Here is a 72,089-nt window from a genome sequence, read left to right on the forward strand (position 1 = left end):
TCAGAAGTAAGCCTTGAGCACCCCTGGTGTGGCCCCCAAACAAACAAATAACAATAGAAAGAATGTCTACATAGCAAAATGTAAGATACAAAAAAAAATCAACTTTGTAATAGCACTGAAGGAACTGACTATTGTCACATGTGTTGAACAATATTATACTTTTGTTTTGTTTTTGGGCCACACTCCAAGGCACTCAGGGGTTACTCCTGGCTCTGTGCTCAGAAATTACTCTTTGTTGGAGCCAGTGCCTTGCATACAGCCTACCTGGGTTCAATCACCAACATCCCATATGGTCTCCTGAGCCTGCCAGGAGTAATTTCTGAGCACAGAACCAGGAGTAACCCCTGAATGTTCCAGATGTGGCCTAAACCCAAAAACAAAAGAAAAAAATTTATATAGAAACTTATGGAGGAAAAAAAAAAAAAACCTATGGAGAAAGGACATGGTATGAGAGACTTCTCCTAAGCAGGATTCCTACCTTGGCAATTTTGGGTGTACTGCATTGACTTTATATAGTGGTTTGGATAGGGCGGTCATTTTATTTACTTATTTTTGATACTGGCAGTGTTCCTGATCAGTGCTCAGAATTGGCTTCTCTTGGTGTTTTGGGGATCATATGGGATGCTGGTGATTACCCAGATAGGCTGGGAATTGAACCTGAACAATTGTTATATTAAGCCATCACTTTGATTGTTTTTATGACTACTTTCTGGCAAAGGTTATTTACAGAACTGGCAAAACCCAACAAACTAATTTTCTTTTTTTTTTTTTTTTTTTTTTATTGGTTTTTGGGCCACACCCTGTGACGCTCAGGGGTTACTCCTGGCTATGCGCTCAGAAGTTGCTCCTGGCTTCTTGGGGGACCATATGGGACGGGGGGATCGAACCGCGGTCCGTCCTAGGCTAGTGCAGGCAAGGCAGGCACTTACCTCCAGCGCCACCGCCCGGCCCATCAACAAACTAATTTTCATATGATGGTTATTGAGAGGAGTTGAAGAGGGGATGGGAGAGGCGTTCTATGGTGGTAGGATCAAGCTGGAGCTTGGTGGTAGGTGTGGTCAATCCTTATACATAGGTATAAAGCCACACTTATTTTCTCATAGTGTAAAATCATAAATGTAACTATGGTTTTCCAGGGAACCACTAGGTGGTTTTAATGACAAGAATGCCACAGCATTCATTATTCTTAAAAAAAAAAATATCTTTCTTGGGGCCAGAGTGATAGCACAGAGTGCCTTGCATGCTGCCAACCCAGGATAGACCCAAGTTTGATTCCCGGCATCTTGAGTACAGCTGGGTTTGGCCCCAACACAAAATGAAAAATGAGGAAAAATTATTGAAGTATTGTGACTTACTGTTAACGATGATCTCATGCATACATCATTCCAACACCACACTCACCACCTGGGTACATACTTCCTTTCCATACACCCCTCCCCACAAACTCAGTTATCTCTGTCAATCTTCAGTTCTGTTGCCCTTGGCCACTTGTTGCTCTCTTACAGCATACCTTTAACTACCAAATATAAAAGAGATTATCCTTTCCTTCACTTTACTGAGCACGATGCCTTCTAGTTCCATTCATTTTGCAGCAAATTGCATTGCCTTTTTTTTTTTTTTTTTTTTTTTGGTTTTTTTGGATCACACCTGGCAGCACTCAGGGGTTACTCCTGGCTCCATGCTCAGAAATCGCTCCTGGCAGGCTCGGGGGACCATATGAGATGCCGGGATTCGAACCACCATCCTTCTGCATGCAAGGCTAATGCCTTACCTCCATGCTATCTCTTTGGCCCCTCGTTGCATTTTTTTATAGCAGTATAGTATTTTATTGTGTATACATATCACAATTTTCTCACCCCACCTCCACATATCACAATTCTTTTTTTTAATTTTTAATTATGAGAACAAAGATGCAAAGAAAGAGGACAAGGTAAAGTTACAGTGGAAGGACAATCACCCATAAACAGAATTCTCAGAAGTCCCCTTGCTGATATCTTAACTTTGAACTTTCAGCCAAAGAACATTAAGAAAAATAAAATGGAACCCATGTACAATTACTTTGTCCCTCAAGTCCCAGATTGTAATACATATTTCTTAGCAACACACAAAGCAATCTAAAGCCACAAAACTTATGTAATTCCTTAAACATTGAAGGCATAGTACTTTTTTACATTTCCATGCACATGCATATTAGTTTAAGTTAACCTCAAAAGTTTAAATGGGTTGTTTTTCTTAAGGATTAAAGTCAAAGGAGCACAGTGTTAGAGTGGCAATTATTGTCTGCATAGGCCTACCAAAATATGAGGGACATGGAAAGGAAAACCCTTGGCCTAAATACAAAGAGACCCTACCCCTGAAGTTTCCTGGCATAAGACCAACTCTAGGCTCCAGGCAAACTAGTTTGTCCAATCCAAGTCATTGTCTGTAGTGCCAATACACTTTCATTCTTCACACAGTCTCTGTTGTTGGTATCATGTTTCTGTATTAAAGATCCTGAAATCTGCATATCCTACATTGCAGTCAGGATGGTGCAGAGTGTCCTCTAGTTTCACCTCACAAATAAAGGGCTTTGCAGAGAGCCCTGTCCTGCAAGCAGGTCATTGTTGTTGTCAAGTCTTCTTAGTGTTAAGGGAAGTCTCTTTTGAACAGGTCGATGTCAGAGCAGCGGTAGGGTCTTCCCTGGTAGAGGATTGCTTCCAGATGTTGTTATAAAAAATCTTGGATGAGGCCCGGAGAGATAGCGCAGTGGCGTTTGCCTTGCAAGCAGCCGATCCAGGACCAAAGGTGGTTGGTTCGAATCCCTTTGTCCCATATGGTCCCCCGTGCCTGCCAGGAGCTATTTCTGAGCAGACAGCCAGGAGTAACCCCTGAGCACCACCGGGTGTGGCCCAAAAGCAAAACAAAACAAAAAAATCTTGGATGTTTCGTAGATAGCTTCCCTGGTTCAGGGGTGAACAGAGAATGCCCATTCTTCTGAGGCCTGTGCAGGTCATTATATCAATGTTCAGGGTGTAAGGTCCCATTGCACTACAAGATTTGTGTGTTCCAATCTCTATTAGACAAGAACTTATTTGTATGTATAGTATGTTCCCATTTTAATGTCCCTATGCAAACAAGGAACAATGCCACATGATGTTATCAGCGCATATGGGGGTCGTAAGAACAAGTCCAACAATCCCCATGACATGGTTCAATCATAAGCATTAAACTGAAGGACTCTTTCACCAAAATTCCTTATTGAACAGCTCACAAAGAGAAGAAAAGATAAAAAAAGTGGGTAGAATCGTCACTGTATTAGAGAATATTTAGTAAGAGTTATAGCTGTCAAGAGTTATAGCTGTAGTTGGGCATTTGAATTGCTTCAATATTTTAGCTATTATATTAAAACACTGCAGCTAACATAGGTGTGCACGTGTCCTCTCACATTTGTAGAACTAGAGCATACCATGCTAAATGAAGTCAGTAAGAAGGAAAGTAATATATGTAGAAGGATCTTAAGAAGGAAAGTAATAAATATAGAAGGATCTCTCATATCTGTGACTTAAAGATACAAAGCAATGTAGCAACAAAGATACAAAGGCCAACACTATGGGAGAATTGATCCACACAACTGAGATGGGGAGCAGTGTTTGAGAGGCAGGAGAATTGTAGAGATTAGGAGAGGAGGGTGGGTATATGGTGATGGGTGTGGTGTTGGAACTAAGTTCATGAGAAACTATTATCAATAGTATTGTAGGGTTTGGAATGATAATACATCGGGTAAGGCATAATCCTTGCATTGGCAAACCTGGGTTCGATCCCTGGCATCCCATATGGTCTCCGGAGCCTGCCAGGAGTGATTCTTGAATGCAGTGTCAAGAATAACCCCTAAGGGGTAGGAGAGGTAACACAGGCTGTAAGGCTTTTGCCTTGCGTGCGCTAGCCTAGGACAGACCTCGGTTTGTCACATTGCCAGTAGTAATCCCTGAGCGTCACCAGGTGTGGCCGAAAAAAACAAACAATAAAAGTAACCCCTGAGCATTACCAGGTGTGTCCCCATAACCAAAAACAACAACAACAAAATAGTATTGTAGAATGTCAATAAGAAAGTATCTCCTTGGAGGACCAGAGCAATAGCACAGAAGGTAGGGCATTTGTCTTGCATATGGTCCACCCAGGTTTGATCCCCGGCATCCCATATGGTCTCTGAGCCTACCAGGGGCAATTTCTAACAACAGAGCCAGGAGTAACCCCTGAGCTGAGCGCTGCCAGGTGTGGCCCAAAAAAAAAACACAAAAAAACTTTTTTTCTTTTCTCCTTGGATTTTGGAGTATACCTGGTGGTGCTCAGGGCTTCTGCCTGTCTCTGCACTCGAGAATTACTCTTGGAGGTCTCAGAGGACCCAGTGGAGTATGAATGGGATATAAATCAATGGGAGATATGGTGTACCTTTGGACTGTAGTGAGATGATCAGTGAGCAAGAGTGCTGCCATCATGGAATGTCAACTCTAAGCCCTAATCAAATGAAGGAAAAAGTAAATGGTGTCAGAAAGTAATAATGGCATATCCTATTAGGCCGGGTTACTTTATGAACTGACTTCCATGGACATTATTCAATCAGTATACTATTCATAGAGAGGAACAGAGTCCTGGGTGACATCTTAGTAGGTATAAACTCTTTGGAAGATAAAGTATGCTGATAATCAGGGGGGGTTGCAGTTGGTTCAAGGAAACAAATTTATGAACATAGAGGAACTTCGCTATTTTAATTTCTACTATATTGATTATCCTTACTACACTTTTAAATGAGTTAGGGAATATTATTTATCCTCTGTTGTTTAGAAGATATTTTTTCCCCTTGAATGTTTAGTAGAGCTCTCTTTGTTTGTTTGTTTGTTTTTGTTTTTGGATCATACCTGACAGTTCTCAGGGGTTACTCCTGGCTCTGCTCTCAGAGGTTGTTCCTGACAGGCTTGGGGAACCATATGGGATGCCGGGATTCAAACCGGGGTCTGTCCTGGCAAATGCAAAGTGCAAGGCAAATGCCTTACCACTATGCTATCACTCCAACCCCATTGTAGAGCTCTCATTGATGAAAGCTTATGACTAAAGTTATAACCAAAAGGAAACATTTTGAATTTTGATTTAATTTCTTAAATTTCATAGAATTAGACAGAAAATATTATAGTCTTTTCAAAAATTTACTTTGTAATACTTTAAAAAATTTAGTTCTGGGCCCGGAGAGATAGCACAGCTGCGTTTGCTTTGAAGCAGCCGATCCAGAACCTAAGGTGGTTGGTTCAAATCCTGGTGTCCCATATGGTCCCCTGTGCCTGCCAGGAGCTATTTCTGAGCAGACAGCCAGGAGTAACCCCTGAGCACCTCCGGGTGTGACCCAAAAACAAACAAAAAAAATTGAGATTTAATGGACATGTAATTTTGCACAAACTTAATATCTTGATGGGCCAGGCAAATAGTTCAAGAACTAGAGGACAAGGGGTTGAAGCAATAGCGCAGCAGTAGGGCCTTTGCCTTCCACACTGCTGACCCAGGACAGAACTGGGTTCAATCCCTGATGTCCCATATGGTTCCCCAAGCCAGGAGCAATTTCTGAGTGCATAGCCAGGGGTAACCCTTGAGCGTCACCGGGTCCTGGCCCCCAAACAAAACAAAACAAACAAACAAAGAACTAGAAGACAAAGACAAGGCTAGAGGAATAGTACAGCAAGTACGGTACTTGCCATGCATGGGGCTGGCCAAGGTTCAATCCCATGCACCTCATATTGTCCCCCATAAACCACCAGGAATAGTTCCCAAGTGTAGAGCCAGGAGTAATTCCTGAGTATCGCCAGATATGCCCCCAAACAAACAAACAAAAAAACAATAAATAAATAGAGTATGAGGCCAGAGCAAAAATACAACAGATAAGATATTTGCCTTACTTGTGGCCAATCCAGGTTCAATTCCCAGCACCCCATATGGTCCCCTCCAGATCCCTAAGTGCAGAGCCAGGAGTAAGCCCTGAACACTGCTGGATGTGTCTCCCCCTCCCCAAAAAAAGAAAAAGTGAGCCACCCACCACCAATAACCAACAACAACAACAACAACAACAAAATAGAATATGTGTTTAATATGTGTAGGCCCTGGTTATGGTCTCAGGCACAGCATGGGTCTGAACATTGCCAGGTACGTCCTCTTCCACCACCTTAATAATATATTCAACACTTTTAATGGATAAATTTTTATATTTAAGCATAATTATCACCGTGGTATTAGCTAACACCTTTATCATGTCACAAACTTAAAATTTATTGTGGTGGGGCCAAAGAGATAGCACAGCGGTGTTTGCCTTGCAAGCAGTTGACCCAGGACCTAAGGTGGTTGGTTCGAATCCCGGTGTCCCATATGGTTCCCCATGCCTTCCAGGAGCTATTTCTAAGCAGATAGCCAGGAGTAATCACTGAGCACCGCCGGGTGTGGCCCCAAAACAAAACAAACAAAAAATTTATTGTGGTGAGATAATTTAAGATCTGTCTCTTAGCACCTTTTAAATATTAGTCTTAATAATTATTCTGGTTGTGGGGCCGGAGCAGTGGCACAAGTGGTAAGGTGCCTGCCTTGCATGCACTATCCTAGGATGGACCGAGGTTCGATCCCCCAGCATCCCATATGGACCCCTGAGCCAATAACGATTTCTGAGCGCCTAGCCAGGAATAACTCCTGAGCGTCACCGGGTATGGCCCAAAAACCAAAACCCAAAACTAATTATTCTAATTGTGTTATCTATATCTTTCTTTTGTATCTGACTTTGCATTTCTACTCAGTTTATTTTCTCTTGATTCTTATTTCTTAAAGTAAATTTAACTTTATGTAGCTCACATTTCAAGTTTTCTTTGGGCCCATTTCTATTCAGATTGTTGGAAGTTGACTATGTGGGGGGGACATCCTGTTCAAGAGTGCCCTCTTCAGTCTCTGCGGAGAAGTACATTTGATGCCATTTATGAGGGATTTCATCTTTTTTTATTATTTATTATTTAAACACCTTGATTACATACATGATTGTGTTTGGGTTTCAGTCATGTAAAGAACACCACCCATCACCAGTGCAACAGTCCCGTCACCATTGTCCCAAATCTCCCTCCTCCCCCACCCAACCCCCGCCTGTACTCTAGACAGGCGTCCCATTTCCCTCATACATTTCATTATTAGGACAGTTCAATCATCATTTAACTGTTTCCCCTATTTCTTCATCAACAAACTCCAAGCAATTTGTCATACTTATTCTGTATAAATAATTATGTCATGATTTTTACTTATAATAACATTTTAAGCAAAATACTACAAGAAAAAGTATCTGTTTTAAGGTCAAAAAGGATAGTATAGTGAGTAGGGCACTTGCCTTGTACACCACTAACCAACCCAGAGTGGATCCCCACCATCCCATGCATTCCCCCAAGCACTGCCAGTAATAATTCCTAAATTCAGAGTCAGGAATAAACCCTGAGCATCACAAGGTGTGGTCCAAAAAAGAAGAAAGAAAAAGAAAAGGGGTGCAGAGAGATAGCATGGAGGTAAGGCATTTGTCTTGCATGCAGAAGGACGATGGTTCGAATCCCGGCATCCCATATGGTCCCCTGAGCCTGCCAGGAGCAATTTCTGAGCATAGAGTCAGGAATAACCCCTGAGTGCTGCTGGGTGTGACCCAACACCCCCTCCCCCAAAAAAAACAGAAAGCAAGAAAGCATGAAAGAAAGAAAGAAAGAAAGAAAGAAAGAAAGAAAGAAAGCAAGGAAAGAAAGCAAGAAAGAAAGCAAGCAAGCAAAGAAAAAGAAAGAAAGAAGAAAAGAAGAAAGAAAGAAAGAAAAGAGAAAGAAAGAAAGAAAGAAAGAAAAGAAAGAAAGAAAGAAAGAAGAAAGAAAGAAAAGAAAGAAAGAAAGAAAGAAAGAAAGAAAAGAAAGAAAGAAAGAGAGGAAAGAAAGAAAGAAAGAAAGAAAGAAGAAAGAAAGAAAGAAAGAAGAAGAAAGAAAGAAAGAAAGAAAGAAGAAGGAAAGAAAGAGAAGGAAAGAAGAAGAAAGAAAAAGAAGAAGAAAGAAAGAAAGAAAGAAAGAAAGAAAGAAAGGAAGAAGAAAGGAAGAAAGAAAAAATAAAGAGAGAAAGAAAGAAAAAGAAAGAAAGAAAAAGAAAGAAGAAAGAAAGAAAAGGAAGGAAGGAAGGGAGAGAAGGAAGGAAAGGAAGAAAGAAAGAAAGAAAGAAAGAAAAGAAAGAAAGAAAAGAAAGAAAGAAAAGAAAGAAAGAAAGAAAGAAAGAAAGAAAGAAAGAAAGAAAGAAAGAAAGAAAGAAAGAAAGAAAGAAAGAAAGAGAAAAAGAAAAGAAAGAAAGAAAAGAAAGAAAGAAAGGAAGAAAGGAAGGAAGGAAGGAAGGAAGGAAGGAAGGAAGGAAGGAAGGAAGGAAGGAAGGAAAGAAGGAAAGGAAGAAAGAAAGAAGGAAGAAAGAAAGAAAGAAAGAAAGAAAGAAAGGAAGGAAGGAAGGAAGGAAGGAAGGAAGGAAGGAAGGAAGAAAGAAAAAGAAAATTATCCAAATTCACCTGGTAAAATGGTAGAATATTAGCAGTAGAGCATATGCCTGGCACATTCTTGGGTGCTACTCTCAGTTCTGTGCTCTGGAGTCACTTTTATTAACCCTTGAATCTAAATTATAAACTTTTCTTAGCTTTGTTTTGGGCCACATCTGGCAGAATTCATGGTTTACTCCTGGCACTACATGTGGGGATGACTTCTGGTGGGGTTCAGAGGACCACAAAAGTGCCAGAGATTGAACATAGGTCATCTGTATGCAAAGCTAGTGCCTCACTTGCTGTAATGTTGCACCAGTTCTTAATTGTACAGTTTCATAAAGAACTGAGAGTGGGTGAATTATATTTTATTTTGCTTCTAGAATTGATCAAATATCTTCTCCCCATAAGGGGGTATGAACTCAGAAGATATGATTGTGTGCAAGGCAAATGCCCTACCTGCTGTACTGCTGCTCTGGCCTCTCCTTTGCTTTTTTTTTTTAAATCCATTGTCATAAATTCTATAACTTACAAGCCTATTACTATTTATTTCCTTTTTTGATACCATGGATTGAACCAGGTTCTCAAACATATGAGGCATAAATTCAGGTTAGCCATATTTCTGGTCCAAGTTTGATGTTTTTGGCCTTACTTTCTAGGTTTCAACAATAGAACAGGGCTGGAGAAATAGTACAGCTGTAGGGCGTTTGACTTGCACAAAGCCGACCCAGGATGGACCCGGGTTTGATCCCTGGCATCCCAGAGGCCTGCCAAGAGCAATTTCTGAACTCAGAGTCAGAAGTAACCCTTGAGCGCTGCCAGGTGTGGCTCAAAAACCAAAAACCAACCAAACTAAAACAATAAAACAGTTCTTTTTAATCTAGATTAGTAGTACATTTCCTTTCTATTCCCAATGAGTATTTCCATTGTACAAATACTCAAATTTGTTTTTACATTCCACAGCTGTGGACAATTGCTTTGTTATAGTTTGGGCTTATTAAGAATAATAAGCTACTGTGGTTATTTACATACAGGCATTTTTTAAACATGTCTTCATTCTCTTCAGTAAATACATAAAAGGAATTTTCTGGTGGTTTGATAAATATATTTAACTTCTTAAATAACTGCCAAATTGTCTCTTAGGATAGATGTAGAAATTTTTTCATTTTCATCAAAATGTATGGTAGATTTTCCCAACAAAAAGCACCTACAGGGGCCGGAGAGAGAGCATAGAGGTAAGGCATTTGCTTTGCATACAGAAGGATGGTGGTTCAAATCTCGGCATCCCATATGGTCCCCCGAGCCTGTCAGGAGCAATTTCTGAGTGTAGAGCCAGGAGTAACACCTGAGCGCTACAGGGTGTGACCCAAAAACCAAAAAAAAAAAAAAAAAAAAAAAAAAAAGCAGCCTACCTCCTCTACCAAGCTCAAAATGAAAATAATGGCTACTGAATCTCCCTAGGTAGTTTTGTCTAGGCTGATTCCTCTGCAGCATTCTCAGTAGGGGTAGGGTATATTCTCTATATAACACAAACCACATCCCACACCCTTGACAGAAAGTCCCAGCTCCACAACTTAACCTTATCAAATCGTCACACTACCAAATTTTATTTATTTATTTATTTATTTTGTTCTGGGTCCATACCCCGTGTCGCTCAGGGATTACTCCTGGCTATGCACTCAGAAATCGCTCCTGGCTTGGGGGACCATATGAGACGCCAGGGCATTGAACCGCGGTTCATCCTAGGCTACCTCTGGCAAGTCAGACGCCTTACCACTTGCACCACCAATCTGGCCCCCCAAATTTATTTTAGATCTATAAATCCCAGTTGACACCTCAAAATTTTATATTAGTAACAGCCCAGTAGTATCACAAAGAGTCTGATAGGAAAGTTACATAGAAATCAATCAAGCTCAGGAGCCAGAGTGATAGCACAGCTGTAGGGCTTTTGCCTTGCACTTAGCTGACCCGGGACAGACCTGGATTTGATCCCTGGCATCCCATATAGTCCCCTGAGCCTGCCAGGAAAATCGATTTCTGAGCATAGAACCAGAAGCAACCCCTGAGAGCAGCTGGGTGTGGCCAAAAAAACAAAAAGAAAAAATATGGTAATTCTAATTGCTCTTTATTCTGGGGCTAGAGTTAGTACAGGGTTTAAGATATTTATTTATCTTGCAACACAATTGATCCCATTTTAATTCCACACAGTGTGGTCGGTCCCTGAACACCACTGGGAAAAATCCAAGTACCATTGGGTATGGCTCCCAAAACAAAATACAAGTAAAAATTTAAAAATGGATTTTTCTTATCACTCTAAATTCTTCCCACCTCATATTATCAGACATTTTACTTGAGCTATAGCTATTTTTTGTGGGTAATTATTGAATTTTTATTGTGGTTGTAACTTCCCACAGGTTTGGTCTTTCAACTAAAGACAAATGATTTTTAATATACTTTACATGTTCTGTTGTAATTTATGTATACTATTTTTTTGGTGGAAGGCAGGGATAAACAATGTAGTGTATTTTTCCCCTAAATTTTTTTGGGGGGTCACACTAGGCAGCACTCAAGGGTTACTCCTGACTCCATGCTCAGAAATCTCTCCTGGCAGGCATGGGGGACAATATGGGATGCTGGGATTTGAACCACCATTCATCCTGGATTGGCTGCTTGCAAGGCAAGTGCCCTACTGCTATGCTATCTCTCCAGCCCCTAAACTTTTTCTTTTAAAGCAACATTGCATTGTAGCATATCAACTGTGTATCACTGAAACTTAAACTTCCATTAAGATTTCCACAGAAAGCCTTATTCTATTTATTATACATTTGCCCCCTTTGTCTTTGGGGGGGCTATACCTGGCAATGCTCAAGGATTACTTCTGGCTCCTCACTCAAGCAGAGCTCATATGGGAAGCATATGGGATTCTGGGGATCTAACCTAGGGCCACATCCAAGATTGAATCTACAACCATGTTCTCCTTTGTCTTGATGTGTCCACTCACCTTTCCCCATTCCTCTGGTAACCATTAATTTATCTTAGCATTCCAAAGTTCATATTTATTTTATTTAGTTCATTTATTTTTTTCAATATGCTGCATGAGTGAATCAACTAGTTCTTCATATCATTCATCAGCTAACATTTATACAACTTTCAATTCATTCATATTTAATATGAAGTATGTTAAGAGCATTGTTTTTAAACTTTCATTTTCTTGAAATCCCAAGTGTAAAAATATTACAATAATGTCACTCTCGGCTGCATATACTCCCAAGTATGCTAAATGAATGGCTTTTAAAACTCAGTGGCTCTAAAACTAAAAGAAGCTTGCAGACCATTCACATCCTGGCCTGAGACTGAATAGGGAATGAGGTCACAGTTGAATGATGGAACAAACCCTTTATTAGATTCCTGATCTAATTGAAGCCCAGTAGTAAGTAGTCAGAAGCAAAACTTCAAAGAAGGTACATTTTCAGATTTTATAGAAATATACAATTATTTTCTCAAGCCTGTCTTCTCCATGAAATATTGAAGGTAACTATTTTTAAAAATGATTATTTAGAACCACAGAAATGACTGCACAGCTTCCTTCAAGTGCCTGAATTGTTGAGCTCGAGTTTACAACCCTGGTAAGTTTACAGATATTGAGTACATATCCTTGAATTGTTTAGAGCAACTTGTTCAGACTCTGAGAACAACTGAGAAAAACAGATGCTAAACCTGCAGAAATTTTTTATTCACAGCTTCATAATATTTTACTATTTCTTCCTCTTAAACCAGAGACTCAGTTTTCTCATCAATGGCCATCTATTACAATTTACATTTTGAAAAGATAAGCCACCAAGGAAGTGACTTGGTGGTAGAGGACTGGCTTTGCATGTGTGAGGCTTTGGATGTGACCCTTGACACTACAGAGGGAAAAAATAGATAAAAAAAAGATCATTGGAGGGGCTGGAGCGATAGCACAGTGGTAGAACACTTGCCTTGCATGCGACCAACCCAGGATGGACCCAGGTTTGATCCCCGGCATCCCATATGATCCCCCAACCCTGCCAGGAGTTATTTCTGAGTGCAGAGCCAGGAGTAATTCCTGAGCACTGCCACGTATGGCCCAAAGACAAAACAAAAGATCACTGGAGAGATAAAATCAACCATAAAAGAGGGGCCCTACCAATCAAGCTTCTGTTTCATAAGCCCTTAGGAGAGGGGGGGAAATGATAGCACCGTGGGTAGGGCATCTGCTTTGCATGCAGTCAACCTAGGTTCAATCCTTGGCATCCCATATGATCCCCTGAGCCATCTAGGAGTAACTCCTGAGTGCTGCCATCTCTGGCACAAAAGCCAAAATATAATTAAAATAAAGAGGACACTAGGAAATGAAAACACATACTTGCTCATGGATTGGATTATCATTAAAATGGCAGAACTCCCTCAAAGTATTATAAAATTTAAAGCAGTCCCGATAAGGATATCCATGACATTTTTCAAAGGATTAGATCAAGCACTCCTGTTTATTTATGGAACAATTGCTCATGCTCTGGGGCTGGAGAGATAGCATGGAGGTAAGGTGTCTTGTCTTCTGCCTTACAGGACAGTGGTTCGAATCTCGGCATTCCATATGGTCCCCCGAGCCTGCCAGGAGCAATTTCTGAGCATAGAGCCAGGAGTAACCCCCGAGCACTGCCGGTAGCGACCTAAAAATCAAAATAAATAAATAAATAAATAAACCTCCAAGAATAGATGTGAGGCATAACTTTATCCAACTTCAAATTGTACTACAAAGCATGGATAATTAAAAAATCATGGTGTTGGAATAAAGACAACCATTAGATTAATTGAATACACTTGAATATCCTGAGACAGACCCTCAGGCATATATGATCAATTAATCTCTGATAAAGAAGCAAGAAATATAAAGTGGAGCAAGGAAAGCTTCTTCAACAATTGATGTTGAGAAAATTGGTCAACTACATGCAAAATATGACCACTCTAATGCCATGCACAAAAGTCAAATCAAGTTGGATTAAAGAGGGACCAGATATAGATAGCACAATGGGTAGAGCATTTGCCTTGCAAGTGGCTAACTTGAGCCTGTAAGGGTGATTTCTGAGCACAGAGCCAGGAGTAATCCCTGAGCTTTCTGGGTTTGGCCCAAAAAACAAAGAAGAAAAGGATTAAAGCCACAAGGCACACAGAGGAGAACATAGGCAGAACTTGCCATTACATTGAAACTAAAGGTATTTTCGAGGATAAAACAACATTGATCAAGCAACTAGAAGCAAACATAAACAAATGAAACTACATTAAATGAAGAAGTTTCTGCACCTCCAAGAAAATGGTCACCAACATACAAAGACTCCACTTGGATTGGGAAAATTATTCACTGAAAACCCATTTGATAAGAAGCTAATATCCAAGATATAATAGTAGAGCTTAACAAGAAAAATAATCTAACCTCACTAAAAAAAAGAAAATGGAGAGAAGAGATAAACAGAAACTTCCTCAAAGAAGGAATACAGATGGCCTCACCAGCAGTTTGTTGGAATGAGTATGGGATCCCTCCCCCTGCATACTTATCATACTTTTGCAAGATCTGGCAGTTTAAACTACACCCCACAGCCACCATCACCATGTCCGCATCTGGTCAGTTCTATAGACTCACTCTATTCTCAAAAACTGTGAAAAATCATGGGTACACCAACCTTGAAGCTGAAAGTGAGCAAGCTTGGGAAGAGAGGCAGGCCAAGTCCCTGCCATACTGAAGCCTTGCCAGCTGTATCACCATCCACATTTGTCACTTTGCCAATACCCAGCTTCACAACTTGATCTCTGCAGCGATATCACTGATTTCTCCACTTAACTCTCAGAGACAACAGTCCAGGTTTGGACTGATATCTCCAGAATTTTGTTGCAATGATCCTCGTGCCCTCCCCCCACATTCTTGTAGTTTTTAGAAGGCCTGGAAGCTTAAACCAAAATATCACCCTTGGAATTCCTGGACAGCACAACTGCATATACAGCCATGTGACAACTGCAAAAAATTTTTTCAGTTTTTGGGCCACACATAGACACACTCAGGGATTACTCATGTGTTTGTGCTCAGAAATCATTCCTGGAAGGCTCAGAGACATATGAGATGCCAGAGATTGAAGCTGGATTAGTAGTGTGCAAAGTAAATGCCCTACTCGTCATGATATTGCTCCAGCCCCAGTGAAAACTCCAAATTTTGCAATACTGTCATCCCAGTAGGAACTTAAATTTCAACAAGGATTTGAAGCCACTAATGTTCAGAATGCAAACAAATAACAGAAAGATCAACTAGCAAGAAATAATATACTTTCTGACAATGACTTGATGACCTTATTGTGAGATCCAATAATTTTCATTATAACATTTTTTGCTGTACTAAAAAATAATTCTATTATCATTTATTTGTAAAAAAAAATAAGGAATATAAAATATATTATTTCATGCCTCCCAAGGGGACAGGCTTGAAAATAAATTGGAATTCGGGTACAATGGTGGAGGGAATTTTACATTAGTGATGGGATTGGTGTTAGAACAAGAAGTGGCAGAAACAAATGAATTATGAGCAACCATGTAAAGCATAATCCTTAAATTAATTCATTTATGATTGATCCCCCGGCATCCCATATGGTCCCCCAAGCCAGGAGTGATTTCTTTTTTGTTTACACTTTTTTAAAATTTATTTAAAGAAAATGATGTACATAGTTGACATAATTGATAATAATACATTTGTTTTAGGAAGACCAAAAGCAACATAATTTAAAAGCATAGAAAATTGAAAGAAAAACTAAAGAGATGGAAGAGAAAGAAGGATATTTTTGAAAATTCTTGAATCACAATAAATTTATTAAAGTAAGGTTAAAAAAAAAGTACATATGGTCAAAACCCAAAAATCTTTCATGTCATTAACCACCAGAAAGATGCAAATAAAATTAAGATGTAATTTCACACCATTGAGACTGGCACACATAAAGAAGAATGATCAGTGTTGGCATGGATGCTGGGAGAAAGGGACTTGTTGGAAACAGTATGGACAATTCCCAAAAAATTATAAATTGAGCCTCATATGACTCCCAACATTACCTCTCCTGGGAATATATTATAGGGGCTCAAAAACACAATGCAAAAAAGGCATCTGCACTCCTTTGTTCATTTAGCACTATTCACAATAGCCAGAGAAATAACTCAAGTGCCCAAAAACAGATGAGTGGATTAAAAAAAAAAGAACTGTGGTACATCTATTCCATCTAGTAATGGAATGCAGCTGTTAGGAAAACCTGCTTATACATGAATGGATATGTAGAACACACTGAGTGAAATGAGTCAAAGGGAGATGGATAGAGATAGAATGATCACATTTATTTGTAAGATAGTATAAAAAGATAGTATGGTAGGGTGTAGTACAGTGGGTAGGGTGTTTGCCTTACATGCAGCCAACCCAGGTTCAATCCCCAGCATCCCATATAGATCCCTGACCCTGCCAGGAGTAATTTCTGAGCAGAGTCAGAATACCAAAAGAAAATAGAAATGAGGATTAGGCGAACTAATCTATGATAGAAAGCTTGCACAAAGAGGGGGTAGTGCAGCTAGAGCAGAGAAGTGACCACTATGATAATAAAAGATGGAAATGTTCACCCTAGACAAAAACTGAATGCTGAAAGGAGGGAATATATGCATGATACCCCTGCAGTAACAATATTGCAATCTACAGTACCTAAAAGGAAAAAAAAGAGAGAGAAGAAAAAAAGTCTGTCGTAGGGACCAGATAAGGCATTTGCCTTGCATGCGACCTGGGTTCGATCCCCAACATCCTATATGGTTCCCCAAGCACTGCAGGGAATGATTTTTGAGTACAGAGCCAGGTGTAATCCCTGAGCACCACTGGGTGTGGCCCAAGAAACAAAACAAAACAAAGTCTGCCATAGAAGCAGGATGGGGAGTTAGGGAAATGAGGACATTGGTGGTGGGAAATTTACACTGGGGAAGGGATGGGTATTGGTATTGTATAACTAAAACTCAATCATGAACAACTTTGTAATTGTATCTCATGATAATTCAATCAAAATAATTTATAAAAAAAAAAGATTTAGGCTGGATCAATATCATAGTGGTTAAGGCACTTGCTTTGCATGTGGTTGACCTGGGTTCAAACCCTGGCATTTAATATGGTCCCCTGAGCACTGACAGAAAAGTTTCCTGAGTCAGATCCAGGAGTAAACCCTGAGCACTGCCACGTGTAACCCAAAAACAAACAAACAATAAATTAATTAAATTAAATTAAAGAATTGACAGGACAGGAGTGAACTTCCCAGGAGGAAATACTGAGAAAAATCTACTTATTACCAGGTAGGTATCAAAATATAAAAAAATAGTAATTATTTTATAGTATAAATAATTAGGCAATTAGAAATGCTATAAAGTTTGATTCTCTCAATTATGACAAGAAATGTTATACGGGGCCGGGTAGGTGGCGCTGGAGGTAAGGTGTCTGCCTTGCAAGCGCTAGCCAAGGAAGGACCGCGGTTCGATCCCCCGGCATCCCATATGGTCCACCCAAGCCAGGGGCGATTTCTGAGCACATAGCCAGGAGTAACCCCTGAGCGTCAAACGGGTGTGGCCCAAAAACCAAAAAAAAAAAAAAAAAGAAATGTTATACAAATTTTTAATTTTATTTTTGTCTCTAAACTTTTTTTCATGTATTTCCAGGATGTATCACTTGTCACCATTCATTTTTCAGTAATGCCACTGGAAAGACACAGTTTAAAATGAAAGCAGAAGCCAAATATTTTGTTTAGAGATTTAGGGAGGATAAATAACCCTCCATATCATTTCCCAACTTGGCACAGACTTACAACTCAGATCTGCATATGTTAATATCTCTTGAAGCCCCGACTTCCAAACTCCAAGTCTTGAGCTTGCAAAGTTGCAAAATAATATAGAGAAATGAATCTGTGCTTTGATCTCTAATTGTCTCTTCTGAATTCCAGACAAGTTACTGACTACATGGAAGTGGCTAATTTGAGAGGGAAATTTAAGCTTACTCCTCTATCAAGACTTTCCTACAGTAACAAGAGGTAAGAAATTAAAGTTATAAATATGTAGGGACAAGAGAGAGAGCATGGAGGGAGGGTGTTTGCCTTGCATGCAGAAGGAAGGTGATTCGAATCCTAGCATCCCTTATGGTCCCCCGAGCCTGCCAGGAGCGATTTCTGCGCATAGAGCCAGGAGCAACTCCTGAGCACTGCTGTGTGTGATCCAAAACAAAAATAAATAAATATGTTAAGGCAAAGGTTTACTAAAATAATGACCATAAAGGCTATAATTAAGCAATTTAGAATATCTATTCTGATAATTTAGCTATAAGACAAAATACCTGAATTGAAGATAAAATTTTGTTGTTGTTTTTGAGCCACACTTGGCAATGTTACAAAGTAGGTGCTCTAAAATAATTCACTGTTCTTCTGGGTCAAATGATAAATAATTGTTAGGGAAAAAATGTGGGGCTTAAAGAGATAATATAGGAGGTAAAGTGCTTGTCTTGCAGGTGGCCAATGCCAGTTCAGTCCCTGCCATCTCATATAATTCTCTGAAAGTTGCCCGTCACTGCTGAACACAGAGACAGAAATAAACTCTAGGGCCCGGAGAGATAGCACAGCGGTGCTTGCCTTGCAAGCAGCCGATCCAGGACCTAAGGTGGTTGGTTCAAATCCCGGTGTCCCATATGGTCCCCAGTGCCTGCCAGGAGCTATTTCTGAGCAGACAGCCAGGAGTAACCCCTGAGCACCGCCGGGTATGACCCAAAAACCAAAAAAAAAAAAAAAAGAAAGAAATAAACTCTAAACTCTAAAAGGTGTGGTCCAACCCTCCACTCCCTGCAAAAAAGAAATGAAACTATATTCTATTTAAACAAAGAGTTATCTTTTCTATTCTCTCAAAAATATATTCCTATGAAGGGGCAGAATACACTTGTAGTCTTAAGACACTGTCAGAAGGTGGTGGCAGGAATCTCTAAATAAAAATACTCTAGGAAGAAAAAATTAAAATGTTTAAGTACCATGGGGCCGGAGTGGTGGCACAAGCAGTAAGGCTTCTGCCTTGCGCCCGCTAGCCTAGGATGGACTGAGGTCCGATCTCCCAGCGTTCCATATGGTCCCCCAAGCCAGGAGCGATTTCTGAGCGCAGAGTAAGGAATAACTCCTGAGCACCACCGGGTGTGGCCCAAAAACAACAACAACAATAACAACAACAACAAAAAAGTACCATGGGTGGGTTGTCACTAGGGATGAGAAGATTGCTAAAAGAGGCTCAGGAGCGACAGAACAGTAGATAGGATATTTGCCTTGCATGCAGCCGACTTGGGATTGATCCCTGCCATCCCATATGGTCTCCCAAGCATGCCAGGAGTAATTTCTAGCACAGAGCCAGGATTGACCCCTGAGTACTGCCAAGTGTGGTACCAAAACAGAAACAAATCACCCCCAATTGAAATTAGGACAATTTGAGACCTTATCACTTATTTTCCCCAAGTTCTTCTTTGAATAAGAATCAAATCAACTAAATACAAGATAATAAATCTATAAAGTACAAAAGCTTTCTTTTGTGCCTTGTTAAGTTTTACTTAATTTTTTTCTGATTAAAAACATATTTTTTCCATAATGGCTTACATATCTTTCACAGAAATTTTACTTAATTTTTTAATTGGGGGTTGCAACAATAGTGGGAAAGACACTTGAATTAAATGTGACCAATTCTAATTCCATCATTCCCAGCACCCCTGTAATCCCCCAAGCTTCCCTATGAGTAATCCCTAAGTGCAGTCAGGAGTAAGCTTTGAGTACTGCTGGGTATAGCCTCCAAAAAAGAAACTAGGTGGGCAGAAAAAGAATACAGCAGGTAAGGCAATTGCCTTGCACATGGCAGACTCAGGTTTGATGCTCAGCATTCCATCTGGTTTCCCCAAGTCTGCCAGTAATATCCCCTTCCTAGCACAGAATAGGGAGTAGGTCCTGAGCACTGCCAAGTGTAGTCCCAAAACAACAAAGCAAAATTGATTGTAGTCGGGGCTGGAGAGATAGCATGGAGGTAAGGCATTTGTCTTGCATGCAGAAGGACAGTGGTTAGAATCCCGGCATTCCATATGGTCCCTTGAGCCTGCCAGGAGCAATTTCTAAGCATAGAGTCAGGAGTAACACTTGAGTGCTGCCGGGCGGCATGACCCAAAAAACAAACAAACAAAAATGATTGTAGTCAACATGATTCACAACTTTACAGTACTGACAATGCCTACAGCATTCTTACACCACACCCTCCATTTTAAGTGCCTGCTTTCCTCTACCTTTGACACAGTAATTTCTTCTCTCCCTGCCCATCCCCTTCCCACTCCTTACATCTCACTGTCCTGATCAGCTTCATTCTGTAAACTCATTACTAGATTTTCTTGCCTTTTTTTTTGGGGGGGGGGGGGTTCTATTGTTTGGTTCTGGATCGGCTGCTTGCAAGGCAAACGCTGCTGTGCTATCTCTCCGGGCCCCACCAGGAATAATTTCTAAGTGCAAAGCCAGGGTTAACCCCTGAGCGTAACTGGACATGGCCCCCAAACAAACAAATAAAAGTTTAGGTTTCCGGGCCCGGAGAGATAGCACAGCGGCGTTTGCCTTGCAAGCAGCCGATCCAGGACCAAAGGTGGTTGGTTCGAATCCCGGTGTCCCATATGGTCCCCCGTGCCTGCCAGGAGCTATTTCTGAGCAGACAGCCAGGAGTAACCCCTGAGCAGTGCCGGGTGTGGCCCAAAAACCAAAAAAAGAAAAAAGAAAAGAAAATGGGAAAAGGGTGATGGACAAGTAGAAGGCTGAAGTGAACTTTCTGGCAAACCATTTTTTACTGTTTACTCCTTAACTAATAGAAATATGTAAGAATGTCCTTATCTAGTGTGATGAGATGTATTATGATGGCTTGCAGTCATTGCAGTCAGCACAAACTCATGAGCAGAAGTAATATTTGTTTGTTTTACTTATGCATTAAATATTTTCATGTATTTTTTCAGGGAGAAACATTTCTCAGGATTTATCCCATATCATTATGACAGCACAGAAAATAAGTTGAGTCCTTCACAAATACAAGGTAATGACAATCATCCCCAAATAAAAGCATAAATAAGAGTTCATTAATATATCTGATCAAGGGCCATAGAAATAGTACAGAAGGAACATGGTTCATGTATTATACAGGTGAACCAGGATTTAAACCCAGTAACCCAAACTGTCCCCCAAACACTTCCAGGAACAATTTATGAGTACAGAGCCCAAGTAATTTATGAGTACTATGAAGTGATGCTCCCAAAAATACACACAGACACACAGACACACACAGACACACACACACACACACACACACACACACACACACACACGTGTTATCATTTTCTTCCCTAAGAGAGTCCTGGTTTCAAGTATCAGGATAGCCCTGCTAATTTCAGAACAAAACATCCCATCTTGAATTCATACAAAGACACATAGACATCTTTCTACAATTCAGACAGCCCTGGCCAAATATTTTTATTTAAAAAGGGGGGCTGGGGCCCGGAGAGATAGCACAGTGGCGTTTGCCTTGCAAGCAGCCAATCCAGCACCAAAGGTGGTTGGTTCGAACCCCGGTGTCCCATATGGTCCCCCGTGCCTGCCAGGAGCTATTTCTGAGCAGACAGCCAGGAGTAACCCCTGAGCACCCTCGGGTGTGGCCCAAAAACCAAAAAAAAAAAAAAAGGGGGGGGGCTGGCGTGATAGCACAATGAATTTGCCTTACATATGGCCTATCTGAGTTTGATCTCCAGTGTAGCAAGTCAGCCCCTGAAGAGGTTGACTGATGGTGGGATGGAGAATGAGGCCTTTTTCTTCCTACTCGGAGCACGCGTCTGCCACCCTGTCTAGCCCACGGTTCTGAGGTGAAACGGTGGGTAAACAGCTCGCAGACAGTCAGGCTCGTGGAAATATTTGCTTTATTCGGAGGACAAAACTGAAGTCCAAAGACTCAGCTTCAGTTCCAGCCAGCCAAAGCCCCGGCCTTCCACAGACCCCTGTTTTTATACTCCAGAGTCGGGTACCACCCAATGGTGGGATCAGATACCAACCATTGGTGAAAGCAGAATCAGGTCCTACCCTAGGGTGGGGGCAGAATGCCAGGTCACACCCTAGGGTAGTGCACAATCACCAATCAGTTTAGGGTGAGTAACATAGTAATCCCCCAAAATATTTACATACACAACACCCAGCACTCCATATGGTCCCACAAACAACCAGTAGTTCAGTAATTCCTGAGTGCAGACCCAGGAATAACCCCTGAGTGATGTGAACTATGGACCAGAAATCCAGAATAAAAGAATTAGGGATGTCTGCATTTGATTAGCTCCAAGCACTCAATTTATTCTTGAAAGAGATGTAAACCAAGCCACGAAAAATTATGGATACACTGGTCACACAACTGAAAACTGACAGTTTTGGAAGGAAAGGCAGGCCATGTTTTTGCACTGCTGATGTCATGCCAGCTGCATCTACTACCCACAATCACTGTTTTGCTTCAACACTCCTCTACAGCTCTACAGAAACACCAATATAACCAAAACTCTAGGTATACCAGTATTTGGACTGACATCACCAGGACTTTTTTTTTTATTGAGTGTGGGAACCCTCTGGTTCCCCCTACCCACTTTCTCTTACTTATAAAGGGGGCCCTGCAGCCTAAAATACAACCCACTAAAGCCACAGTACCAGCCACAGTGCTTGCAATTCCTAGGCCATGCAGCCACATATGCAACAATTCTAAATCCTTTAATACTGTCATTCGAGTAGAAACACTGATTTAGTTACTAAAGTGTATGAGAAGCCAGTATGTTCAGAAACAAAAGTATTAACAGAAAGATTAACTATCAACAAGAGCTCTAACAATGACTCAATGAACTCACTGTGAAATGCGATAATTTTCACAAATTTTCTTGTGCTGTACATATTCTTTCTCTTCCTTCCTTTCTTCCTTTCTTTTTGCTTTCTTTTTTCTCTCTTCTTTCTTTCTTTTTTCTCTTTTTCTTTCTTCTCTCTCTTTTTCCTTTTATTTTTTAAAATTTTTTAAAAATAATTTTGCTGGGGCTGGCGCGGTGGAGCTAGAGGCAAGGTGTCTGCCTTGCCAGCGCTAGCCTAGGACGGACCGCGGTTCAATCCCCCGGAGTCCCATATGGTCCCCCAAGCCAGGAGCAACTTCTGAGCACATAGCCAGAAGTAACCCCTGAGCATCACCGGGTGTGGCCCAAAACTAAAATAAATAATGATAATAATAATTTTGCTTTCACCTGGAAACAAATATATTATGATAACTATGTAATATATGTTTTTTTAAATAAAGTAGTCTATATGTTTTAAATTTAAAAAAGAATTAGGTGGCCAGCAAGATAGTATAATTAGGGCACTTGTCTTGTACATGGTCAACCCAAGTTTGATTGCTGACATCATGGTCCTCTGACCACCACTAGGAGCTATTTCTGAATGCAGAGCCAGGAGTAACCCCTGAACATTGTTGGTTATGGCCGAAACCACTCTATCCCAAATTAAAGTATTTGTCAAGAATTTGTATGAAGCAGAAAGATAGTACAGGAGTAATACTTGCCTTACTCAAGTTTTGAAACCAGTTTGGTCCCAGCATCAAATGTGGTCCCCAAGCACTTCTAGGAGTGATTCCTAAGCACAGAGTCAGGATTAAACCATGAATATTTTAAATATATTTTTTATTTAAGTAACATGATCATAGTTGGGTTACAGTCAAACAGAACACCCCCCTTCACCAGTGTAATGTTTCCCCTCCCCCCTTCCTATCCCCTGTCTGTATTCGAGACAGGCATTCTACTACAGTTATTTGTTTTTAAGTTTAGTAAATTGTATTTTTTTTCTTAAAGGATAAGAGTAAAAAAAAATTAGTAAAGTTGTGATAGTGGCAATCACCATTGTTTGCATAGGTCCAGAAAAATGGGAAAAATGGAAAAAAAAATCCTTGACCTGATTATAAAAAGGCTTCACCCCAGAAGTTTATTGGCATAAGACCGACTCTGGGTTCCAGGCATATCAGTCTGTCCAACCCGAGTCATTCTCCGTGGTCCCGGTGAAACTTTTTCACACTTTAGCTATTGTTGGTATCAGGCTCTTATATTTAAAGATTCTGGATTCTGTGCATTTCTTTCATCGATGTCAGGCTGATGTGGAGCATCCTCTAGTTTCAGCATAGCATACCATTAAATGCGGAGCGATCTGCCCTGCATGCAGACTGTTGCTGAGTCGCCTGGGTGTTGGGAGCACTCTTTGGAGTAAGTCAATGCCAAAGCAGTGGTTGGTCTTCCCTGGTAGAGGCTTGGATCCTGATAATGTTATAGACAATTGTGGTTGTTTCCATAGATGGTTTCCATTGTTCAGGTGTGTGTGGGTGATGCCCATTCTTCTGAGGCCTGAGCCATATCATTATGCCAATGTTCAGGGTATAAGGCCTAATTGCATTACCAAATTTGTGTTCCCATCTCTATTGGATAAGAAATTGTTTGCATATGTAATATTTTCCCATTTTAATGTGCCTATGCAAAAGAGAAGCAATGCCAAAAGATATTGTTGGTGCATCTGGGGGCCAACAATAAAGTCCAACATTCCCCGTAACTTGGTTCAAACATGAAATCTATACAGAGATACTCTTCTACCAGTATTGCTTATAAAATAGATCTCAAAAGGGGAAAATTTATCAAATAACAAAACCAGTGGGCAAAATTGTCACTATATGAGGATGTTCGAAAAGAGTTATAGATGCTAAGGGAATAGATCTGAGATATACAAAGGAGATACACGTGTCCCTTTCATGTTTTAGAAATAGTCAAGAGGGAGGGTGTTGTTTCCGAGACACCACTTTGGTCTGTGTTTGGACAAGCGAAGAGCACATGGAGCCATGTCCTCCCCTTCTGCCTGCTGAAGCTTCCGTCTCCCTGAGAGGTGTTTCCTTCCTAATTGCTGGAAGTTGGAAGTTCACCAGTCCCCTCCCAGCCCCTTGCAGGAACTAGGAAGCCTGGGGTCTCTTTTAATTGCACCTCCCCAGAACCCACATGCTGGGACCCTGAGCAGGTGTCCAGGAATAACCCTGGGGACCAGGAGGATGGAGAGAGAAGGCTGTGGGGGGCAGCCGAGGCTGCATCTTCCCCTTAGCTTGGCTAAAAAGCCTACAGCACGGAGCCTTGCCGTGATGTCTTGCCTGCTGAAGCTTCAGACTCCACCCAAAACATTACTGTGAAAGATATGTAATCCACCTTGGCCAAAACAAAAATCATTAGTACAGAAAAAATGGTTAACTGTGGGGTAAGAGGAGATGGGAGTGAGGGAGTAAAGGAATAACACAAGCTCCTGGACCGCTTTCAGATTATGACAAATGAAACACAATGATATCTAAATTTTTGTCAATATGTAGCGCCCCCGTGCGGTTTCACACTAGACAGGTTTAGTAAGGAAACCCAGGAGAAGCCCTGGAGTTCCAGAGGAAGGAGGTAGAGGGGTGCTGGGGTGACCAATGTCCCGCACCCCTTCCTAGGCCTGGTTAAAGAGGCCTTTGGCATGGCGGAGGGCTGCCAAACCCCATGCTGGCAGAACCTCCTGGCTCCCAGGAAGAAAAGAGATCCTTCCAGAGTTGGAAGGCTGGAAAGTCAAAGCCCCCACTCCAGACCCTCCCTTTGGAGCCGGGAGAGGAAAGGGGAAAGGCTAGGGAAACCAATAAGCTCCTCCAAGGGACCCATCTCGCTGGCTTGCCCAGGCATGTGGCCAAGGAAAGCCCTGGAGTTCCGGAGGAAGGAGGTAGAGGGGTGCTGGGGTGACCCATGTCCCACACCCCTTCCTAGGCCTGTAAACCATGAATATTTTTAGAAGGAGTCCAAAAATCAAACTAAAGAATCTGGGACACACTTTTCTGTGTGAAAGGACAGTGGGGTTGTGGAAAATAACTATTATGGCTGTTGGGACTTTGATGCAATCTCAGGTGTCTGACTTTCTGTCTATGATTTTATACTGATTTATTCATTGTACAGGAGGTGACAGCTTTTCATAAGCTTGCTTTGGTTAAACCACACAAGAAGGAATGTGTAATTTCTACATAAATTGTGAGTTATGGGAACAAAGCAATAGTACAGTGGATAAGGTGCTTGCCTAGCATATGAATGATACGATATAGTCCTCCAAACACCATCAGGCATGATCCCTGAGTGCAAAATAAGTGGCCCTGGGCACTGCTGGGTAGTTTCCCCAAATTATGATTTGTGAAAGGTTTTTGTTTTTGTTTTGTTTTGTTTTGTTTTTGGTTTACATCAGCATGTAAATAAATTGTGGGACATAAAGAATGTCTTTGGATGCAAAAGTACAAATTTGCCTTGCATGCAAGTGTCCGATCCCAATTTTTTTTTTTTTTTTTTGGTTTTTGGGTCACACCCGTTTGACGCTCAGGGGTTACTCCTGGCTATGCACTCAGAAATCGCCCCTGGCTTGGGGGGACCATATGGGACGCCGGGGGATCGAACCGCGGTCCGTCCTACGCTAGCGCTTGCAAGGCAGACACCTTACCTCTAGCGCCACCTTCCTGGCCCCTGATTCCAATTTTTATCCCAAACACCATATATAATCCTCTAACCCCCATAACGAGTGACCCCTGAGCACAGACCTATGAGTCATCTTTGAGCACCAGTAGATATAGCTAACTATCTCCCCAAAAATAATGCCAAATAAAATACAGATAATTTTCTCTTCCAGAAGGTAGAACTTAAATTCCTCTGGTCTCCTGTCTTCTGTCCCCTGAGTTATCTTTGTGTGTGTGTGTGTGTGTGTGTGTGTGTGTGTGTGTGTGTTTGGGCCACACCCAGCATTGCTCAGGGGTTACTCCTGGCTGTCTGCTCAGAAATAGCTCCTGGCAGGCACGGGGGACCATATGGGACACCGGGATTCGAACCAACCACCTTTGGTCCTGGATTGGCTGCTTGCAAGGCAAACACCGCTGTGCTATCTCTCTGGGCCCCTGAGTTATCTTAGTGAAGGACTAAAGATTTCTAATTGACTTGCTTCTGAGAAGTAGAATGTAAGAAAGAAGGGAAGTCATGACAATGGAGATAGCTGGCAAACACTACCTCTCTGGGTCATAAATTTAGCATAGAGCTGAAGAGGAAGTACAGCGAACAAGGTGCTTGCCTTGCATGTGGATGACTTGTGTTCAATCCCTGGCATTCCATGTGGTCCAAGCGCACCAAAAATGGTTCATGAGTGCAGAGTCAAAGTAAGCCCTGAGCATTCTGGGTGTTGCCCAAAACAAAAACCAAATTGTTTAAATTAATAAAGTTAACATAAAATTAGCATCAATAATGATAAGTGTTGCTGATAATATGTGAGTGGCCTTGCTAATAATAACAAAATATTACTCTTTTTTTGATTAATTCCATTACTACTTAGTTGTAAACAGAAATATAAAGTAAATTATTTTCTGCATGCTAAGAGGGCAGGCATGGGTGTGGGGGGGAAGCTCAGGGACAATAGTGGAAGGAATGTTATACTAGTGGAGGGATTGGTGTTGAAACATGGAATATCAGAAACAGATGTATTATGAACAACTATGTAAAAATTTATTTTTGTTTTTGAGTCATACCTGGCAGTGTTCAGGTGTTACTCCTGGCTCTGTGCTCATGATCACTCCTGGCAGACTCGGAGGACCAAATGGCATGCTGGGATAGAACCCGGGTTGGCTGCTTGCAAGGCAAATGTCCTACCCACTATGCTATTTATTGCTCCAATCCCATAAAAATTTAATGAATTTTGGAGCCGGAGTGGTGGCACAGGTGGTAAAGCATTTTGCCTTGCACACGCTAAACTAGGAAGGACCACAGTTCTATCCCCCAGAGTCCCAAATGGTCCCCCAAGCCGAGGGGGGTCACACCCGGCAGTGCTCAGGGGCTACTCGGCAGTGCTCAGGGGCTACTCCTGGCTCTATGCTCAGAAATCGCCCCCGGCAGGCTCAGGGATGCCGGGATTCGAACCACCGTCCATCTGTATGCAAGGCAAACACCCTACCTCCATGCTATCTTTCCGGCCCGCCAGGGGCGATTTCTGAGCACATAGCGAGGAGTAACCCCTGAGCATCACCAGGTGTGGCCCAAATACCAAAAAAAAAATTTAATTTTAAAGCATAACAATCTGCACACAAATGACCTTTTTTTTTTTTTTTTTTGGTTTTTGGGTCACACCTGGCAGTGCTCAGGGGTTACTCCTCCTGGCTCTACGCTCAGAAATCACTGCTGACAGTCTTGGGGGACTATGTGGGATGCTGGGATTCGAACCAGCATCCTTCTGCATGCAAGCCAAATACCCTACCTCCGTGCTATCTCTCCAGCCCTGACAAATGACCTTTTTTAATCTCATGCTCATTCTTTTCTTATCACACCAACATCTTGCTATTTCTAGAATGTGCCAGACTCAATTATTTTTTTGTTTGTTTTTGGGCCACGCCCAGCAGTGCTCAGGGGTTACTCCTGGCCCTCTGCTCAGAAATAGCTCCTGGCAGGCACGGAGGGACCATATGGGACACCAGGATTCGAACCAACCACCTTAGGTCCTGGATCGGCTGCTTGCAAGGCAAACACCACTGTGCTATCTCTCTGGGCCCCAGACTCAAAATTTTTTTAAGAATCTGTGATCTAGTTCTTCCTCTGACCAGGTCTCTCTTCTCCCAAATATCCACATATTCTCACTCTCGTCTCAAAATAGTTCAAATATCATCTATTTAATAAAACATCTTACTCTTCAATATCTGGGATTCCCAGTATCCTCTCTCCTGCATTATTTTGGTTTTGGTGGAGATATTTTTTTTTGCAAAATATATATTTATTTAAGCACCATGATTACAAACATAACTATAGTTGGGTTTCAGTCATAAAAAGAACACCTCCCAGGGCTGGAGAGATAGCATGGAGGTAAAGCATTTGCCTTGCATGCAGAGGGTTGGTGGTTCAAATCCCAGCATCCCATATGGTCCCCCGAGCCTGCTAGGAGCGATTTCTGAGCGTAGAGCCAGGAGTAACCCCTGAGCGCTGCCAGGTGTGACCCAAAAACAAAAAAAAAAAAAAAAAAGAAGAAGAAGAAGAAGGAGGAGGAGGAGGAGAAGGAGGAGGAGGAGAAGGAGGAGGAGGAGAAGGAGGAAGAAGGAGAAGGAGGGAGGAGGAAGGAGGAGGAGGGAGGAGAGAGGAGGGAGGAGGAAGAAGAGGAGGAGGGAGGAGGAGGGAGGAGGAAGAAGGGGGAGGAAGGAGGAGGGAGGAGGAAGAAAGAGGAGGAGGGAGGAGGAGGGAGGAGGAAGGAGGAGGAGGGGAGGAGGAAGGAGGAGGGGAGGAGGAGGGAGGAGAAGGAAGGGGAGGAGGGAGGAAGGAGGAGGAGGGGAGGAGGAGGAAGGAGGAGGAAGGAGGAAGAAGAAGAAGAAGAAGAAGAAGAAGAAGAAGAAGAAGAAGGAAGAAGAAGAAGAAGAGAAGAAGAAGAAGAAGAAGAAGAAGAAGAAGAAGAAGAAGAAGAAGAAGAAGAAGAAAAGAAGAGGAGGAGGAGGAGGAGGAGAAGAAGAACAACAACACACTACCCCCCACCTTTATCAGTGCAACAACCCCACTGGTGGAGATATTTTTGAGGAGGGCCACACCTGGCTGTGTTTTGTACTCTGTACTCAAGAATCACTTCTGGCAGGGCTCAAGGAACCATATGGGATGCTGGGGATCAAACCTAGGTTGGCCACATGCAAGGCAAATGACCTAATCACTGTACTATCTTACCAAGCCCTTATTTTTTCCACTTTAACTTATTATTTAATTTACTTAAATATAAAATGAAATGAGTTTTGTTCTGGAGCCACAAGGGTTATCATGTTATTTATTATTATTTATTCATTCACTATTTTTTTAAACCTCTAATTTTGGCTTTCGGTTATGCTTTGAGTATTTCTTGTTTTGTTTTTGTTTTTCTTGTGGTTTGTGGTCATTCCCAGTGGTGCTCAGGACTTACTCCTGGCTCTGCGCTCACGGATCACTCCTGGTGGGCTCAGAGGACCATCTAGGATGCCTGGTATTAAACCCAGGTTGGCATAAACAAAGTTAAATGCCTTATCCACTGTGCTATCATTCCAGCCCCAATGTTTTGAGCATTTTTATTGGAAAATTTTCAAAGCCTTTGAACTTGTAATTAGGTTCCAAATAAGTACATTAATTTTCTGTCACTACATAAAAAATTACTACAAGCTAAGTAACTTAAAACAACAGAAACCGGGCCAGAGAGATAGCATGGAGGTGGAGCGTTTGTCTTTCATGCAGAAGGACAGTGGTTTGAATCCCGACATCCCATATGGTCCCCTGAGCCTGCCAGGAGCGATTTCTGAGCGTAGAGCCAGGAGCAACCCCTGAGCGTTGCCGGGTGTGACCCAAAAACCAAATAAATAAATAAAAACAGAAATCTTGGCTGTGAATATGGTTCAATAGTAGAGATCTTGTCTTGCATGTGGAGGATCTGGCTTCAAAGTTTAGCCTCTCAAACAAAAACTACATGAACCAGGAATATAGCTCAAAGGGCTAAAGCACCTCTTTGCATGCTTTGCATGGAGCCCTGGCCCAATACCTAGCACCACTTGGTCCACTGAGCACTGCTAGGCATATTTCCAAACCAAGCCAAAAGCCCACACATTTACTATATCATAATTCTGTAGGTCGGAAATCAGAAAAGCTTGCCTAATTCTTCTCATGAAAATAGCGCTGTTTATCAGTCTGGTTTGTTGTGTGGAGGCTCTGGAGAAGAATCTGCTTCTAAATTTATTCAGACTTGAAATTCAGATTTTGACTTATCTGGGTAGAATTCAGTTCTTTGCGATATAAGACTGACATTCTGTTTCTTTCCTGGCTGTCTGTCGGGTGTCTCTCTTAACCTCTAAAACCATCTGCTGCCATATCACCTGCTGCTCCATCTTCAAACCAGAAATAGTGGGTAAAAAACAAAATTTTTTTATGCTTTGACTCTCTGACTTCTGTCACTTCTTCTTTGTTTCTAACTATATAAAGGATCCTGAGATTAGAGTGTTCTCACTTAGTCCAAGGTAATCTATTTAAATGCATCTGCAATCCTTTTTGTCATATAATGTTATACACAGGTTCCAGAAATTAGGCATAGCTTTCAAAGGTCATTCTATGTACCACTATTGGTTTCTGAAAATTTTGTTTGTTCTAGTTCAAATCCAATGGAAGAATGACACTGGATTTGACTTTTATTTATTTTGATCACACTTGGTGGTGCTTAGGTCTTACTCTTGGTTCTGTACCCAGGGGTTGGTCACTCTTGGTGGTTCTCAGTAGACTTTATGATGTTCTGGAGCTCAAACCCAGGTTAACTATGTGCAAAGCAAGCACCCTAGCCCCTGTACTATCTTTCTGGCCCCTGTATTTGACACTAGACTTGATATTGTCCTTTACAAGAAATTTCCATCATGTGTCTATTTAAAATATTTATGTATGTAATATTCTCGAACATAACTGTGCTGTCTTCCTAATTTCATTAGAATATGTAGTTCTTCTTTAATAACACTCAATTGAATTTTATTTTCTCCAGCCTTCCAAAATGCCTTCAACTTCTTCAACAAGGATAAAACTGGCTGTATTGATTTACATGGAATGATGTGCACTCTAGCGAAGTTGGGAATGACTCTAACCAGGCACGAGGTCTATAATGAATTAAGATATGCTGATATTGATCGTGAGTATCTTGACTTTCATTACTTTTCTCATAAAATATTTTTATGAGGGGCCGGAGTAATGGCACAAGCAGTAAGGCGTCTGCCTTGCCCGCACTAGCACAGGACAGACCGTGGTTCGATCCCCCAGAATCCTATGTGGTCCCCCAAGCCAGAAGCGATTTCTGAGTGCATGGCCAGGAGTAACCCCTGAGCATCATCAGGTGTGGTTCCCCCCCCCAAAAAAAAGATTTTTATGAATATATTTTCCTTCAGTGAGTGTATAAATATGAAACTTATTTTATGAGAGAACATATATACATTCTAAATTATATCAATGAGGTATGTATACAAGTTATGAAATCAAATTAAAGCTGCAAAGAGGCTAGCATTTAAAAAATTCTATGTGTAAACTAAAAGCAACTCATGTTTTTATGTCAAATTTAGATTATCTATAATAATGTAAATTTTTATATCTTAAAGAAAATACCATGGGGGGGCCGGCAAGGTTAGCGCTAGAGGTAAGGTGTTTGCCTTGCAAGCGCTAGCCAAGAAAGGACTGAGGTTCGATCCCCTGGCATCCCCTATGGTCCCCCCAAGCCAGGGGCAATTTCTGAGTGCTTAGCCAGGAGTAACCCCTGAGCATCAAATGGGTATGGCCCAAAAAACCAAAAAAAAAAAAAAAAAGTATCATGGGGCCAGAGAGATAGCATGGAGGTAAGGCGTTTGCCTTGCATCCAGAAGGATGGTGATTCAAATCCTGGCATCCCATATGGTCCCTGTGCCTGCCAGCGACGATTTCTGAGTGGAGAGCAAGGAGTAACCCCTGAGCGCTGCCGGGTGTGACCCCCACAAAAAAAAAAACAACACAAAGAACAACAACAAAAAAGAAAGTATCCATAATTTCTCAAAAATGATATTACCAAGCAAGTAGATCTAGTTCCAAGACCTGAAATATAATAGTACAAGGCTTCCATTGGATTTAAACAACACAGAATTTTATTGATATTTTAAAGCATATAGATAATATTTTATTCATTTTTCTTTTCTTTTTTTTTTTTTTTGTTGTTTTTTTTTTGTTTTTGTTTTGGGGCCACATCTGCAAGTGCTCAGGGGTTATTCCTGGCTCTGCACTCAGAAATTGCTCCTGGCAGGCTCGGGGGACCATTTGGGATGCCAGGAGTCAAACCCAGGTTTTTTCCAGGTTGGTCACATGCAAGGCAAACACCCTACCATGTGCTATTGCTCCAGCCTTTATAGACTGGTACATTGTATGGAACTGATAGTATATTTTCTCTTACCTCTCTTCACCAGGCTCATTTAATCAGAGTCTAATCCAATCAGCATCAAAGTCACATCACTCAGTGTCACTAAGAAACTGTAATCTGTTCTCACCACCTGCCCCATTTTTCTATTATTTCATAAACGCTCCCTTCACGTAGCTCTCACCAGCCTTTCATTTTCAAAGAAACAGGATGAATCTTGGAGATTATAGTCATAGAAATATATAAATAGTAGTAAAGCAGGAGTAGATTCCTTGTAGATTTTTAGGAATAAAGGAACTGGGTTGCCATGAGTAGGAGAGCCCCTGGCTTGCAGATCATTTCAATGCTTCTGTTAAGCACATCCATACCTGTGCTTTTACCTGCCTTAAAATGTTTCCTGATTTTAAACTGTGAAGCAGTTTGAGGTATTTCTACTTTTATATTTACCATTTAATCTGACAGTTAAAAGACTTTTTGCATGCTTGTTCTGAAACCTGGATTTCTCTTACAGGAGATGGGAAAGTGAATTTCTCAGACTTTATAATGGTGCTAACAGATAAGAACCGCTTCCTGAAGGCTGTGGGTAGGTCAAGTCTATCCTAAATAGATGACAACTGGGAGGTGCAATTCACTGCAAAGCAAGTAGTGCTCGTTTCCTTTTCCAGTTAGGAAATGAAGCAGGAAGGTGTAGTCTGGGATGTGTCTGACTTTGCATTGTTTCTCAAAAACAATATATGTTAAGGAAAATTATGGTTTTCGAATGTTAACTTCAAGATATCAAGCAGGCACAGACATTGCCTAATGTCCTGTAAAAGTCTTATTTTTCTGTCTAATGAGAACACTCTACACACAATGTAATAAAGTTTTCTCTCTTTTGTAGTGTTTTAATCTTTATTTTTGGTCACACCCAGAAATTCTTTGGAGGCTACTCCCAGTTTGATGTTTGAGGTTTGCTTCCAGTGGTGCTCATGGAACATGTGGTGCTAAGTGTCCCAATTAATTTTTGAGTGCAGAACCAGGAGTAACCCCCGAGAGTCGCCAAGTATAGGCCCCTAAAAAAAGGCATTCACATTTCAAATACTTTGTGTACAATTTTGAAAATAGCACCCTATAAAATATGTAGAATTATTTTTTTATTTTTTTGGTTTTTGGGTCACACCCGGCAGCGCTCAGGGGCCACTCCCTGCTCCCTGCTCAGAAATTGCTCCTGACAGGCTGGGGGACCATATGGAATGCCAGAATTCAAACCACCGTCCTTCTGCATGCAAGGCAAACGCCCCCACCTCCATGCTATCTCTCCAGCCCATAGAATTATTTTTACTGGGTCGCACCTGGTGGTGCTCAGGTGTTATTTTTGGCTCTGTGCTTAGAATTCACTCCTGGCAGGCTTGGGGAACTATATTGGATGCCAGGAATCAAACCCAGTTCATCCTGTGCTATCAGTCCAATCCCAAGTAGAGCATATTTTAGCTACATATTTATACAGCTATAAATTGTGTTTAGGAGAAACTGAAGTTAATGCTTGCAAATACTATTGTAATAACAATCAGTTGACTGAAAACAAATTCATTTATTAATGATTCCTGTACACAGAACTTGATAGACCTTACACACATTATTCATAGTTAGTTGTATCAATATATTTACATAGAGTTGACTATACTTAAAACATTTTTAATTCTATGATTATTTTGTCTGCTTGGCAACCGAATCAAACAAATAGATTTTTAAATGTTTTCCTATAATTCTCTAGATCCTGACATAGTAGTAATACCTATAAACATAGTATTGAGATTTTTGTTTTTGTTTGGGGCCACATTGGCAGTGCTCAGGGCTTACTCCTGGCTCTCTATTCAGGGATCACTCCCAGTGGGCTTGGGAAACCAACCCTATGGGACCAAGAGGATAGGACCTGGTTCAGACTCAAGACATCTTGCCTACTGTACTATTACTCTAGCTCCAACTATTAGATAATTTTCTAAATCATTGTTACCTTTTTTGATAATTATTTTAACAAAATACCCAATTATCAATCCTGGTGGTATTTGAGGGTTTTTTTTTTATTTTGTTGTGAGATTTTACTTTGTGGGTCACACCCAGCAGTGCTCAGGTGGTACTCCCTCTCTGTGCTCCAGTGATTTCATTGCTGTAAATACTTGATACTATGTGGTACCAGAGATGAAACCCAACCCCCAAATGCAAAGCAGGCACTAACCCCTTAGTTATCTCTGGGTCTTTGAGGGTATGTTGAGAGCTTGTTTGGAGCTTCTAGAAGGGGTGCACAGCTATTCATATACCCTTGATCAAATAACAGAATGGTCCTTCTCTATTTGAGGAAGGTCATCCTCTTTGACCAGCTTTGGGAGAGATTCACATGGAATGGTGAGGGAGAAAACAGAGACTCACCTAGCCAATCAGATTAGCCTAATCAAATCCTACGGTCAATGGGGTAATATATGTTGCAGCCAGATTGCCCTCATATCCTCTGATGGTGTGGGGGGGTTGGTTTTTGGCCACATCAGTGGCTCTCAGGGTTTATTCCTGGCTCTGCACTTGAAAAACATTCCTGGCAGACTGGGGGGACCATATGAGATGCTGGTGATTGAACACGGGTTGACAGTGGGCAAAGCAAACACCCTACCCACTGTGCTATCACTCCAGCTTCTTCTGATGGTATTTCAAAGTTTCTTTTTTCTCTCTCCACATTTCCAGGAAAAGACACCAATTTAGATTCAGAAGGCTGCTCAGGGATCCTATTGTTTGAAATCCTATCGAAGCTCGTAGAGACTTCAGCCCTACCCAAAAAGACTATAATGGAAATAGTAAGGTAAGTGACCAAAAAAAGAGCCAAAAGTAAATTTTAAAATCCACTTCTCAAGATGTTAACAAGACTATTAACCTCTCATCTCACTAGCATTCTACTCCACAGGGTCTGCTCAAAATATAGGCAGTATCTGAGCATATCTTCATGCAAACATACTGTGCCCATTCCCATCCCCACAAGCACGTAGAGCTCAACATTGAGCTATGATGACCTACTCAAAGCCCCTCTTCAGGCCTAAGACAGCCAACCAAATTCAATCTATTGTATTCCAGGCTAAATACTCCCAAGGAAAAAGATTTTTCTAGGTTGATTTTAAGTGAGCTTGGAAATCTAGTTTGCATTTTCATTTTTGCTGGAATCACCAGAGGATCATGATGTCCTTAGTCTCTGAGACATAGCACACTGAGTTTAGACTTTCCAAAGTAGCCTTTGGTCTGGAGCAAAGTCAGAATTAGACTTAAAAATGGGGAGTGGGGGCCCGGAGAGATAGCACAGCGGTGTTTGCTTTGCAAGCAGCCAATCCAGGAAAGGTGGTTGGTTCGAATCCCGGTGTCCCATATGGTCCCCCGTGCCTGCCAGGAGCTATTTCTGAGCAGACAGCCAGGAGTAACCCCTGAGCAATGCTGGGTGTGGCCCAAAAACTAAAAAAAAAAAAAAAAAAAAAAAAAGTAGTGAAAAAAAAAAGGGGACGACTAAAGAGATAGCACAGCAGTAGGGCTTTTGCTTGCTGTGGCCGACCTGGGATGAACCCAGGTTTGATTCCCATCATCCCTTATGGTCCCCCGAGCCTGCCAGGAGTGATTTCTGAGTGTAGAGCCTGGAGTAACACCTGAGCACAGCCAGGTGTGGCTCAAAAACAAACAAAAAAAATGAAGAGTGAAATGCTGGAGAGAGAAAAGAGAGGTAGAATACTTATATTGCAATCAAATTGAATGATGCCTGGTGTGGCCCAAAAATGAAAAAGGAGAAGGAGGGGCCGGAGAGATAGCATGGAGGCAGGGCGTTTGTCTTGCATACAGAAGGACGGAGGTTCGAATCCTGGCATCCTGTATGGTCCCTTGAGCCTGCTAGGAGTGATTTCTGAGCGTAGAACCAGAAGTAACCCTTGAGTCCTGCTGGGTGTGACCCAAAAACAAAAAAAAAAAAAAAAAGAGGAGGAAGTGGTGGAGGAGAAGGAGTAGGAAGGAGGAAGAAGAAGAAAGGAAAAGGAAAATTTATATAATTTCTTAGAGAAAAAAATATAGGATACGGGCTCTAATATGAAAAATGTAGGGGGCCGGAGAGATAGCATGGAGGTAAGGCGTTTGCCTCTCATGCAGGAGGTCATCGGTTCGAATCCCAGCGTCCCATATATGGTCCTCCCGTGCCTGCCAGGAGCAATTTCTGAGCCTGGAGCCAGGAATAACCCCTGAGCACTGCCGGGTGTGACCCAAAAACCACAAAAAAAAAAAAAAAAAAAAAAAAAAAAGAAAAATGTATGAGGCTCAGAGGAATGGTGCAGTACCTTGCAACCTTGTGTCAAGTCAAGAGATCAAATTCCCTGTGTCCCATAGGTGCCAAATTCAGTCCTGCCAGTGTTTCTGCCTGTGAATCCCAGTGAGATTTTTTGGGAGTCTTGGATCACACCTGGTTGCACCAGGGGTTACTCCGGGTTCTGTGCTTAGAAATTGCTCCTGGGAGTCAGGGAGATAGCATAGAGGTAGGACATTTGCCTTGCATGCAGAAGGACGGTGGTTTGAATCCCGGCATCCCATATGGTCACCTAAGCCTGTTAGGAGCGATTTCTGAGCATGGAGCCAGGAATAACCCCTGAGCACTGCTGGGTGTGACCCAAAAAACAAAACAAAACAAAAATCGCTCCTGGCAGGCTCGGGAGATCATATGGGATGCCAGAAATCAAACCAGGAGTATGCCTGGGTTTGGCTGTATGCTGGACAAATGCCCTACTACTGTACTATCACTCCAGCCCAGAAAAAATTTTAATTAATATTTAAAATAATAAATATAGAGGCCGGAGAGATAGCATGGAGGTAAGGCATTTGCCTTGCATGCAGAAGGACAGTGGTTCGAATCCTGGCATCCCATGTGGTCCCCCGAGCCTGCCAGGAGCGATTTTAGAGAATAGAGCCAGGAATAACCCTTGAGCGCTGCTAGGTGTGACCCAAAAACCAAAATAATAATAATAATAATAATAATAATAATAATAATAATAATAATAATAATAATAATAAATATACACAACACAAGGACTAGGGAGCTAGCTCAGTGGTAGAATAGATGCCTAACATGTGTGAGATTCTGAGTTTGAACCGTTGTACTAAAAATAAAAAGACGTGGAAGTTTTGGGAAAAAGGAAGAAAGTCAAAGTCCAGGGATTAAAGATATAAAATAATCCAGTGACCTGAGTAAAGTCTCAGTAGATCTACAAATATCACCAAAAATGGGCGCTCAATAAACAATATTGAATAAATGTACAATATTAAATTTACATGTTGGATACATGTATATATATCCAATCTTTCAACTTATCCATCTTTTCAACACGAATGTATCCAACCTTTCAACTTAACCTTTTTCCTTTTATCCAACAATCAAGCACCTTTTCTTTTTGTTATTGTTTATTGTCGTCGTCGTTGTTGTTGTTGTTTGTTTTGGGGTCACACTCGGCAGCGCTCAGGGGTTACTCCTGGCTCTACACTCAGAAATCACTCCTGACAGATTCAGGGGACCATATGAGATGCCGGGGATGGAACCAACATTTGTCCAAAGGTTGGCCGCGTGCAAGACAAATACCCTACCGCTGTGCTATCACTCCGATCCCCTCAAACACTTTTTCAACAGGACTTTAAGCATGTTTCCCCTTCGTTCCTTCCCTTTGTTGTTGCTGTGACAAGAACACCACAATCGGGTTGGGGGTTAGTTATATGGGGCAGTTCAAGGGATTGAATCACAGCATCACACATTCAAGACAGGCGCTCTGCTACTGAGCCATAAAGCTTTATCCAGTTCTGAATTCCTTTTTTTTTTTTAAGGTATTTCCGGAATAAACTCCAGGAAGCCACCTCAGGAATGTCATGGAGTCCCTATAATGTGAATTCTGCAAGAAGGAGACTAAAGCCAGACATATACACACCTCCCAATTCAAGCACAGCTGCCTTTGCCAGTGCTGCCCGGATATCAATAATGAGAGAAAAGGATTTATTTAAATTTCTGGAAGAACTCAAGAGTAAGACCCATTTGTCCTCTTCCCTGGGTTGTAAAGCCTTTGTTGTTGTTTTTTTTTTTAATGCTTTTTCTTTTGCTTACACCCAACAGAACTGTTGGGAAAGATATGATGCTGGAGGATCAAACTCAGGACCCTGTACATGCTAAGCAGAGAGAACCATCTCCCTGACACAGTATTAGAAAGATTTGTTTTCTAATTGCTAATATAAATACTTATCAGTGGCAAGTGCTGTAAAAGCAGGACCACTATCTACCCCGAGTGAGTCTGTCACTCAGATAGCATATGAGAGCAAATCATCTGAAATCTGGATGAAACCTTGAGGCTGTGGGTGAAAGAATGGAAGTGAGGGGGCCGGGAAGGTGGCGCTAAAGGTAAGGTGTCTGCCTTGTAAGCGCTAGCTTAGGACGGACCTCGGTTCGATCCCCTGGTGTCCCATATGGTCCCCCCAAGCCAGGGGCGATTTCTGAGCCCATAGCCAGGAGTAAACCCTGAATGTCAAACGGGTGTGGCCCAAAAACTAAAAAAAATGGAATTGAGATATGAAGAAAGTGGGTTATGAACACTGAGGATAATAGACAAAATAAATAGACACTACATGCTTGTGATTTTGGTGTCAATTTCCCCTTACCTCATTTGTGATACCTCTCTTGCCTTTTTTTTTTTCTTAGAATGCAATCCTCCTTCAGATAGCCCATATTCCAAAATACCCATTTTCCCATTGTTCCCTGACGTGGATACAGTGGTGCTGGGAAAACCAACCAGAGATCTACATAAATTTGAATTATTGAGGAGAAAGGAGCCTCTGAATTTCTTTGAGAACTATTTCTTCCATAAAAAGGACTGGAAAACACAGGTGAGATTTAAGTTAGTCACATATGTTCAGTTGAATACTTTTTTTTTAATGTTCTAACTTAATAGCACTAGTAACATACTTCTAAATAACAACTCTTTTAGGTATATTTCAAACCAGATTCCATAGCCAGCCAGGTTCCCAGTTATAAATTAAGTCCAGTTATAAATATTTTATTTAATTTCAAAGAACAAAAAATTAAGTACATTAACTTATGTACTATCTCTCAGTCCCATTGCCAGCATACTTACTTTTGTTATCGTTATTCTTGTTATTGTTATTCTTAGCACAATACCAAAAAAAAGTCCCAAAGAAAGTTTCTACTTCTCTTGATGAAGTTATATTCAAAAATAAATACCATGACAAAAGAAAATAAGTGGGATCCAGAGAGATAGCATAGCAGTAGGGCATTTGTCTTGCATGCAACTGATCCAGGAGGGACGGAGGTTTGATTCCCAATATCCCACATGGTCCCCTAAGTCTTCCAGGAACAATTTCTGAGCACAGAACCAGGAGTAACTGCTGAGTGCTGCAGGGTGTGACACAAAAACCAAAAAAAGATGAGGATGTTTAGTACCCTCCTTAAACTTACTCTATTGTATTGATCTCTCTACTTTTAGTCCTTACTGTTCATTTTAAGTCTTCCAGCTAGAATATAAGGTTCTCTTAAGCAAGGACCTTATTTCTTTACTGAGGGATTCCTAGGAGCTAGAAATCTTCCATCTATATTTGGGGGGGGGGAGTTTTGTTTTGGGGCCACACCTGGTGGTGCTTAGTGTGAACTTCTGACTCAGCACTCAAAAATCACTTCTCATATGGCTCAAGAATCATAAACGGTACTGGGGGTTGACCCCGTCCATTTGCAAGGCAAGTGTTCTCCCACTGTTTTCTTTTTAGCCCTGCCTCCATCTAGTCTCAATACAACAGAAGTGGCTCTACTAAGCCCTGCATGCAGCTGACTCCGTGATCAAATTAGATACTACATACCAAATGAGGTCACACCCAAGTACCTCTAAGAGTGAGCCCTGAGCACCCCTGGAAGTGGTGCAACTACACACACACACACATACACAGACACACACAAAATTTATATTCAGTATATAACCTTGAAATGAAAAACTTAATTAGCTAAGAGTTTAAAGGTCTGCTTTCCCATAACACTATGTAAAGAACTAACTGCAAATGAGAAAGGTAACATCAAGTAATACATGAGGTCCTGGAAGAAACTTGTTAACATACATTTTTGGTTTTTGGGGTTTTGTTTTGTTTTGTTTCATTTTTGGGTCACACCCGGCAGCGCTCAGGGGTTACTCCTGGCTCTATGCTCAGAAATCGCCGCTGGCAGGCACAGGGGACCATATGGGATGCCTGGATTCGAACCACCATCTTTCTGCATGAAAGGCAAATGCCTTACCTCCATGCTATCTCTCTGGCCCCGTTAACATACATTTTTCAAAGCAGCCAGCCTATTTCTGTGATTTTCACCAGATTTGTTCAGCAGTCCAGGAAAGGAAAACAAACACCCCAGGAGACGTTCGCAAGTACTGTAGGTTGTACTTCAGACCCATTTGTTTTCAGTGCTTTGTGATGCTTGGGAAACTTGTTGAGGATGCAATTGCATCCTCTCTAACTCTCCAAATCCACTCCACATATAAACCATCCTTGAATTTATATTTGTTTTATGAGTATTATAGACCATTGTGAAGGACAATGTGCTAAAGGTTTTGTTTTTGTTTTACAAATGGCACTATAATCTGGTGCCCCAAACAACTGACAAGTGATTTGATGATAACTTTATACATCACCCACAAACTCTTTCGTAATACTTATTTATTGTGCCTGTTATGTAACTCGGACTAAAATGTATTACTAATTTGCTTTTCTCAAATGTTCATAAAGGCGGTACACGTCAAGCCTATTACTCCTACTTCAGGTTATCCACCTGAAATTTTTGCCATTAGCCAGTTGCTCAAGAAGAAGACGAATTTGACAGTGGATGATGCAGCAATGATTAAACAGCAGGTGAGTTACTCACTGTGTGTGCTTCCGAAAAAGCAGTGACAAAAACTCAGTAAGTATTACAGCCATAAATAATATCACAGGATGGTTATCTACTCTGCCTTTAACATAAGGCAAGAGCTATTCTCTCTTGCTTGCTTGTGTTTGCCTATTGTAATGACATGTTCTACTATATAATCATAAGAATTCAGATATATGGGCCAGAGTGGTGGCATAAGCAGTAAGGCATCTATCTGCCTTGCCTGTGCTAGACTAGGACAGACCGTGCTTCGATCCCCTGGAGTTTCATATGGTCTTCCAAGCCAGGAGCGATTTCTGAACGCATAGCCAGGAGTAACCCTTGAGCGTCACCGTGTGTGCCCAAAAACCAAAAGCAAACTAACAAAAAAAAGAATTCAGATATATTGGGGCTGAAGCAATAGTGAGCAGGGCATTTGCCTTATACATGACAGACCCTGGTTTAATCTCTCACATTCCAAATGATTCCCTGAGCACTGCCAGGTGTGATTCCTAAACTTAAGGTCAAGAGTAACTTCTGAGCACCATCAAGTGTGCTCAGAAGTTTAAGAAGATGGTTAGGAGAGATAGTACAGCAATTGAAGTGCTTTGCCCTGCATGTGGCCAACTCAGCTTCAAACTCCAGCATTCCATATGGTCCCCCAAGTCCTCCAAGAGTGATTTCTGAGTGCAGAGCCACGAGTACCTAAGCACAGCCAGGTGTGTCCTCCCCCCTCAAAATGGCTAATTTGGGGCTGGATCGGTGGTGCAAATGGTAGGGCATTTGCCTTGCACGTGGCTAACCTAGGATGGACCATGGTTCAATCCCCCAGTGCCCCATATGGTCCTCCAAGCTAGGAGCAATTTCTGAGTGCATAGCCAGGAGTAGCCCCTGAGTGTCACTGGGGTGTGGCCCAACAACAAAAACAAACAAACAAAAAGGTTAATTTGGCGTCCCTGTAACATAGCTGCAGAAGAACTAGGCAGTCTTCTAGTTAAGTGAAGGAATAGCTAGGGAAGCATACTTGGGGCTCTCTATATCATATTTCCTCTACCAATACTTCATAAATCCGCCACTTGCCAAAACTTTATTCTAGTATTTCTCTGGTTTGGTTTTAGTAGTGCTCAGGGCTGACTCCTGACCCTGCTCTCAGGAATCATTCCTGCTGGACTAGGGACATCCTACTGGGTGCTGGGGATTTAACCTAGGTTAGCTACACACAAAGCAAGTGCCCTACCCACTGTACTATCTCTTCAGCTCTACAGCCTGATTTTTAGTAAAGAAAGGTTTCTCTCCAGCTTCTCTGAGGTCAATCTGAGGAACTGATCATAGCAGATAGACAATATCTTTTTGCCTTCATCATCCCTTCCCTCTCACTTTATACTTTAGCAACAGCAAGGGGTCTATTCCCTCACCCCTCCTAACTCCAAGAGATTTATTGCCTTTAAGTCTCTGTTTATGCTTTCTCCTCTCTGAAACAACTTTTTGCCACCGCCTGTACCCTCAATTTGATCAAATAGTTCAGAACCCTCTCCCCCACCCCACCTTATCCATACTAACTCCTTTAGTACCCACTCAGCTTGACTTCTTGTCCCTCCTTGCTATAGCCTGAAATGAGGACCACCTTGGCATCCCTATTATGTCCAAAGCCAATCTCTAAAATCCCTTGTTATCAATATTCCTATAATTGTATTATCGTCTTATTCCTTTGTAACAAATTTTTCATTCTCATTCAGCTCCAAACTCAGTTGTCCTCAAGGGGCCTTACCCTGAATGTCTTGATTAAATGACTTTTAAGTAACTTGATATATATGTAATTGTGGCCACAAATAAGAGACATTTATTGGTAACTACTGTAAAATTCTGCTCTCCCACTACAGGTAAAGAGAGCTATGGATAACTATAACTTAGGAATTGCTCTTGAACATCGGAAGGAAATGTTAAGCCTCTGGCAGAAGATCCGAGGGGATTTGATTGGGTTAGAAGCTAAAAATGAGTTCTTCTATGATACTTTTTCTACTTATACATGGTCCTGGAATGTTTGCCAAGAATTACTTTCTTCAAAGGACTTAAGATTATATGATGCCTACATGAATAGAAATTCCTTCCACCACTCCATATGCACTTCCTCTTTGAATTCCAGTGAAAGTGACACAGACACAGAAAATAAAAGCAAACAGAAAGGTGGCAGAGGGTTTCGACAATGAAATCCCTACATTTTTAACAGCTCACCACAAACTACTTTTTCATAAATATAAAAATTATAATTTCTAGATTTTGTGTTGTATATTATTTTTTAATTCTTTATTTAAGCACCATGATTACAAACATGATTGTAGTTGGGTTTCACTCATAAACAGAATACCCCCCTTCACCAGTGCAACATTCCCACCCCCAAAACCCCTTCTCCCTCCTTCCCATCCCCTGCCTGTATTGGAGACAGGCATTCTACTACAGTTATATTTTTTTAAGTTCAGAAAGTTGTTTGTTTTCTTTTTTCTTTCTTAAAGAATAAGTGTTGGGCCCAGAGAGATAGCACAGCGGTGTTTGCCTTGCAAGCAGCCAATCCAGGACCAAAGGTGGTTGGTTCAAATCCCGGTGTCCCATATGGTCCCCTGTGCCTGCCAGGAGCAATTTCTGAGCAGACAGCCAGGAGTAACCCCTGAGCACCGCCGGGTGTGGCCCAAAAACAAACAAACAAAAAAAAAGAATAAGTGTTTAAAAAAATACAGTGGTAAAGGTGTGAAAGTGGCAGTCACTGTTGTTAGCATAGGCCCAGCAAAATATGGGGAAAATGGAAAAAAAATCCTTGGCCTGATTACAAGAAGGCCTCACCCCTGAGGTTTATTGGCATAAAACTGACTCTGGGCTCCAGGCATACCAGTCTGCCCAACCCCTGAGTCATTCTCCGTGGTCCTGGTGAAACTTTTTCACACATTGTTGTGTTGGTGTTGTTGGTGTCAGATTCTGTATTTAAAGATTCTGGATTCTGTGCATTTCCTTCATTGAAGTCAGGCTGATGTGGAGCATCCTCTAGTTTCACCTCACCATTAGACACAGAGAGACCTGCCCTGCAAGCAGGCTGTTGCTGAGTCGTCTGGGTGTTGAGAGCACTCTTTGGAGTAAGTCAATGCCAGAGCAGTAGTAGGTCTTCCCTGGTAGAGGTTTGGATCCTGGTAATGATATAGACAATTGTGGCTGTTTCCATAGATGGCATCCATTGTTCAGGTGTGTATGGGTGATGCCCATTCTTCTGAGGCCTAAGCCAAATCATTATGCCAATGTTCAGGGTATAAGGCCTAACTGCATTACAAAATTTGTGTTCCCATCTCTATTAGATAAGAACTTGTTTGCATATGTAATATTTTTCTATTTTAATGTGCCTATGCAAAAGAGAAACAATGCCACAAGGTATTGTTGGTTGTGTTGTATATTCTTAGCATATAGAGATGAATCCTCGAAAATCTGTCCAGTAGGGGCCAGAAAGATAGCATGGAGGTAGGGCGTTTACCTTGGATGCAGAAGGACGGTGGTTTGAATCCTGGCATCCCATATGGTCCTATGGTCCCCGGAGCCTGCCAGAAGCGATTTCTGAGTGTAGAGCCAGGAGTAGCCCCTGAGCGCTGTCGGGTGTGACCCAAAACCCAAAAAAAAAAAAAATCTGTCCAGTAAAAAAAAAGTTCTCATAGAATGGTTTCCCTTTCTTAATTCTTAACAGTAGATTACTGTTATTTACCCAGCAACTGGCTGAACTCTGAACCCGCCTGGTTCAGAATGGTCTGGGCCTCTGTAGGAAGTAGCAGCAAGGATGCTCGAAGTCACCAGGGTTATCCAGGGAGCTTGGAACAGACTCCCAACAACAAACTCTCAAGTTTATGTGACTCTAACATTAGGTTTTTGGGTTTTTTTTTTTGTTTTTTTTTGGTTTTTGGGCCACACCCGGTGACGCTCAGGGGTTACTCCTGGCTATGCGCTCAGAAGTCGCTCCTGACTTGGAGGACCATATGGGACGCCGGGGGATCGAACCGCGGACCGTCTCCTAGGCTAGCGCAGGTAAGGCAGGCACCTTACCTCCAGCGCCACCGCCCGGCCCCTAACATTAGGTTTGAATGTGAAAGAAAGAGCAAACAACAGTGATCTTTTATTAGGGCAAAATATCACCACCCTCCATGGAACCTTAATTAAATTAGGATTTTCTAAATTCTTTGCCAAAAATTTAAAGACTCATCTATTAAATGTTTCCCTTAAATGTATGTAATACAGAAACATAAACATGGGGCCCGGAGAGATAGCACAGCGGTGTTTGCCTTGCAAGCAGCTGATCCAGGACCAAAGGTGGTTGGTTTGAATCCCAGTGTCCCATATGGTCCCCTGTGCCTGCCAGGAGCTATTTCTGAGTAGACAGCCAGGAGTAACCCCTGAGCACCTCCGGGTGTGGCCCAAAAACCAAAAAAATAAAATTAAATAAATAAATAAATAAATAAATAAAAAGAAACATAAACATTGTAAGTTTGAGAGGATTGTAATTATTTTGAAAAATATACATCACATAAAATCTACTACTTTATCTATGTCTATGTGTAGTTCATTTTTCTTTCTTTCTTCCTTTGTTTTTTTTCTTTTTGGGCCACACCTGGTGATGCTCAGGGATTACTCCTGACTGCGCTCAGAAATTGCTCCTGGCTTGGGGTACCATATGGAACACTGAGGGATAAAACCAGGGTCTGTTCTAGGTCAGCCGCATGCAAGTCAAACAAACGCCCTACTGCTGTGCCACCGCTCTGGCCCTTCTTTTTCCTTCCTTCCTTCCTTCCTTCCTTCCTTCCTTCCTTCCTTCCTTCCTTCCTTCCTTCCTTCCTTCCTTCCTTCCTTCCTTCCATCCTCCCTCCCTCCCTCCCTCCCTTCCTTCCTTCCTCCCTCCCTCCCTCCCTTCATTCCTTCCTTCCTTCTTTTCTCCCTCCCTCCCTCCCTCCCTCCCTCCCTCCCTCCCTCCCTTCCTTCCTTCCTTCCTTCCTTCCTTCCTTCCTTCCTTCCTTCCTTCCTTTCTTTCTTTGTTTCTTTCCTCCTTCCTTTCTTTTTTTCTTTTTTTCGTTTGTTTGTTTTGCTCAGTGGTTACTCCTGGATCTATATTCTTAAATCACTTCTAGCAGGTTGGGGGACTAAATGGAATGCTGAGGAACAAACCCTAGTCAGGTCGGCTGTATGCAAGGCAAATTTCCTACCTACTATGCTATTGCTCTGGCCCCCATTTTAATCTATTTTCTAGTAAAAGGGTGAATCAATCAGCATAATACACCATATCAACAAAAAGAAAAAATCAAAAAGAAAAAAACCATATGATCATATCAATAGATGCAAAGAAAGCGCTCGATAAAGTCCAATACCCATTCTCCATAAAAACTCTTATCAAGATGGGAATGGAAGGAACTTTTCTCAATTTAATCAAGGCCAACTACCTTAAGTTAATAGCAAATATTATTCTCAATGGAGAATAATAAATGCCTTTTCTCTAAAATCTGGTACAATACAAGGCTGCCCTCTCTCTCACCACTCCTATTCAACATAGTGCTGGAAGTTCTTGCCATAGCAATTAGGCAAGAAAAAGATATCAAGGGCATCCAGATAGAAAGAAAGAGTCAAGCTCTCACTGTTTGCAGATGACATGATACTATATTTATAAAACCTGAAAGACTCTATCAAAAAGTTTCTAGAAACAATAATTCATATAGCAAATGGCAGGCTACAAAATTCAAAAATCAATGGCCTTCTTGTACACTAATAATAATAGAGAAGAAATGGGCATTTAAAAAAAATCCTGGGCCAGAGAGCTAGCACAGCAGTAGGGCATTTGTCTTGCACACAGACAGATTGTGGTTCAAATCCCAGCATCCCATATGGTCCCCCGTGCCTGCCAGGAATGATTTCTGAGCGCGGAGCCAGTAGTAACCCCTGAGCATCACCAGGTGTGTCCCAAAATCAAACAAAAAAAATCCTATTCACATTAGTTTCACACAAACTCAAATATCTTGGACTCAACAAAAGATGTGAAGGACCTATACAATAAAATATAAAACCCTTTTTCAAGAAATAAAAGAGGACACAAGAAAATGGAGACACATATTCTGCTCATGGATTGGGAGGATTAATATTATTAAAATGGCAATCCTCCCCAAAGCATTGTACAAACTTAATGCAATCCCTCTAAGGATGCCCATGACATTCTTCAAAGAAGTGGATCAAACACTCCTGAAATTTATTTGGAACAATAAACACCTGCAAATAGCTAGAGCAACCCTTAGTAAAAGGAATATGTGGGACAGCAATTTCCCTAACTTTAAATTGTATTACAAAGCTATAGTAATTAAAATAACATGATATTATAATAAAGACAGACCCTCAGATAAGTGGAATAGACTTGAGTATTCAGAGAATGTCCCCCAGACATGCAATCAATTAATTTTTGATAAAGGGGCAAGATATGCAAAATGGAGCAAGCAAAGCCTCTTCAACAAGTGGTGTAAGGGACAACTGGTCAGCCACTTGCAAATAAGTGAACTCAGACCTCCATCTAACACCAGGCACAAAGGTCAAATGCAAATGGATTAAAGACCTTGATATCAGACCCGAAACCATAAGGTATATCGAACAACACGTAGGTAAAACACTGCACGACATTGAGACTAAAGGCATCGTCAAGGAGGAAACAGCTCTCTCCAAATATGTGGAAGCAGAGATAAACAGATGGGACTATATTAAGTTGAGAAGCTTCAGCACCTCAAAGGAAATAGTGCCTAGATTATGAAAGCCATCACACACATTACTGAAGGTGGTGATCAGATATTTTTTAGCTGTGGGGCTTAATGGGGGTCTCACATCAGCTACTCACTTGTTCACCATACCTGACCACAGTGCCCACTGAGATTTGCACTTTTATTTTGGGGGGGGGGGTTGGGGCCACACCCATTTTGATGCTCAGGGGTTACTCCTGGCTATGAGCTCAGAAATTGCTCCTGGCTTGGAGGGACCATATGGGACGCCGGGGGATCTAACCACGGTCCGTCCTATGCTAGCGCTTGCAAGGCAGATACCTTACCTCTAGCGCCACCTTCCCGGCCCCGAGATTCTTGAGTTTTGGTGCTTGTTTACGAATTGGCCAGGGGCTGTATTCCTAATTGAGGCTCACAAATTAATGAGTGTTGCACTCAGGGGGTCTATAATGTTCCACTTATGCTTGCCAGGGCTTGAATAGCTTGGCCATAATGTCCACATCTTTTATCTCTGGTTTGCCAATGGTTGTACAACTTTGTAGTGATTACACATACCTGGCTGGGATATGTCTGGAAATTGCCTGTGACACAGGAGCTAAATGATAGCAGAGCTGCAAGGATCATGCTCTTTGCATGTGTAAGACCAGAGATTAGAACTAGTTACCATATTTTGGGAGGGGTGGTTGGAGGGGTAACACCAGGTTACTCCTGACTCTGCGCTCAGAAATTGCCCTTGGTAGGCTCGGGGGACCATATGAGATGCCAGGATCGAACCACCATCCTTTTTTTTTTTTATTTAAACACCTTGATTACATACATGATGTGTTTGGGTTTCAGTCATGTAAAGAACACCACCCATCACCAGTGCAACATTCCCATCACCAATCCTTCTGCATGCAAGGCAAATGCCCTATCTCCATGCTATCTCTCTGGCCCCTAGATACCATCTTCTTTTGAGGCTCTGCTCCACTCTAATCCTCTCATCCCAATCTTTGTCATTGTTTGTTTAGGGCCACACTTGGCAGTGCTTAGGAGTTACCCCAGCCTGTACTCAGGGGACTCTGTGGTGTTGGGATCAAACCTGGGACTTCAGCATGCAAAGCATGTGCTCTAGCCTTTGAACTATCTCCAAGTCTTGTCTTTTTAGTTACCTTTTGAATTTTTTCTAGTGGCATGCTAAGCCCTAACTACTGTTTTCATCTGATATATATGTTAAAATTTAATTTATAAGTTACATATAGTAAGAAATTAGTAATAACTAATGAGAGGCTGGAGAGGAGGTACAGTAGTTAGGATGCTTGTCATCCATATGAGTGGCCCAGATTCAGTCCCCAGCACACTACTTGGTCTTCAAAGCCTCCTAGGAGTGACCCCTGAGTGTAGAACCAGGAGTAAGCTCTGAGCACTGCAACGTGTGGCCCTAAAACAAAATTTAAAAAAATCATAATTTCTATATTATTAAAGGTTGATGAGATAAAAAAGATAGAAATCTTAAGTGTAGGGCCGGAGAGATAGCATAGAGGTAGGGCATTTGCCTTGCATGCAAAAGGATGGTGGTTCGAATTCCGGCATCCCATATGGTCTCCCAAGCCTGTCAGGAGCGATTTCTGGGCATAGAGCCAGGAGCAAGCCCTGAGTGCTGCCAGGTGTGACCCAAAAACCAAAAGAAAAAAAAATCTTAAATGTAGGGGCCAGAGACAGCATAGCAGTAAGGAGTTTGCCTTGTATACGGCCAACCCAGGACAAATGGTGATTCGATTCTCAGCATCCCATGTGGTCCCCTGAGCATGCCAGGGGCGATTTCTGAACACAGAGCGAGGAGGAACCCCTGAGCGTCACCGGGTGTGACCCAAAAACAAACAAGCAAAAAAAAAAGAAATAAGAAAAAAAGAAAAGAAAGAAAAAATCTTAGGTGTATATAGTCTGGGAAATATAAATATACAATATTATTAAATTATCATGTTAATGACAGTATAAATTGACCTCTCTAATGGAGTATAACAGGTACTTAGCTATTCATCCACCAACTTTTAAAATTATTTATTTATTTGTTTATTTTTTGGGTTTGGGGCCACACACAGCAGTGCTCAGGGGTTACTCCTGGCTCTGCCCTGAGAAATCGCTCCTGGCAGGCTCCGGGGACCATATGGAATGCAGGGAATCAAACCACCGTAGGTCCTGGATCAACCTCATACAAGGTTGTAGCTATCTCTGTGCTATTACTCTGCCCTCCATCAATTATTTATTAAGTTGCACATTAGATATTGCACATTATTCAGATAAAAAAAATTTGGGGGGTGGTTTGGGTCACAGCCAGCAGCGCTCAGGAGTTACTCCTGGCTCTATGCTCAGGAATTGCTCCGGCAGGCTCGGGAAACCATATGGGGTGCCGGGATTTGAATCACCGACCTTCTGCAGGCAAGGCAAACGCCTTACCTCCATGCTATCTTTCGGGCCCCCCAAATAAAAAAAATTTTTTTTTTGGTTTTTGTTTTTTGGGTCACACCCAGCAATGCTCAGGGGTTACTACTGGCTTTATGCTCAGAAATCACCCCTGGCAGGCTCAGGGGACCATATGGGATGCCAGGATTTGAACCACCATCCTTCTGCATAAAAGGCAAACACCTTACCTCCATGCTATCTCTCTGGCCCCATCCCCAGATAAAAAAATTTTTTTTGGTTTTTGGGCCACTGATAAACTTTTTTTTTTTTTTTTTGGGTTTTTGGGCCACACCCGGTGATGCTCAGGGTTTACTCCTAGCTATGCGCTCAGAAGTCGCTCCTGGCTTGGGGGACCATATGGGACGCTGGGGGATCGAACCGCGGTCCGTCCAAGGCTAGCGCCACTGCCCGGCCCCTGATAAACTTTTTAATAGGACTGGAGAGAAGTCAGTGGGCTGGAGCATATATTTCATATTCAGACCTGCATTCAACCCTGGCAGTGAATGATCCTTCAAACAATCTCCACAATAACTCCTAAACACCAGGCTAGGAGTAGTCTTTGATCAGACCTGGGTGTGCTCACTCAAAAACAAAAACAAAAGGGGACCACAAAGCAAAAGGTAGGGCTCAAAATTAAAACAAAATTTAAAAATTTCTCTGTTGGGACTGGAGTGATAGCACAGTGGGTAAGGCTTTTGTCTTGCATGCAGTCAACATGAGTTCCATCGCTGGCATCTCATATGGTCTCCCGAAGCTGCCAAGAGTCATTTCTAAGTGCAAAGCCAGGAGAAATCCTTGAGCACCTCCAGATGTGTCCCCAAAAAAGCAAATATAAAAATTTCTCTGATTTTAAAGTGATAGTACAGCAGGTAAAGTGCTTTCCTTGCATGTAGTCAGCCCTTGTTCAATCCCCAGTATCATATACTGTCCTGTGAGCTCTCCAGGAATGATCCTTGAGCACAAAGTCAGTGGTAAGCCCTGAGCACCAACAGGTGGGCCCAATATGTAAAAAAAAAGGGGGGGGGGGAGTTGGGGAAAGAAAAAAAAAAAAGCATGCAACTACTGATTACCCGTCATTGGTACAGGGAGTGAGAATTCATCTTTACTTGAAATCCACACCAACTGAGCTTGAAGCTTTTGCTACTCACCAGCAGAGGGACCCTTAACTCCTCCGAAAGGCCGTGCTTACTGGCATCTAAAAACAAAACAAAAACAGGACAGCCACGTCTTTCCAAAAATATTATTTTAGGTGCTTCAAACTATAGAGGAAAATTAATTGTAAATACCTGCAAAAGAAAATTGCATTAAGGGATCGGAGCGATAGCACAGTGAGTAGGGCACTTGCCTTGTATGCAGCCACCCAAGTTCAATCCTCAGCATCCTATTTGGTCCCCCAAGCCTGCCAGGAGTGATTTCTAAGCACAGAGCCAGGAGTAACCCCTGACCACCTCAAGGTGTGGCCCCAAAACCAAAATGAAAGTTTAGTTTCTGATAATTCCCAGAGACAGAGGGAAGCAGTGGAAGGGAAGGGAAGAAATGGGATGGCAATGGGATTATAATTTAGGTGTCATGAAGCCTCTCCAGAGCAGAGACACTATACTGCTGAAGCCTAACCTATGTTGTGTTAAGTTTTTTTATTGGAATCTTACACCCACCTTAGTGCTTAGGGTTCACTCTGGTGGTGCTCAGGGTCTTATTTAATGCTGGAGGTTGAAGCTGGGGCTCAGCCTACAAAGCCTGTACCCCAGCCCTCCAAACCTATTTTAATTTTGTAAAGGATTTTTTTTATCGGTTGTTTTATTTCCCCATCGCTGTTCCCTTTACTGTTATCAGGACCCTGAGGTTGCACACATGACTAGCTGAAGTGCTCGCACATTTTCAAATGTGCTCACCAGAGGCCATATAGCGTTATAGTGTTTTCACACTTACCGTACACGCAGTATCAGTGGTCCCCTAGGTTCACATTCTCTTGTTGCAGTAATTGTACGTGTGCTCATCAAGGTTACGCTCCTTGTTGAGGCGCACAAGCTATGGTTGTGGGGCTTGACAGAGTTCAATGCAGGGCCATGATTTGCTAGGGGTTGTGATTTGTGTTGTGATTGTTGGCTGTGATTCTCTGGCATCTTTCCAGGTGTTGTACTTACCTGGAATCAGATCCTTTCATAGTGCTTACACACATCTGGCTGGCATGCAAATACAAATCCCTCGTAATGCTGTGGGGTTACACAGTAGAGCTGCTGGGATCTCGCTTGATGCATATGGGACTGGGGATTTAAACTCTTGAACATCCACTGACAAGTCTTGCTGTATGGGCCACTAAACTATTCCTCTAGGCTCTTGCACACATCTTTTTTTTTTTTACATCTTATTTTTTTATTTGTCTTTTTCTGTTTTGTTTTGGCTACACACCAAACAGAGTTTGAGAGTTAGTTCCAGTTTGATGCTTAGGAATTGCTCTTGTTGATACTTGTGGGACCATGTAGCACTATTAAACCTAGGGCGTCACACAAGTAAGGCAAGTGTTATATCACTGTCGCATACTCAGCCCTGTTTGACTTTATTTTAAGGGGGGAGATGGCCAAGGGGTGCTAATGTGGCCCAGGGCCCCCTCCCTATAATTCTCTAACTACCAGACTGGTGATTTAATGTGATCCAAGATGATGTGCTACTCAGGTTCTATGGTGCCTGGGATTCCCTGGGCTAACTTTGTGGTGCTTAGAAGCCTCAGGGATACATCAGTGATGTTCAGGGGAACAGTGATGCTCAGGGTCAGCCACATGGAAGGCAAGGACCTTAATCCTTTTACTATCTCTCTGACTCCTTGATAGACATTAGAATGACTATAATTAATAGAACAAATATAATTAGAGAGTGATCCCTCAGAAAATATGCAGTGGGTGGTAAAAGGATGGGTTAATGATGCACTGTATGACTGAAACTTAATCATAAACAACTTTGTCTCTTATGATAATTCGATTAAAATGTATTAATTAGGGATCAGAGAGATAGTACAGTGGGTAGGGTGTTTTTCTTGCACGTGGCAGACCCAGGCATAATTCACAGTATCCCATATGGTACCCTAAGCACTGCCAGGAGCACAAAGCCAAGAGTAAGCCCTGAGCACAGCCAGGTGTGGTCCAGAAACCAAAAGGAAAAAATATTAATTAGAAAAGGAAAATATGGACTGGAACAATAGCTCAAAAGGTAGGGTATTTGCCTTGCATGTGGCTGACCTGGGCTCAATCTCCAGCATCCTATATGATCCCCCGAGCCTGTCAGGAGTGATTTTTTCTTTTTTGTTTTGTTTTTGTTTGTTTATTTGTTTGTTTGTGGGCTACACCGGTGATGCTCAGGGGTTACACCTGGCTGCGCACTCAAAAATCGCTCCTGGCTTGGGGGACCATATAGGATGCCAGGGGATCGAACCACAGTCCATCCTAGGTCAGCCACATGCAAGGCAAATGCCCTACTGCTGCACCACTGCATTTCTGAGCACAGAGTGAGGAGTAACTCCTGAGGGCTGCCAGGTGTGGACCAAAAACAGGAGGAGGAGGAAGAGGAGGGGGAGGAAGAGAAGGAGGAGTAGGAAGAGGAGGAGGAAGAGGGAAAGAGGAGAAGAAAGAAAAAACATGAAGGAAGGAAGGAAGGAAAAAGAAGGAAGAAAAGAAAAGAAATAAGGAAAGAAAGAAAGAAGAAAGGAAGGAAGAAGGAAGGAAGAAAAAGAAAGGAAGGAAGAAGGAAGAATGAGCAAAAGAGAAAGAAAAAGAAAGGGAAAGAAAGAAAGAGAGAGAAAGAAAGAGAGAAAGAAAGAAAGAAAGAAAGAAAAAAAAGAGAAAAAAGAAAGAAAGAAAGGAAGAAAAAGAAAGAGAAAGAAGAAAGAAAGAGAAAGAAAGAAAGAGAAGAAAGAAAGAAAGAAAGAAAGAAAGAAAGAAAGAAAAGAAAGAAAGAAGAAAAGAAAGAAAGAAAGAAAGAAAGAAAGAAAGAAAGAAAGAAAGAAAGAAAGAAAGAAAGAAAGAAAGAAAGAAAGAAAGAAAGAAAGAAAGAAAGAAAAGAAAAAGAAAGATGCAATGAGGCTGGTGATGTTGATCAGTGGTAATACTTTGTGCAGTTGAAGGCCCTGGTTTTGAGATATGAGAAATGAGAAAAAGAATCTGCTATTGGACTGTTGATTAGAAGCATAAACAACTTTTTTTTGTGATAAAGAGGCAGAAATCCCATGGTAGTGTAAGAGGCCAATAATATATGTAAATCAAGCACCATATCTGCAAATAGCTGACCTTGAAAAATGATAGAAAAACTTGTAGGGCTTTTTTGGAAAAAAGTTTTGCTTAAAATGTTTCAAAAAAATCATGAAAGTTTCAAATGCATTTTGTCTTCTTTACTATCTTATCTTTTAAATTTGCTTGTGTATTTTTTTATTTGTTATTAGAGAAAAGGCTTATTTTAGAGCTTATTTGTTTCTATTTCTTTGGTGGGAAAGATAGAGTCTCTACTTAGTTTCTTTCACCCATGGGAAGAATCTTTAATAAAAGAACAATTCCTGGTTACCAGTGTGCTTAGTGCTGCACAACTTAAACTCCTCATTTATCCAATCCATCTCCAGTGGTGGGCACCCCTCTTTGGAAGTATTACCAAAGTATTCCCGGTGCTTTTAATATATATTAAGGTATTGTGGTTTATAATAGTGGTAAAAGTAGTTTTATCTATCATATATCATTTCAACCCATATATCATTTCTACACATACTCATCTTTTCTTATAGCTGCATGGCATTCAATTGTGTATGTATTCCACAACTTCTTCGTCCATTTATCTGCAGTAGAACATTTGGGTTGTTTTTGCATTGGGGGAATGCTGCAGCTGCCAAGATTGTATCAATTAACATTAAGTTCACAGTTTAGGCTTTCTTCTAGCTTCTCCATTTTGTTTGTTTGTCTTTGGACCATACCCAGGAATTCGCAGGGTTAACTCCCTGCACAAAAATCAGGGGTTAAATCAAACCCAAATAATCCACAGCAAGCTCTACAAGTGGGGACCAGTTACACTAGAATTCTGGGGGGTAAAAGAGGGAGATATGGGATGCATACTGGGAACAGGAATGGATGGAAGACAACACTGGTGATGGGAATGCCCTTGATTTATTAAAGTCACTATGAACCTTGAATATTACTGTGAAATATTTGTAATTCACTTCGGCCACAATAAAAATTAATTTTAAAAAAATCAGAGGTTTTCAGGGGTTGGTTGGGTGGAGGGACCAGACAGGAACTCTGGGACAGGCCCGCCTCCATCTTTTCCCGCCCTGTCCCAGCTACTTCCGGGAGGGGTGTGGCCGCACCGGAAGTACCACCCAATGACAGGTGGCACTTCCGCTTCCGGTGTCATGGCCGCCTCCTGCACAGAAGGGGAGCCTATCGCTGGCATTAGAAAGAGGCAGCAATTCGGGAACCGGTTCCTGAGCGATCCAGCGCACGTTTTCCACCACAATGCCTGGTAACCGCCCAGCCCCTCGCCCGGTCGGATGCTCCCATCTGTCCCGCGGACCCAAGTCCCTCTGTCCACCCAGGCGTCCCCTCCCATAGTTGTGACCCTTCCCGCGCCGGTGCGAGAATGTGAGACCCCCTAAGTTCCCCGTTTGGTTTTCCCAGGGACAATGTGGCATGGTCGGAAGAACAGGCCGCAGCGGCGGAGGAGAAAGTCCGGGAGAACAGTGCCCAGCGAGTGTGCCCGGAGAAGCAAGGTGGGACCTTAGAGGAACGTTTTTAAGGACAACACACTGTGTAGTAACCTTTGACTTTTTAGGAGGAAAAGTTGAAGAACCTGAAGCAATTTAGCTGGTGATGGCGATTTAGGGGTGGGGGGAGCTAAGTGCATTGATATCCAAGAGTTTGCTGTATGGTCTCAGAAACACATGAACCCCAGGCCAGAAAAATAACACAGTAGGAAGAGCATTTGCCTTCCATGCATTTCTTAGGTTCATTCCTTGGCATCTGCTAAGATCTCCAGAGAAACCCTCCCTCTTAATCAGGAGTGATCTTTGAGCACAGAGCCAGAAGTATGCCCTGAGTACCTCCAAGTGTTACACAAGAAACAAAATGATAGGGGCAGAGAGATAGTACAGTGGGTAGGATGTTTGCCTTGCCCATGGCTGACCCAGATTTGATCTGTGTGATCCCTCCAGCACTGCCCGGAGTACCGGTAATTCCTGAGTGCAGAGCCCCAAGTAACTCCTGAGTATCTCCGGGCATAACCCCAAAACAAAAATAGTTGACTTTAGCTAGAAACAGATTTGAATTTTTTCCTAATAGTTAAGGCTCCAAAATGTGGTAGAGTGATTGACTGATTTGCTGGCAGAAGTTGCACTCTGAAAGGAAGGAATTACAGAGAATTCAACTATAATGACTATGACTAGTGGTAGGACTATGACTTCAGAAATGCCTCCATCCACTTCATGATAATTTAGTATAAAATGGTACTTGTGAAAGTGGTAACAGAGATACAAATATGATGTTGAGGCTGGAGTTACAGTACAATGGATAGGGCACTGGCCCTGTCCACAGGTGACCTGTCTATATTTCTTTTTTTTTTTTGGTTTTTTGGTTTTTTGGACCACACCCGTTTGATGCTCAGGGGTTACTCCTGGCTAAGCACTCAGAAATTGCCCCTGGGGCCCGGAGAGATAGCACAGTTGTGTTTGCCTTGCAAGCAGCCGATCCAGGACCAAAGGTGGTTGGTTTGAATCCCGGTGTCCTATATGGTCCCCCGTGCCTGCCAGGAGCTATTTCTGAGCAAACAGCCAGGAGTAACCCCTGAGCACCACCAGGTGTGACCCAAAAACAAAAAAAAAAAAAAAAAAAAAAAAAAGAAAAAGAAAAACAAATGTTGAGAAGTGGTTTTTAAAATTTGTTCTTTTAATATTTTCAGCTGATTATGAGATTAACGCCCACAAATACTGGAATGACTTTTACAAAATCCACGAAAATGGATTTTTCAAGGATAGACATTGGCTTTTTACTGAATTCCCTGAGCTGGCTCCTCATCAAGACCAAAGTCACATGAAGGATTTGCTACCAGAGAATAAGAAACCAGAAACATCTGAACATAAAAGTAGTGTGGATGAATCTGATTTAGTAGAAGAACAGCATGGGTGTTCTTCAAACAGTTTTGGACATAAAATATCTCCTGTGGAGAAGAATGTAATTCAGAAATTCAATGATCTGGAAATCTGTGCTGAAGAATTTCCTGGGTCCTCAGCCACCTACCGAATACTTGAGGTAATCTCTTCATTATCGTCAACGTGGGGTAACTGATGTCCCATTGTACACTGGCAGAGAGAGGCTGGACACTGGAGTAACTTCTGTGTGATGAAGCTGACATGAATTAACCCAGTGTTTTTCAACCTTTTTGTGCAAAGGCACACTTTTTTTCATGAAAATAATCATGGGGCACACCACCATTAGAAAATGTTAAAAAAATTTAACTCTGTGCCTATATTGACTATATATAAAGTAATTCTCTTGAATAGGAATCAAACACAAATTATTTTATAATTACTTTATTATGAAATAATCTAATGATTGGTCTATTTGTGAGCCAGAGTCGCATGTTACAGATGAAATTGGAATTTTTCTCTGGCACACCAGACAGTATCTCATGGTACACTAGTGTGCCGCGGCACAGTGGTTCAAAAATGCTGATTTAACCCATGTTTTAACCTGGGAGTAACCTCCATTTTTGAGTGAATACAATGGCCTGGATCAAATCCAGTACTCACTAGTTGAGTTAAACATCATCTGAGATGCAGATGTTGTGTTGAACTTGATGAACATGTTGGGTTGAAAGGTGCTATATCAACTATCTGCAAGGAGTCAGATGATAAAATTATTTGTTTCTTCGGTTTCTCAGTTAACTGGATTGGTACCTTGTCTGAGATTTGAGAGAATTCTTCTATTATATGATGTTCCAGAGACTAGATTGATCTGGAAAATGGGTGGAGCTTTAACTCACATTTACTAAAAGTTACTACATATACCACTAGAAACTGGTTAACCTTTTGATTGAGTCTTTTAGAATAACTTTGTCCCTTTTCCAAAGCAAAATAGGACTTCTGTCTCCCTCTCTGCCCCCAGGGGTTATGAGGATTAAGATCATGCCTATAAAATGGAGCACTATAGTTTCAGCACATTGTAAGCCTGTAATAAATAGTCACTGTTACTAATTGGTGTTGTCATGATCCCTTTTCATCAGTTTTCCAGACTGATGAAGTGTTTCTCTAGTAAGGTTATAGTGGAGCTATGAGGGAAAACATTCTATCTAAAGCCATTGAGATACAGCTCAAAGGATGAGAGTATGTTCTGCAGGAGTCCTAAGCAGGGCCAGGAGGAGGGCCCTGAGCACCACCAAATATGGCCCAAAAATCAAAACAAAAAGAAAATATTTAGAAAAAGACAAGAATTTCATCACCTTTTGGGGGCTTTGCTTTTTTTTTTTTCTCCCCCACTTTATTTTATTTTTACACCAGACTATATCCAGTGTTGCTTGGGAGTTACTTCCACCTCATTGATTTTAGTGGGGAATTCACTTCCCACAGTGCTCTGTACAGTGTTCAGTCTTGGGCATTTGCTAGCCTCTGAGGTATCTTCTTGGCTGTTCCTCCCAACCCTTTTTAAAGGGTTCCTGAGATCAAGGTCGGGGGAAATCAAGGAGATTGCTTAGCTCTGGTCACTCTTCTTTCCCTAATTCTGTCATTAAACATTACCTTGTTGCCTAGTATCAAGGAATTAATTCTTTGGAAAATTGTAAAGTTAATACTTTGTCTCTGTCTTCAGGTTGGTTGTGGTGTGGGAAACACAGTCTTTCCGATCTTGCAAACCAACAAGTAAGTATTTGTAAAATTTTCACAAACTCCTGCTATAGGACTGGTGATGTGTATGAAAACTCTTGCCTTGAATGCATAAAGCCCTGGATTTGATTCCCAGTGCCACGTGCTTTCCTGACCACCACTGGAGCATACTTATAGATAAATGGGTGTGACCCAAAAAACAAAACATACTTATTAATACAATTAATAGTGGTTATTAGAAACTTGAAATAGGAGATTAGATGGTGGTGAAGGTGCAGTTGCTTTGTTCATCAATACAACCATAAATGGGCTGGAGTGATGGCGCGAAGCGGTAAGGCATCTGCCTTGCCAGCGCTAGCCTAGGATGGACCTCGGTTCGATCCCCAGCGTCCCATATGATCCCCCAAGCCAGGAGTGATTTCTGAATGCATAGCCAGGAGTAACCCCTGACATCACCGAAAAAACAACCATTAATGCTAATATTGTAATCATGTTACCTGAACTACAATAAACATTTTAAACTTAAAAAAATTGGATTTTGATAAGCTATAGTAGCTTACAGTAAGGAAAAATGATTGTTTTATTCTTAGCACCACTATCATTATAGTAGGGAGATGCATGATGAGATAATTGTAAGCGCATTCAGTGACTTATAGGAAAAACTTGTTCATGTAAATAAGAAAAATAGAATTGACATTGACTTTCTACTGTTGTGAATCCTATACAATATCATTTTCTGTGCCTTCCAGAACTTGCGTTTCTACCAGCATCTCTCCTTCCATAAATTCTAGGTCCAAAACATTTTTGAAAATTGATCTAATTAATATAGTACTATACCACTTATAGTCTTTATAGCCCTCTTACATGTTCTTGTGATGTTCATGTTCTTGTAAGTAAAAAAGCACCAAAAGGAAAACAGGCTTTATTCATAGGATCTGAAATGGTATCAGTTGTGGCCCAGTAGATAATTCAGTTATATAGAGTACTTACTTTCAAGCATGTATCCCTGGATTTTATCGTAACACCACACACAAAAAAAATTTTAAAGATGGGCCCGGAGAGATAGCACAGCGGCATTTGCCTTGCAAGTAGCATATCCAGGACCAAAGGTGGTTGGTTCGAATCCCGGTGTCCCATATGGTCCCCCGTGCCTGCCAGGAGCTATTTCTGAGCAGACAGCCAGGAGTAACCCCTGAGCACTGCCGGGTGTGGCCCAAAAACAAAAACAAAAACAAAAAATTTTAAAGAGGATGTAAATAAAAATGAAGCCAAAATGAAATGTGTGCGGCAATAGATGTGGGTTTTTTGATGAATGGGATGCTGCCGTATTATATTTCTATTATCCCACAGGAAGAAGAATAAAAATTGTTCATTCTATTTGTAATCTTTGTGCTGTTTTCCTGCCTAATTCAGTGACCCAAGACTCTTCGTTTACTGTTGTGATTTCTCTTCCACAGCTGTGGAGCTAGTCCAGGTAAGTGCAACATCTTGAGGGATCTAACTTAGGTCAGCCAGATAAGTGAAAGAAAAGTTATTGAAAAAGATAGAACATGGAAGAGAAGAAAGAAGAAGGAAAAAAGAAAAAGTACAATAGCAAGAACATTTTGTGAAAATTATTGTATCTCCAATAAAGTCATTAATACAATGGCAGAAGGTTTAGTAAGCAAGCTCTTGTTATTAGCTATCCATTCTGTTACATTGAGGTGTTCCTTTAGTAGTGACAGTATTAAACAAATGAAGTTGTCCAGAAATTCGAAACACTATTACTGATACTACAACTAAGGGGCATCTACTCAGCTAACAGGCCTCCTGAAGGGGTGTTTTGCCTGCACTGCTCCAAAAAGCCCTGGTTATATCAGCCCCCAAACCAGCATTCCTGAAGTGTGGTCAGAGTGGTGTCCCCGGATGGAATCATAGAGGGTCAGTGTGAAGCAGGGCCATCGGGGGAAACAGTGAGTCTGGGTGATGGAGGCAGGCAGCAAATGTGGCTTTGGTAGGATGGGGCTTGGCCCATGCTCTCCTTCCAAGATGGCCAGCTTTCTGCTGCGTAGGCCCATGTACTCATAATCTTTCACGGCTGGGTTTATATCTCATTTAAGAAAAGATGAGAAAAGACTGAGTTTGAGGAGCTGGCCCACAGTTTGAACATCAAAATAGATTTTTTTTTTTTTAAAAAAACACCGAAAACATCAGAAAATCACTGGAGATAGTACAGAGGGTAAGACACTTGCCTTTCATGTAGTTTGACCCCAATTCAAGTACTACATATGTTCTGAGCCTAGCCAGGAGTAATACTGAGCACAGAGCGACAATAAGCCCTGAGGACCATCAGGCATGGCACAACTTCCAACCCATATTCCACAAAATATAAAAACTTCAGGGCCTAAATGATAGTAGGATGCTTGCCTTGCACACTCTTGACCCAAAGTCCACGCCTCACACCTTGTTGGGCCCCCCCCCCCCCCCGAGCACTGCCAGGAGTAATTCCTGAGTATCATTAGGTGCAGTTAAGAAACCGGAATTGGATGTGGAGCAGGAATTTGTGCTAAAATGATGAGAAATGTGTGGAAGCAATTACGTGATTTAAAAAAAATGAGCTTTTCTTGAGGCGAGGTGAACTTTTTCAACCTGTGTGTCTCTTTCAACTATAGACAAATCCAGCATATGATCCTTCCCGGTGCTTTGCCTTTGTCCATGATCTGTGTGATGAAGAGAAGAGTTACCCCATGCCCAGCAACAGTCTTGATGTTGTTGTCCTCATCTTTGTTCTTTCAGCAGTTGTTCCAGACAAGTAAGTCTTACGTTCCTTCATCAGGACTGGAATAAAAACGATGCCTTGATCTGAGAGTTTGACTTAGGGGTCACCTAGGGCCCTAGTTAAAAAGGGTTTTGTTCTGTCAGCATAGGTAGGAAGAAGGCACTATCTCCAAAGTGAGGTGAACACTCATTCGCTAAAACTCTTGGAGCCTTCTTTTTTTTTTTTTTTTTTTTTTTCAGAAGGGGTGGGCAAGCCCATACCTGGTGGTGCTCATGGCCTTTTGAAGCCTAACTTCTATTTCAGTTTTGTTATTCTTACTTAATGATTTAGCTTTTAAACTGTTGACTATAGACTTTTATTGTGTGACTTAAGTTCTTTTGGAGGAGAGCAGTCTTTGTAGTGGGTGTGTAAAGAAATTCCCTATTTTTCTTTTTTTTTTTTAGAGGGGGAACCCAAGCCCAGCGGCACTCAAGGGTTACTCCTGTCTGCTCAGAAATCGCTCCTGGCAGGCTTGGGGGACCATATGGGATCCAGGGATCAAACTTGGGTCTGTCCCAGGTCAGCCACGTGCAAGACAAATGCCTTATTGCTGTGCTATCTTTCAGGCCCGAAAAATTCTCTATTGGGGCCTAAGCAATGGTAGTAAAATACCTTGCGCGCAGCTAATGTGGGCTCAATCCTTGGCAACCTATATGGTTCTCTGAGCCCACCAGCAGTAAGCCCTGAGCACAGCTGGACATGATCTCCAAACAAAACAACCAAATGTCCCATTGATAACTCTATAACTTGTTCTACAACTGTGTCTCCCGCTCTTACTAGATAACTTCCCCATTAGTGTTTTTGGGACACACATGACTGCCAGCCTCATGTATGTGGAGATCATACAATGCTAGCCCAGCGATCAAATTTGGGAATCCCAAATGCAAAGCTTTTGTTCCTTCCTTTTAGTTATCTCGATAACTAAACACTTTTAAATACTTAGAGTAAACCAGTTTATTATGAAGTGAAGACACAGCAGAGTAGTTCTCTGATGTTTAGATTCTTTTTTTTTGAGAGGGGTCCACATCTGATAGTTCTTAGAGGTTATTCTTTTTTTTTTTTTTTTTTTTGGTTTTTGGGTCACACCCGGCAGTGCTCAGGGGTTATTCCTGGCTCCAGGCTCAGAAATTGCTCCTGGCAGGCACAGGGGACCATATGGGGCGCCGGGATTCGAACCAATGACCTCCTGCATGAAAGGCAAACGCCTTACCTCCATGCTATCTCTCCGGCCCCATTAGAGGTTATTCTTTGCTCTGCACTCAGAAATCACTCCTGGCAAGCCCAGGGAGCCATATAGGATGCTGGGGATCAAACCTGGGTCATTCACATGCAAGGCAAACTCCCTCCCACTGTACTATCTCTTCAGCCCCTGATGTTTAGATTTATTTTTCTCTAGGTTTTTGGGCCACATTCACTTTTGCTTAGGAGTTATACCTGGCTCAGAAATTAATACTGGCAGACTCGGGGGACCATGTGGTATGCCGAGGATTGAACCCTGGTCAGCCCTGTACAAGGCAAACACCCTTCCTGCTGTGCTATCTCTCCAGCCCCTGATGATGTTTAGATTCTTTTAAGATTTCAGTACAGGGTTCAGACAGACAGATAGTATAGAGTGTAAGGTGCTTGCCTTGCATGCATCCACCTAGGCCCATGCACCCCAAGCCTTGTCAGGAGGGATCCCTACATACCCCCCCCAAAAAAAAGGTTGTAAAGCCTTATAAAATAAAAGCACCCCATTGTCCTCATGAAATACAAGCCTGAGGAAACAGTCAGAAGCTCAAGCGGTGCTTGCTCTTCTCTAGGCCCCCGTTATGCATAGATGACATTGAAGAAACCGAGGAGCTGGGATACAGTGCTTGGTGCTTGCTTTGCAGACAGGAAGCCCGAGTTTAACCTGAAAAACACTGTCAGGTGATTAAATAAAGCAAGAGAGTTGGGAGACAGTATAGTGGGAAGGAACGTGCCTTGCACACAGCTGACCTAGGTTTGATCCTCCACATCCCATATATGGTTTCCCAATTTCCTCTAGGAGTGGTTCCTGAGTACAAAGCCAGGAGTCAGCCCTGAACATCTCTGGGTGTGAGTCAAAACCCAAAAAATCACAAATAAGTAGGGCAGAATCACCCACCGAACATCTGGGCTGGTTCTAAACATTAGTAATTATAGAAGTTTAAATGGTAGACTGACTTTAAAAGCATTAAGGTGACTGAAGTAAATCTATTCATTTCTTGGGTAGACTTTCAAGTGTTTTCTGTTGTATTTGTAGCACATATACTGGGGCCGGTGAGGTAGCGCTAGAGGTAAGGTGTCTGCCTTGCAAGCGCTAGCCAAGGAAGGACCCCGGTTCGATCCCCTGCCGTCCCATATGGTCCCTCCAAGCCGGGGGCAATTTCTTAGTGCTTAGCCAGGAGTAACCCCTGAGCATCAAATGGGTGTGTTCCAAAACACCAAAAAAAAAAAAAAAAATACTGTAGCACTTATACTCCTGAAATTTTAAAAACTGACACATGAAACAGAACTCCTGCAGTCTGTCGGTGTTTATGTGCATATTGCTGTCAGCTTGTAAATTGTGAGTTCTTGACACCAGTCAGCATTTCACAAATGGACATTAGAGACTGTGGAAAACGTTCTGGCCTAGAGCTCCTAGAGGAGGCAGCTGGAGTCCCACATCAGGTGGTCCAGGGAGCCCAAAGGAAGGATGGCTGAGTCAACAGCAGCAGACACCACAGAAGTTTGGGCATGTGCACTTGTTCTCCCCGAAGCCAGAGCAAAGAACTGAGATCAGGGCTGCTGGGTCAGAGCTGACTGGGCAAGAGTAGTGGCGCAGCAGTAGGATGTTTGCCATATGTTTGCACACGGCTAACTTAGGACAGACCGAGGTTCAAATCCCGGCATCCCATATGGTCCCCCCCGAGCCAGCCAGGAGTGATTTCTGAGCTCATAGCCAGGAGTAACCCCCGAGCGTCACCAGGTGTGGCCCATAAACAAACAAACAAAAATGTCCACTGACTGTTTGGATATGTTCTAGGGCAAAGGAGCTTTATTTTTGTATTTTGGTATGCTGGGGTGGGGGGTAGGGGTGTGCGTGTGCCTGACAGTGTTTGGTGAACCATGCAGTGCCAGGGACCAAACAGGAACCCTGACTTTTCATCCTTTGCTTCCCGGCAGGATGCAGAGCACCATCAACCGGCTGAGCAGGCTTCTGAAGCCTGGAGGGATGATGCTTCTGCGAGACTATGGACGCTATGACATGGCTCAGCTTCGCTTTAAAAAAGGTATTTTAGGGGCTGGAGAGATAGCACCATGGTAGGGCGTTTGCCTTGCATGTGGCCAACCAGGAGGGACCTGGTTCGATTCCCAGCATCCCAAATAGTCCCCCAGCCTTTGAGGAGCAATTTCTGAGTGCAAAGCCAGGACTGACCCCTGAACACCTCTGGGCGTGGCCCAACAACCAACCAATCAATAAATAAAATTTTTCAAAAAAAGAAACCTTAAAAAAAAAAAGAGGGCCGGAGAGATAGCATGGGAGGTAAGGTGTTTGCCTTTCATGCAGGAGGTCATCGGTTCGAATCCCGGCGTCCCATATGGTCCCCCGTGCCTGCCAGGAACAATTTCTGAGCCTGGAGCCAGGAATAATCCCTGAGCACTGCTGGGTGTGACCCAAAAACCACCAAAAAAAAAAAAAAAAAGAGGTATTTAGGGCTGAGAAAGATAGTAAGGTGTCAAGGCACACACCTTACATGCTACTGGCCCTGGGGCCGTCGAGGTGGCGCTAGAGGTAAGGTGTCTGCCAAGGAAGGACCACAGTTCAATCCCCCGACGTCCCATATGGTCCTCCCAAGCCAGGGACGATTTCTGAGCGCTTAGCCAGGAGTAACCCCTGAGCATCAAACGGGTGTGGCCAGGAAAAAAAAATAAAACATGCTAATGGCCCTGAGTTCTACCTAGCATCATTGAGTAAAATCCTGGAGACTTCAAGCACTGCCAGGTTGGCCCCAGGTAATCCCAAGTTGCAGCACGTCCTCAGGCTATCACATGGAAATGCCAGCCCATTTGGCTGAGAATAACTTTAAGGAGTCCTAGACCTCCTGACACCTGAGGGGTGTCAGGAATATAGTTTGGTGATAGAACACTTGCCTTGCATGTAATATTTTGCATTCAGGGCCCGGACAGATAGCACAACGGTGTTTGCGGACCTAAGGTAGTTGGTTTGAATCCCAGTGTGCCATATGGTCCCCCGTGCTTGCCAGGAGCTATTTCTGAGCATGCGCGCATGCGTGTGCGCACGCGCACATACACATACACATTTTTTAATTAAAAATAATTTTTTAGGGCTGGAGCAATAGCACAGCAGTAAGGCTATTTGCCTTGCACGCAGCCAACACAGGACAGACCCTGGTTTGAATCCCCACATCTCATATGGTCCCCGAGCCTGCCAGGACTGACTTCTAAGCACAGAGCTAGGAGTAACCCCTGAGTGTCGCCGGATGTGACCCAAAAACCAAAAAAAAAAAAATCTTGTTTAAATAAAGACTTTTAGAGGGCCAGGACTGAGATCAGTGCTAGAACTACATGCCATGCAGTCACAGACTGTTTGATCTTGGCACCACCCTACATGCCAAGGATCACCCTTGCCCCTTGTTACTCCTGCTGCCACAACTAAGTGTGACACAAACCCCAGTCATTGTAACAACAAAATGGTAAGGGGGAGAAAGGAATTGTTTCTTTTTGTTTGTTTGGTTTTGGGCCACACACCCTGTGACACTCAGGGGTTATTCCTGGCTCTGTGCTTAGAAATTGCTCCTGGTTTGGGAGACCATCTGGGACGCTGGGAATCAAACCATGGTCCGTCCTAGGTCAGCCACATGCAAGGCAAACACCCTACTGCTGCATCACCACTCTGGCCCAGGAGTTGTTTTTTTTTTTTATTAAAAGTATTTTCCTTGGGGCCAGCGAGGTGGTGCTAGAGGTAAGGTGTCTGCCTTGCAAGCGCTAGCCAAGGAAGGACTGCGGTTTGATCCCCCAGCGTCCCATATGGTCCCCCCAAGCCAGGGGCAATTTCTGAGCACTTAGCCAGGAGTAACCCCTGAGCATCAAATGAGTGTGGCCAAAAAAAAAAGAAACTAATAATTTTGGGGCCGGCGAGGTGGCACTAGAGGTAAGGTGTCTGCCTTGCAAGTGCTAGCCAAGGAAAGATCGCGACCGCAGTTCGATCCCCCAGCATCCCATATGGTCCCCCCAAGCCAGAGGCAGTTTCTGAGTACTTAGCCAGGAGTAACCCCTGAGCATCAAACGGGTGTGGCCCGAAAAATCAAAACCAAAAATAAAAAAGTATTTTCCTGGGGTGGGGAAAAAAAAGTATTTTCCCTTGTGTTCAGAACAGTGAATCTATTTATATGTTTTATGTGTATTCATATCTCTAAGAGGAAACATTCAAATCAGTGTTCACATCAGGTAGGGACATGCATTGCATGCAATACCTGGATTTGATCCTCAACATACCGTATGGCCCCCTGAGTCTGACAGGAATAATTCCTGGTGCAGAGTCAGGAATAACCCCTGAGCACTACAGGATGTGACCCAAAAACAAACAAATAAATAAACTTACAAATCAGGGGCCAGAATGGTGGCAGAGGTGGTAAGGAGTCCCTTGCAAGCACTAACCTAGGACGGTTCTATTCCCCCGGTGTCCCATATGGTCCCCCAAGCCAGGAGCGATTTCTGAACGCATAGCCAGGAGTAACCCCTGAGCGTCACCGGGTGTAGCCCAAAAACCAAAAAAAGAAACTTAAAAAGACTCTGGTTTTACATAAAAATCTTTTTTTTTTTTTTTTTTTGGTTTTTGGTTTTTGGGTCACACCCGGCGGTGCTCAGGAGTTACTCCTGGCTGTCTGCTCAGAAATAGCTCCTGGCAGGCACAGGGGACCATATGGGACACCGGGATTCGAACCAACCACCTTAGGTCCTAGATCGACTGCTTGCAAGGCAAACACCGCTGTGCTATCTCTCCGGGCCCACATAAAAATCTTTTTACATTACAAGGGTGACATGGGACAGACTCAGGTTTGATCACTGGTATCCCATATGTTCCCCCAACCCTGCTACAAGTGATTTCTGAGTACAGAGCCAGGAATAACCTCTGAGTGCCACCAGGTGTGGCCCCAAAACAAAAAACCAATATAGGTCTGGAGCGGTGGCGCTAGAGTAAGGCATCCGCCTTGCAAGCACTAGCCTAGGATGGACCGAAGTTCGATCCCCCGGCATCCCATATGGTCCCCCCAAGCCAGGAGCTATTTCTGTTTTTGTTTTTGCAGGTGGCCCACACCCGGTGACACTCAGGGGTTACTTCTCGCTATGCACTCAGAAATTGCTCCTGGCTTGGGGAAACATATGGGAAGCCGGGGGATTGAACCGTAGTCAGTCCTAGCCTAGTGCAGGCAAGGCAGACATCTTTTTTTTTTTGGGGGGGGGGAGCGGGGGGACACACCCGGCAGTGCTCAGGGGTTACTCCTGGCTGTCTGCTCAGAAATAGCTCCTGGCAGGCACGGGGGACCATATGGGACACCGGGATTTGAACCAACCACCTTTGGTCCTGGATCGGCTGCTTGCAAGGCAAACGCCGCTGTGCTACCTCTCCGGGCCCAAGGCAGACATCTTAGTGCTTGGGCCACCACTCCTATTTCTGAGAGCATAGCCAGGAGTAACCCCTGAGTGTCAAATGGGTGTGGCCCTCCAAAAAAAAAAAAAACAATATAGTGTCTCAAGCATCACCATTTAAGTAATTCCTAAGTGCAGAGCTAGGAGTTACTCCTGTTCATTGCAGACTATGGCCCAGACAAAAAAATTAACAGGAGGTGTTGAGTAGGGAATACAGGCATATATATGTGAGCCCTGAGTTTCAGCTCCAGGATCTTATCCCACCCTCACCCACACCTCCCAATACTTAGGGGTTCAGAGAGTACACCTAGTGTGATGCTCAAGGTTGACTCTTGGCTCTGTGTTCAGGATTGCTCCTTGCAGAGCTTGGGAAACCATGTGTGATGCCAAGAATCAAATATGTGTCAGCCATATACCAAGCAAGAACTTTATCTGCTATACTATTTCTTTAGTGTCCACCCTCATATTTTTTGTTTGTTTTTGTGTCAGACCCATCAACACTCAGTGTTACTTCTAGCTCTATACTCAGGTATAATTCCTGGCAGTACTCAGGACCATATGGGATGCTGGGGATTGAACCCAGGTTGGCCATGTGCAAAGCAAACATAACCCTGCTGTGCTATCACGCCAGCCCCAGACACTTCACACTTATTATGTTTGCTTGTTTTGTTTTTGGTTTGGAACCATACCTAGCAGTACTCAGGGCTTATTCCTGAGTCTGTGTTCAAGTCTGTGCTTGGGAGATCATATAGGGCAAAACATACACCCTACTTACTCTGGCCTCCACAAATAATCTTTTCCTAACTTGATCCTATGTACAATAGTAACTGGAGGAAAATAAGTTGAATGAAACTTTTGACCTTCAAAGGGTCAAAATGGCTCCCCCTAGTCTGTGACTTTAGCAGCAATGAGTGTCCATAACAAAGACAAGTATAGGTATCTTTATTTATGAGCATGTTTGCTGACACCAAAAATGCAGAAGGACAATCACCAGAGTGATAAATTTGAGGTGACAGCATCAAATTTTTTGAAACCTGTCTGTATTGCTTCAAAATCTGTGCGATTCATCGGAGAGGGAATCTTTTCATACAACAGAACTCTACAGTGGATTATAGCTTGGACATGTTTATCTGTTTAAAGTTTCAGCATTCCTTGATAGAAGATTTCTGCTAAATAACCATTGTAACCAAGATATGATTCTGTTCTCTGCCTGAGAGATTGATCCCTTTATACACATTTAATTGGCAGTGAAGTTCAAAGAAGGGCATTAAGTTTTTCTCATTTTTTTTCTTAACTACATCCCTGTACAGGTCAGTGTTTGTCTGAAAATTTCTATGTGAGAGGCGATGGCACCAGAGTTTACTTCTTTACACAAGGTATGAAAATATTCTTTTTTATTCTAATATTTCCCCAAATGCCAGATGGAATCTTTCTCAGCTTCCAGAAATGAAATCTCTGGCTGCTCCGGCCTACCTGTACCATCACCTTTCACTAGCCTCAGCCTGCATAAACTTTCACTACCCAGTCTTGCTCTCTGTTCTTCCCTACAGTCACTTTGTCCAAATTGGCAAACCTGACTGTTGTGCAAAATTGCACCTTGCAAGGGTTGTTTTACCCTGGAAACTGAGTTGTGCTTATTAGTAACTGTAGGTGAACTCTTTTCTCACTGGCTTCAGGTTTAACTCAGACTACTCCTGTTTTCTGCCTGACTGCAGGCTTCCTCCCTCACCATGTCTAAAGAATTACTCCAGGGCTCATGGGCTAGAGTGCAGCTTTGCATGTGTGAGGGACAGGGTCAGCCCAGCACCACCAGGTTTGCCCCCCAAAAAAAGCAAACAACAAAAACGAATGACTAGTCTCAGTGTTGGGCACCACTTTTTTTAAGCCGTTATTTAAAGCAATAATCCTTCTAAAACCAATAGAAAGAAAAGACTAGGAATTGAGGCTCTTTTAGACCACTGACTCTGGTTTGATCCCCAACACCACATGGTCCTTTGAACAGAGCTAGTTATGGCCAAAAAAAAAGGTTTTTTACTATTTTTTGTATTACTTGTGTTTCCTGGGTACATGGTGTCCAAGCACATGTCACCTGCATCTCCTGAGATGTGAACTTTACTACTTTCATGCTGGCTTGTGTACTGAGCCTCTCTCTGCCTTTGGATAAACCTGAGGACTATATGGGTGCTGGAGATCTAATCCGGATAAGCCATGTGCAAGGCAAACTCCCTACCTGCTATACTATGACTCCAGTCTGTCTCTGTTTCTATCTCTATCTCTGTCTCTGTCTTTCTCTCTGTCTGTCTCTCTCTCTGTCTCTCTTTCTATCTCTCTCTCTCTCACTTTCCCCCACCCTCCTCCCTCCCTTCTAGTACCTCCAAATAGAACCTTTACTCCCTCATAAGTGTATATTTATACATATTATACATAGGTAATATTTGGACACTCATATGTAAATTTTGACATATAATTATTTAGAGCTTGTCCGTGAAGCTCTCATCAGCTGACCATTAGAAGGGGGTGCCTTCAGGGGTAGGGGGACAGTTTTCAGGCTGCTCTTGTCCCTCAGATGGTTTGAGAGTTGAGCTACCATTGAGGGAGCTTAGAGAAGTAGTGTAACATACGGTACATTGAGGGCCTGAGTGTGACCTTGAGCACTGCTAGGGAGCCCTCCCAAACAAGACCAAAAAAAAAAAAAAAAAACCAAACCCACACTTAAATATGGATTTTTTTCAAACATAATTCAGGACCCAGCTATTGTCACCCAAATAATGACCCTGGTGTTCATATTTAACATTGGAAGTAGGAGCTGCATTGCTCTTCCTGGTGGAAAATACAGAAGCTTCTTCTTTCCCAAACTAGATGAGCTGGACACGCTTTTTACCACTGCCGGATTGGAAAAGGTGGAGAATCTGGTGGATCGCCGCTTACAGGTGAACCGAGGGAAGCAGCTGACAATGTACCGGGTCTGGATTCAGTGCAAGTACCGACGGCCTCTTCCATCCAGCACCAGCTAAGCGACACCCGCTGCTGACATGTTCTCTGCTCCGTGGGACTCTTGAAAAA

General features: G+C 42.3%; 2 protein-coding genes across 2 annotated transcripts in view; both read left to right on the forward strand.

Annotated features, from left to right (window-relative positions):
* Positions 1 to 14,157: 14,157 nt before the first annotated feature.
* On the forward strand, positions 14,158 to 43,728 carry EFCAB3 (EF-hand calcium binding domain 3). Its single transcript, XM_049768235.1, has 8 exons — positions 14,158 to 14,170; positions 31,219 to 31,362; positions 33,116 to 33,187; positions 35,311 to 35,431; positions 38,461 to 38,654; positions 39,323 to 39,507; positions 41,404 to 41,526; positions 43,402 to 43,728. Exons 1-8 carry the CDS (start codon positions 14,158 to 14,160, stop codon positions 43,726 to 43,728), a joined length of 1,179 nt encoding a protein of 392 aa, XP_049624192.1.
* Positions 43,729 to 56,113: 12,385 nt separating this feature from the next.
* Positions 56,114 to 72,089, forward strand: part of METTL2A (methyltransferase 2A, methylcytidine) — a 16,118-nt gene continuing 142 nt past the window's right edge. The window contains exons 1-9 of the mRNA XM_049780515.1: positions 56,114 to 56,223; positions 56,379 to 56,470; positions 57,655 to 58,004; positions 59,559 to 59,608; positions 60,986 to 61,046; positions 62,224 to 62,363; positions 65,538 to 65,644; positions 70,337 to 70,402; positions 71,886 to 72,089. The exon at positions 71,886 to 72,089 is cut by the window's right edge and continues 142 nt beyond it. Coding sequence (XP_049636472.1) covers positions 56,114 to 56,223; positions 56,379 to 56,470; positions 57,655 to 58,004; positions 59,559 to 59,608; positions 60,986 to 61,046; positions 62,224 to 62,363; positions 65,538 to 65,644; positions 70,337 to 70,402; positions 71,886 to 72,040 — 1,131 coding nt within the window. The 3' untranslated portion in view covers positions 72,041 to 72,089. The remainder of the gene's footprint in view (positions 56,224 to 56,378; positions 56,471 to 57,654; positions 58,005 to 59,558; positions 59,609 to 60,985; positions 61,047 to 62,223; positions 62,364 to 65,537; positions 65,645 to 70,336; positions 70,403 to 71,885) is intronic.

Source organism: Suncus etruscus, chromosome 1 (assembly GCF_024139225.1).
Source record: "Suncus etruscus isolate mSunEtr1 chromosome 1, mSunEtr1.pri.cur, whole genome shotgun sequence".
NCBI classification, from domain to species: Eukaryota; Metazoa; Chordata; class Mammalia; order Eulipotyphla; family Soricidae; genus Suncus; species Suncus etruscus.

Coding starts and splice junctions, on each gene's coding strand:
- EFCAB3 (XM_049768235.1), top strand. Junction 33,188..35,310: donor CCGCTTCCTGAAGGCTGTGG/GTAGGTCAAGTC, acceptor CTCTCTCCACAT/TTCCAGGAAAAGACACCAAT. Junction 39,508..41,403: donor AAAAGGACTGGAAAACACAG/GTGAGATTTAAG, acceptor ATGTTCATAAAG/GCGGTACACGTCAAGCCTAT.